General features: G+C 35.6%; 6 protein-coding genes and 2 pseudogenes across 6 annotated transcripts in view; 5 read left to right on the top strand and 3 right to left on the bottom strand.

Moving 5' to 3' along the window:
- LOC117927123 (sulfate transporter 1.3-like) overlaps window positions 1-3,501 on the top strand; it is a 4,826-nt gene extending 1,325 nt beyond the window's left edge. Inside the window, 14 exon segments of the mRNA XM_034846532.1 lie at window positions 1-366; window positions 444-492; window positions 577-784; window positions 929-1,103; window positions 1,234-1,299; window positions 1,392-1,458; window positions 1,461-1,504; window positions 1,604-1,720; window positions 1,812-1,938; window positions 2,018-2,304; window positions 2,394-2,584; window positions 2,685-2,770; window positions 2,868-2,944; window positions 3,203-3,501. The exon segment at window positions 1-366 is cut by the window's left edge and continues 4 nt beyond it. Coding sequence (XP_034702423.1) covers window positions 85-366; window positions 444-492; window positions 577-784; window positions 929-1,103; window positions 1,234-1,299; window positions 1,392-1,458; window positions 1,461-1,504; window positions 1,604-1,720; window positions 1,812-1,938; window positions 2,018-2,304; window positions 2,394-2,584; window positions 2,685-2,770; window positions 2,868-2,944; window positions 3,203-3,343 — 1,917 coding nt within the window. The 5' untranslated portion in view covers window positions 1-84 and the 3' untranslated portion in view covers window positions 3,344-3,501.
- Window positions 3,502-9,143: 5,642 nt separating this feature from the next.
- Window positions 9,144-10,592, top strand: LOC117925947 (annotated as a pseudogene).
- A 4,140-nt stretch (window positions 10,593-14,732) lies between these two features.
- Window positions 14,733-16,386, bottom strand: LOC117925948 (probable inactive receptor kinase At2g26730). The gene is made up of 2 exons (XM_034845049.1): window positions 15,720-16,386; window positions 14,733-15,474 (listed from the first exon to the last, which is right to left on the bottom strand). The coding sequence occupies exons 1-2, from the start codon at window positions 16,384-16,386 to the stop codon at window positions 14,810-14,812; spliced, it is 1,332 nt and encodes a 443-aa protein (XP_034700940.1). The 3' UTR covers window positions 14,733-14,809.
- A 2,432-nt stretch (window positions 16,387-18,818) lies between these two features.
- On the bottom strand, window positions 18,819-25,298 carry LOC117927190 (anaphase-promoting complex subunit 13-like). Its single transcript, XM_034846626.1, has 4 exons — window positions 25,049-25,298; window positions 24,218-24,319; window positions 24,048-24,101; window positions 18,819-19,482 (listed from the first exon to the last, which is right to left on the bottom strand). Exons 2-4 carry the CDS (start codon window positions 24,291-24,293, stop codon window positions 19,421-19,423), a joined length of 192 nt encoding a protein of 63 aa, XP_034702517.1. The 5' UTR covers window positions 24,294-24,319; window positions 25,049-25,298; the 3' UTR covers window positions 18,819-19,420.
- A 163-nt stretch (window positions 25,299-25,461) lies between these two features.
- On the top strand, window positions 25,462-27,832 carry LOC117927189 (pentatricopeptide repeat-containing protein At2g15630, mitochondrial-like). The gene has a single exon (XM_034846625.1). The coding sequence runs from the start codon at window positions 25,562-25,564 to the stop codon at window positions 27,542-27,544; it is 1,983 nt and encodes a 660-aa protein (XP_034702516.1). The 5' UTR covers window positions 25,462-25,561; the 3' UTR covers window positions 27,545-27,832.
- A 10,637-nt stretch (window positions 27,833-38,469) lies between these two features.
- LOC117925949 (cationic peroxidase 2-like) lies at window positions 38,470-39,783 on the bottom strand. Its single transcript, XM_034845050.1, has 2 exons — window positions 39,187-39,783; window positions 38,470-38,598 (listed from the first exon to the last, which is right to left on the bottom strand). Exons 1-2 carry the CDS (start codon window positions 39,781-39,783, stop codon window positions 38,470-38,472), a joined length of 726 nt encoding a protein of 241 aa, XP_034700941.1.
- A 3,566-nt stretch (window positions 39,784-43,349) lies between these two features.
- On the top strand, window positions 43,350-44,779 carry LOC117927039 (peroxidase N1-like). The gene is made up of 3 exons (XM_034846407.1): window positions 43,350-43,842; window positions 43,933-44,095; window positions 44,205-44,779. The coding sequence occupies exons 1-3, from the start codon at window positions 43,456-43,458 to the stop codon at window positions 44,627-44,629; spliced, it is 975 nt and encodes a 324-aa protein (XP_034702298.1). The 5' UTR covers window positions 43,350-43,455; the 3' UTR covers window positions 44,630-44,779.
- An 18,704-nt stretch (window positions 44,780-63,483) lies between these two features.
- LOC117927089 lies at window positions 63,484-64,779 on the top strand (annotated as a pseudogene).
- Window positions 64,780-72,089: the final 7,310 nt, after the last annotated feature.

Raw genomic sequence — 72,089 nt, forward strand, 5'->3', positions numbered from 1 at the left:
ATAGGTAAGTCCTAGTACTGTTCAGTGGCAATAAGTAATCACCTTGTTGATGAGCATGAAGCAAAGGACCTGGACATAAGAAGAATGTCTTCATCACATCGCCATTCGGAGGACTTGCCATACGTTCACAAGGTGGGAGTGCCTCCTAAGCAGGACCTTTTGAAGGAGTTCACAGACACTGTGAAAGAAACTTTCTTTGCAGATGACCCCTTAAGACCTTTTAAAGACCAGTCAAGATCGAGACAATTTGTACTTGGTCTTCAATCCCTTTTCCCAATTCTGGAATGGGGAAGGGATTACAACCTTACCAAACTTAGAGGTGATCTCATTGCTGGATTCACCATTGCAAGCCTCTGTATTCCTCAGGTAATCATCTGTCACTAAACCATATGGAGAATGTGTCCATTTTTAGGCAGTTCTAATGATTGCAACATTTTTAACAGGATATTGGATATGCAAAGCTTGCAAATCTTGCTCCTCAATATGGTTTATGTAAGAAGAGTCCTGTTTCCTACCCATGATTGGCTGCTTAATCATCCAATTTTTGTTTGTTAATTAGTTTTCCTAATACTACAGACAGTAGCTTTGTTCCACCACTTATCTATGCCTTCATGGGTAGCTCAAGAGACATTGCCATAGGACCAGTAGCTGTGGTGTCTCTCCTGATTGGAACTATGTTGCAGAATGTGATTGATCCAACTGAAAATGAAGTTGAGTATAGGCGTCTTGCATTCACTGCTACATTCTTTGCGGGCATCACTCAGGCCACACTTGGTTTCTTTAGGTATCTTGACTTCCTACGACATGCAGGAAATAATTTTCCCAATTTTACAGTTCCTAAAAGCTCCTAACCACGCTGTCATGATTGATTATTTCATTACTTCTCATAGTTATACCAAATAATGACCCCTTTTGGCTTGGTTTTCAGATTGGGTTTCTTGATTGACTTCTTATCTCATGCTGCCATTGTCGGGTTTATGGCTGGAGCTGCCATTACCATTGCCCTTCAACAACTTAAAGGCTTGCTGGGCATAAAGAAGTTCACAAGGAAAACCGATATTATCTCTGTTATGCACTCAGTATGGAGCACAGTACATCATGGGGTAAGGAGTTATGGACTCATTTTTGTTTCTTTTCAATTTTGGATGAAGTATATTTCTTATGACATCAAGAGACATATCAATTCACGTTTTAGGCTAATCAACTAACCTTTACATCCACCATGTTGTGCAGTGGAACTGGGAGACCATAGTCATAGGATTATCATTCTTGGCTTTCCTTTTGTTGGCCAAGTATATTGTAAGAGTTCCTATTCCTTCCCCTATATATACTGCCTTTGAAGTTTGTTGGTAATAAGCTTCTTTATTTATGCTTCTATAATATTGGAGCAGGGCAAGAAGAACAAGAAATTATTTTGGGTGCCTGCAATTGCTCCCTTGATCTCTGTCATACTTTCAACCTTTTTGTGTATATCACTCATGCTGAAAAACATGGTGTTCAAATTGTGAGTATCCCTCTAATGATTTTTCATTTACAATGTTTCTTGAATTTGTAACAAAGCAAATTATGACTAGAAAACTAATAGCCTGAACAATATCTTTAGGTCCCACATATTAGAAAAGGTGTCAATCCACCATCTCTTCATGAAATATATTTCACAGGAGGGTATGTCATTAAAGGCTTTAAGATCGGTGTTGTGGTCGGTTTGATAGCTCTAACGGTAAGGAAATGTTTCACCCCGTCTCTCAACTGACCTGTAGGATTTCATATCTGATTCAATAGCCGTCTGATGCCCGACTTCGGGTTTCTAGGAAGCTATAGCAATTGGAAGAACATTTGCAGCCATGAAGAGGTATCAGCTGGATGGAAACAAAGAAATGGTAGCATTAGGAACTATGAATATTGTGGGCTCAATGACATCTTGTTATGTTGCTACAGGTGGGGAAAGTAAAGAAATATTTGAACTGATTCCGATCCTTCTAAAGTTGCAATCAACACAGTCCCTATCTTTTTGCAGGATCCTTTTCTCGGTCAGCAGTGAATAACATGGCTGGCTGCCGCACAGCAGTTTCCAACATAGTGATGTCCTGCATTGTATTGCTAACTTTGGAAGTTATCACACCATTATTTAAGTACACCCCGAATGCCATAATCTCTTCTATCATCATATCTGCTGTGCTAAGCCTAATCGACATTCAAGCAATAGTTCTGATATGGAAGATCGATAAATTTGACTTTGTTGCTTGCATGGGAGCCCTTTTTGGTGTGGTTTTTGCTTCTGTTGAGATAGGGCTCTTAATTGCAGTAAGGAAACAAGATTTTGTGAGTACTTCTACCTTTGATTTGCACATCTGTATCCACTGATCTGCACCATCACCCTTTTGGCACAACAGATCTCCATATCCTTTATCAAAATCCTCCTGCAAGTGACTAGGCCCAGGACCACAATACTTGGGAAGCTCCCGAGGACAAATATTTACCGAAACATATATCAATATCCAGAAGCAGCAAAGGTGCCAGGCATTTTAATTGTCAGAGTTGACTCTGCAATTTACTTCTCCAACTCCAACTATGTTAAGGAGAGGTATTGATGCTTGTTAGCCTTTGCTCAATCTCAAGATCTGAGTGCCTCTCACTCATATATTAAAAAAGATTATACCATTCATAACCCGAATTTGTTTCAGGATTTTGAGATGGCTAACTGATGAGGAGGAGCAACTGAAAGAAAACCAGCTACCAAGAATCCAATCTTTGATAGTCGAAATGTCACGTATGAGAATTCTAATAATATTTTCAGCCTGATTTTTTTGCCATCTTCAATAAAATCTGTATTGAATGTCAGTTCTCATGATTTCACATTCCTACAGCTGTTACAGAAATTGACACTAGTGGCATCCATGCCTTAGAAGAGTTATATAAGAACCTTCAGAAGAGAGAAGTTCAGGTAACCCCGACCAAAACCAACAATATTTTAGTACCCTGCAATGAGTTTTCTATGTAAAAGCTTTCCTATTAAAATCTTTCCAATTTTCTTCTCTCGCAAACTTAACTGCATTACATACAATGAAATTTATAAAAATCAGATCATTTGTTCACTGTGTCTATTCAAAATTCCTGGCATTATTCTTTAACATTAATACAAGTCCTAGAGATAGTCTTTCAAGCATATATGTCAGTGCTCCTACTGTTTTTTTTTCCACAGCTTAATCTGGCAAATCCTGGGCAAGTTGTGATTGACAAGCTCCACGCATCCAATTTTGCCAACTTGATTGGGGAGGACAAGATCTTTCTCAGTGTTGCAGACGCAGTTCTATCTTATGCTCCAAAGATGGAAGACCTTTAAGCGTTTGTGTGCTTGCGTCAACTCTAAATCCATTTCAAGAATGAAAAAAGGAGAAATCCATTGGACTAACTTGTGAAATGCATGTGCAGAGTGAAAATTTCCCACTTCATGAAATGAGACCACTTGGTTTATGGATATATGCATGTTTCTTTAATTAAGGGAGCTTTTCTTCATGATTGGAAAGAAAAATATCAATGTGTTAAATTTAAAAAAAAAACCTTTGAAAACATTGGTATCAAAAAGTTTTAGATTACATTAAAACTATCAAAGAAATTCAAAATTTTTTTTCAAAAGACTTGATTCCAAGAAAATGTGAGGGAAAATGCAAGAGAAAAAAAAAAAAGAGAGGAAAAGTGAAAGAAAATAAAAAATAGATTTAAAATCAATTAATTATTTTACGTCCTACTTCAAACCCGTTTTATTTCTTTTTCTTCTTCTATATGAAGATTAAATAATTAATAAATTTATAAAATTTTAATTAATTTTAATTATATTTTATTTTCTTTGGCTTTTTTCATGTTGAAACCAAAAATGAGAAAATTATTTTTCTTAACAATTTTTTTTCTTAGTACTTTCAAAAAACCAAACGTAACCTTAAAAATAAAAGGAAAAAATAGAAAGAAATCTCATCACCATAAATTTTCAAGAATTTTAGTAATATTTTTGTAGCAAAAAATCCTAATTATTTTCCAAAGCATTCAAATTTCATTAATGATGTTCAGATTTTTTTTCAAATAAATAAATAAAAATTAGTTGAATTAATATATATATATATATATCTATAATATAGTAATATGAGTATTATATCATTGCTAAAACATAAATGACTTGAAAGCTTAGAGGTTGGTGGACAAGCCTTCTTAACTAAAATATTAAAATATAAGCGGATCATAAAAGGTTCACAGATGTTCAGAATTCAAAGAATCTTAGTATTAACATATTTATATAATTTCATAACTAGTTATGTATTAGCCTTCATTTGATTCAGTATTCTAAAAATATTTTAAAAATCTCAAAATCAAATTGATAAAAAGCCACAACTAAAAAATTAACTAAAAATTTACAAAAAGTTCAATTTATTAGAATTTTTATGATACTATTATAGAAAAACCTCCCATCTTTCTACATGGAGTGACACACAAAGCTTAGTTGGTAATTTTATTTTATTTTCACTTACGGGCATTGCCAAGATTCCTTGTTATCAAAATTGTTGATCTCATCCAGTTTGAAGAATCAACCGTCATCCCCAAATGATAATATTCTTTCAATAGTAAGTGTGTTTAGAAAAATGCAGTTATATTTAACTTCTCTGAGTGAGCACATATACGCACAAGTTATAACAATTTATATATGCTAGGTTATTGTCTTGATCTAGAAAAGACTTTAAATTTATTTTCATTGGAAATTGGATATCTCATATCAGAAAAGGGAGAAGGTTTCTAACAATATATGTATAGGTTTCTCTTTACCTTATAAATGTGTTATAAATCCTTGAGGGCCCCTTAAGTCCACAACAAAAAATATTTATATGGTTGGGAGTAGGTCATTACAAATGGTATCAGAACCGATTTACAACCCCAGTGTGAGAGTTTGTCTAATCCCATGAGGGATATCTATCTATTTGGTCTCACAATCCTATGAGATATAACGAAGATATTGTATCTGCATAATGGGTGATTGTGATGTCCTACATCAGATAGGAGAGAAAGTTTCGAATATTATATATGTATGGTTTCGTCTTTATCTTGTAAATGCATTTTAAAATTGTGAGAGCTCCTTGAGCTCACAACGAATAATATTTATATGATTGGTAGCAAGTCGTTACATAAATAGTCAATAATATTATAATAGTAGCAAATAGAGTTGGAATACAAATTGTAAATTGTAGACCCCCGTTTAGGTCTTTCTTTGCTGCAGCTGATTTCGCCACGTGGAAGAGCCCCAGCGAGCCACGTGTCGTTTCCTTAGTGGCTATAAGGGAATCAGTCTTGCTTTTTGGGAAGCAAATCAGAGGCTGACACGTGGAGGGGTCTTCTAGAAGGTTCCTGCAGGCTGTTAGGAGGAGCGGATGAGAGAGAAATAGGGTTTTTTTCAATGTTTTAAAAACCAGACCGGACCGGCCGGTCCAACCGGTCCGACCGTCGACCGGTCACCATTCCGGTCCGATCCGGTCATTTGGACCGGATGGGGATCGAACCGGGGTTGAACCGCTCGAACCGGCGGTTCAACCGGTGAACCGGACAAACCGGCCGGTTCCAAGGGAACCGGTAGACTCAAATAATTTTAATTTTTTTTAAAAAAATTTATAAAATAAAAACATTACCCCCTCTCATTGTAAGCATGAAAGGAAGGATTCCATGTTGGGCCTGCCTTTGACACAGCCCACATGCCCAATCCCTTTATTGTGGGCTTTTTTTTGAGCCCATAAGACCATGCCAAGCCAATGCTGAAGATGGCTTTTATAGGAGTCATTTGACTCCTTGTTCTTCTCATCTTCCGATGTGGGATTGCTAAATACCAAAGAAAAAAAACATAACAAAACTCCACCAAGAGGATTTGAACCTTGGACCAATCTTTAACTATAAAACACCTAAGGCACCACTCGGCTACATGTGTTTTATTAACTAATATGCCAAACAAAACAATATATATTAAATTTTAATTTTTTTTTATAATATTAAATAAAAATAATATAATATTTTTAAAAATTATGAAATTAGTTTAAATTTTCATTTTTTATATATTCACTTTTAAATATTATACATATTTCATTTAATAAAATTTAAAATATTAATATGATTTAATTTGATAATATCAAAGATATAAAATAATATTATTGATGTTTAATTTATTCATATATATTTTAAAATTTTTATAATTATTTTTAATTTTAATAATATATAAATTATATATTTATGACGTCACCGGTTCGATAACGGTTTGATAGCGGTTCGACCGCCGGTCCGACCAGTGAACCGTGAACCGGTAACTTTTCCGGTTCGATCACCGGTCCGGTTCTGAAAACATTGGTTTTTTTTCTGCAGTTTGTTGGAGGAGGGGCAGATCCGGGATAGTGAAAAGAGATTTTTCTAGTGATATTTTGGAGGAGCTTTTTGGGGCATGGGGGGGTATTCGTCTTTTTTAGGGGAGGCTACCAGAGAGAGTGATGAAGCAAGAGCTTTTGGTTTGGTTTTGAGGAGTAGGAGGTTTTTTCTGTAAGGTAGATACAGAGGGGTTTTTGAGAGAGACTGGAGGCTGCCATTTGGAAAAAGGATATTGAGGGGAGAGAGATTTTTCTAGGGGGGAATTCCTTGCCGTTTGAGAGGTCTTCATTACTGGTTTTTCTTGGGTGAGAAATCTTGGGTAGAAAAGGAGTTTAACTTAAAAGAACAGAGTCAGCATTTCAAAGGTGGCAAGAGAGGAACAAGGGAGGAATTCCTGAGATTCGATCATTTCACACTTTAGGTTCTCCACTCTTATCTTATTTCATTTGATATCCAATCACACCATGCTTCTTTCTGATATTTAGATGCTTGTTTTGACTATCTAATGTGTTAACATTGTTTCTCAACGTTTGATTGTTTGGTCTCTATTATCCCCTATATGAGTTGTATCACTATTATGCTATTTATTTGGGTATTAAAATCATTTGAAAGCCTCCCACCAGTTCTTAACTCTCACCGTTTTTCATGGGAGAAAGACAGATTTAATCTATTACTTCTTTCATATGCTCTGTTTTCCTTCATTGTGTCCTCTGTTTTTGATATTTTTGGAGTGAGTATCATGTTTGGGTTAGTTGCCTGGATTGGAATGTTTTTGAAAGAAATCAGAAGCTGAGCCTTGGGAGTCATGTGTCTTATCATCTATTTGGTGAGTTGAAGTTCATGTAATAGCGAGGTGCCATGCCCATCATCCCACAGAAGCTCTCATGGTGTCCTGTTTGGAAGCCTATCCCAATGTTTGAGCTGGGTTTCTAATGCACTGGTTAAGATCAGGCTGGAGGTTGTTCAGGCAAGATTTCAGGTTCATTATATTGGTGATTGCAGTCATGCGGAAGAAAACCCAGATGATGACGAAGGTTTGTTTGAGAAAACATCAGCAGAAATGAATACATTGTTGTCTAATCCAACCAAATAGGAACCTGCAAAGAGGAATGCTGATGATGATCAAGTGGAGGATAACCTGGAACGTGTTCACAAATGCCTGGAGAGAGAAATGTGGGATACCCCAAGGCTGTGCCACTTGAATCTAACTCGGTGCAGTCAATGCCAAGACTCTCCTTGCATATTCTAGTCTCATTGAGACGTATGGGGCCTACAGACAAAGCGTTTGAAAGGTGCTTAGGAATAATTCCAATCAATTGTTGGTACAGCGCAGTGGAAGATGGACTGTTAGTAGAAAAGATGCAATGGCACTCTGGGTTTTATTCTCTCTGGATTCCTCTCAACACCCATCTCTATGCATGCATGACCTTACCAAGCTTTTGTAAAGTCTTCAACTCATCCCTTTCCCATCCTAACCCATTTTCAGACCCACTAATACCCCCCCACGTGCCTATCGCTTCACTACATATCATGACCCATGCTTTTCAAACACCCATAAGTTGCCATCCTTCATGTTTATCAAATCTGAATGCCATCATACATCCCCATTTACTACTCATTACCTCGCTGACCCGTACTTAGTCTAATTCATTTCCCTTCCCATCATTTTTCTCCATGCATGCACTATCCTTCACAATCTACACCGACAGTATACCCCATGCAATCCTGCCAATTCCTCACCCTAGCCCATTTCATTTCCTTCATACCACTATAAGTCACTTCTCTCTCTAAGTCTTTATCCCCGAACACCCATTAAACTCTTCATTCATTTCCCATTTCCCCATCTAGCGAAGAGTTAAATCAGATTCTGGTAGCTCCACACCTACACCAACATGTCTCAAGTGTTCAAAACACTGAAGTCTCATACTCTTACCCCTCCAGCAGCACGCCTTAGCTAGCTATCCATGAAACTCTGTGCAAGCATGGTTGACCAAGCTCTTCTCAAAGCCTCCATTAGGTCCATTGACAGCTGGATTCCACTTGCGTTCAAGAAACCATGGTGTCAGTTGCAGCATCCGTGAAAGCAGATTGGAATACCATGAGAATGAGGAAGAAAGTGCAGCTGCATCAGCAGATCCAGAACTTAGCGAAGAGGAAGAAAAGGTTACTTTAGGAGGCAGCATATCAAAGGAACCTGTTTCATCAATTCCTTGGAAACTAATTTCGTCGAAGGCACCAGTTTGGGCTCTCATAATCTCCCATTTCTGCCATAACTGGGGAATTTTTATTCTCCTAACGGATGCGACATGAGAAGCATTATAGGGTTCCAGGTAATTGCTTTGGACCCGAATTTCAGGAAGCTTTCAGTTGAGCATATTGTTTTAGCTTATAAGAGGAGACAGTGAGAGAATTGAGGTGCTGGAAAAGGAAAGTTGTTGAAAAGATTTGGTGTGGGAATTATCTCTTATACAGTGCCTGCGTACGTAGCCGGAATGTCACCTGAGAATTTGAGAGAAGAATCTCTCCGGTGGGTCGCTAAGATAGGTATGACAGCGGATTTTGCAGCTTCTCTACAAGTTCGTTGGGGTTCTGATACTGATGTCACTTTTGAAGTGCATAAAGTCAAGAGGTTTGTTGCATCAATGAGCAGAAGGATATCAATCCGATTTGCAGCACTCAAACAGAGAAGATATTGATGCTTGGAAGCTCCTGTGGTACTGATCATCAATCAGACGGTGCCTCTGTTGCTTAGTATTGGAAGCTCTCCCTAATTTTCTCCCTCTTGTTCAATTTTCTCTCTCCACCTCCAGCTATCCAGATTTCTGAGATCTTACTCTCTTTGTCCCAATTCGATCGGCTCCGATCTATTGACGCCATATCCAGATCTGGCACAGAAAAGCTTCTAAGTCAGCTTCAGTTGAAGGGGACACTGCGCTTTGAGCTGTAGTTACAATGAAGAAGGCCATTGGTCAAACTGTTAGGGACCTTAAGAGAGAGGTGAATAAGAAAGTTCTTAAAGTTCCAGGAATAGAACAGAAGGTTCTGGATGCTACTAGCAATGAGCCTTGGGGTCTTCGTGGAACACAATCTTGCAGATATTGCACAGGCTACCAGAAACTATCACGAGTACCAAATGATCATGTCAGTAATCTGGAAGCGGATTAATGATACAAGAAAGAACTGGCGGCATGTCTACAAGGCTTTGACAGTTCTGGAATACTTGGTAGGCCATGGTTCTGAGCGTGTCATAGATGAGATTCGGGAGCATATATACCAAATATCAACTTTGTCAGACTTTCAATATATTGATTCAAGTAGGAAGGATCAGGGAAGCAATGTCAGAAAGAAATCTCAAAGTCTCGTAGCTCTGGTGAATGATAAAGAAAGGATACAGGAAGTTAGACAGAAGGCTGCTGCCAACAGGGACAAGTTTCGCAACACAAACTCAGCAGGCGGTATGTATAGGCCCAGTTCATATTCTAGTTCAGGAGGATATGGTGACCGTTATGATGAGGATCGATATGAAAGCTGCTATGGAAGAGACGAAGATCGAAATGGTTATGGGAGAGAAAGAGAATGAGGCAGCAGAGGTGATGACCGGTATGGTAGAAATGGGGACTCATATGGTCCTGAAGGGGATCGCTATGGCAGATATTCTGATGAACGGTATGGTAGAGATGGTTATAAGGATGATGATTACAGGGGAAGAAGTCGTAGCAAATGAGGACTACCAGTATGGCTCCAGAAGTAGGAGTGTTGATAGAGATAGGGATCGTGCTTTTGATGAGGAGAGCAACCATTCATCTAGAGGTGGTGCCCGAACTGATGAGCATCCTCAGTATGGAAGGCAGCTTGAACGAAAATTTTCTGAACAAAATCTTGATGCTCCTCCTAGTTATGAAGAAGCTGTAGCTGATGCCCACAGTCCTGTTCATGATGAGAGGGATGGAGCAACCCCAGCAGCACCTGCCCCTAAAACATCTTCTCCACCTGTAAGCACTAATCCTAGCCGAGCAACGACTGCTGTTGGTCTTTCTACATCTCCTCCTGTCAACAAGGAAGTTGATACTTTTGATGAATTTGATCCGCGCGGTCCAGTTTCAGCTGTCCCAGCTACATCAATTAGTCCGAAAATGGACTTACCTGGCTCTTTTTACCACTCTCACCCTGCAAGTGGAGTGGTCTCCACCAAGATCGTTAGTTGACTGGCATCCCAATGGCAATCAAGGCCCCACAGCGCCAGAGCCTGATCAAGTGGCTAGTCAAGCATCCGACCTCACTGCATGGTCTGCATGGCCACCTTTTTTTAAAAGCTACATGTCTTTCTACCTTTGTTTCACCTTTGACTTTTTAAAATAATCTCTCAAATCCCAATTTTCAAATAGTTTTCCAATTTTTAAATTCTTCAAATAATTTTAACTCCTTAGATTTTTCATCCTTAGACATTTTTTTTTTAGGTTCTAATACCTCAATCTTTTAATAAAATTTGCCACCATTTTCTTCCTGGCAAGCCTTTTTTACATTTTATGTGATTTTCAAAATGTTTTAAAATAATTGTGAATTTAATTTCGTAATTCTCAATTATAGAATTTACGAAATTAATTCATGCAAAATAAAATCGGGCTTTGGTGGGGGCCCAACATCAAATAAATTTTCATCAAAATAAAAGTGAATTTGAATGAAATGCCATGCGTGCCTTTGATGATTTTATAATTGATTTAATGACATGTGAGCTATGTTTATACTCTTTATTGTGCACTAACCCCCTTTTGTGATAGCGCGTTGCCGTTTGCTGATCAGGTATGCATCCACTTCCACTTTGATTATTCTCTATGCATATTCTGATACTCATATGTGCATGATTGATTCGAGTATTCATTGATTTTTTCATTGATTGCCATGTCACCTTCATTTTATTAGTAGAGACCCGACTTTAGGGACTTAGAGGGGTGCTACGGTTTTTACCGTACCTTCCCGATAAGTAACCTGACCCCCGAACCCGATCCGGTTTTTTTTTGTAGACCACCTTTTCCAAAATAAGGAGTCACACTTAGAGTTTTTCTTTCTTATTTTGTTTACCCTTTAAAAATAAAACAAAAATAAGTGGCGACTCCAAGTCATTTTTCAAACAATAAATGAAATCAATTTTTCAAAATAAAAATCAAGCTCGTCATCTAGTGGGAAACGCATCGAGACGAAATGCGGGGTCCACTCTCACAACTTTAAAATGCATTTACATGATTGGTAGCAAGTCGTTACATAAATAGTCAATAATATTATAATAGTAGCAAATAGAGTTGGAATACAAATTGTAAATATATTAAATAAATTATTTTTTGTTCTTTTAAAATAATTGTTGCTACACTATAATATTGCTATTGGGATACTGTTGCACCCAAATATTATTATGAACAAACCTTTACTAGAATATTAAAACACAAGTCACTAACTCCATTAATCGAATCATGACACTACTAAAGCACTTGGAGTAATGTCTTATTGATAGCATATAGAATGGTGGAGTTGGATATTGGAGTAATAACCACTATGTTACTCCCATTTAGTGAAATATTCAAACAAAAATCATTGGTTCCATTTAGGGATGGCAACGGGGTAGGCTTGGGTCAAGGCACCCCTACTTCATTCTTGTCTTAGTTATATAATTTATTTCTCATCCCCATCCCAAACTCGAAGCGGGGCAAGGTTGATATACCTTATTCCCATTTACCAAAAAAAATGATAGTACCATCCCCGTCCCAATTGTGTTTTCAAGGCAGGGTGGGGCAGGTTTGGGTCGGGTTGGGAAGAAAATCTTGGAAGTTGAAGATTTCCAAGAGTTTAGATCAAAGAAATTACAGAATTAGTTTACAATACAGGTTCAAAGACACAACTTTCTGAAATGCATCCACAGAGAGACTTAACAACCATCACATACTGTTTTTTCCTTTTTCCTTCAAACTATTTGCCAATGTCCTTCTACCAATACCAATTCAAGATCTAGTTAAAAAATAATAAGGGAAATCGCCTGAATCCTCAAAGCCCAAAACTTAATCAGATGGAACACAACAATGAAAAAGGCGTTGTAGAGTGAAAGAGTAGGAGAAAGAGGGTTAAGAATCAAAATTTAGGATTCTCTTATCTGGAAAGGAGGAATCCACACAAACCCTAACAATATGTTTCCTATGATCTAGTTTTAGAACACAAAGTATGGTTTTTGAGCAACAAAAATGAGAAAATCCAAAGCTTTCATATGATTGAAGCTACAAAAGGAACCCTAAATCTGTGAGAAGAAGCAGCTATTTATACGAAGGAGATTTTTGGTATTCAGTAACATTATAAGTGTAAAATGATAATTATACATACAAGGCGTAGAGGGGCAAGGTACTAGAAAATCCATACCTGCCCAAACCTGATCCGGATTTTTAATAAACCCCCTAAACTTGTACCATATCCGATTACCATATTCTCATCCCCATTCTTATAGGGGCGGGGAGGGGCGGGGTGGGCAACCCGATTAACCCGCTAAACTACCATCCCTAGTTCCATTGTATAGGCCATGAGGATGCTAAGATGGTGGAATAACCCCTCATTAGTAAGAAGATGGATGCTAAAACAATGGCTTTTTATTATTAGTCTTCTATTTGTCTTTTTAATGAAATGCTAACATAAAAATCACTAACTTTGTAGATCTAGTCATGACAATATTAAGACATGGATGGATATTGGAAAATGGTTTTTATTGTAAATTTTCCACTAGATTTTTTTGTGTTAATGCTAACATAAAAATGATTAGCTCCATTGATCAAATCATAACAATGATAAGACATTGGAACAATATCTTATTGATGGCATGCTAGATGCCAAATTAATGCATGAGGTTCACACAAGCTCTTATTTCAATTTGGCCTCCTTTGACATACTGAATTGATATTTTAAGCATATTTGTGTATTGGCAATTTCAAGTCAAAATTCCCTTTGTATCTCTTAGTTCATACTCTTCAAATCCTCCCTTGGACACTTGTCTTTTCCAAATTATTTATGTTTGAAGTTGGCTAGAGGAGATGGTAAGTGTTTTTAAGGTGTTGGATGATGACAAACATTGATCAACCATGTTTTAAAATCTTATTATTTTATTGAAAAATGGAGTGGTTTCTTAAGGAGTGTAAAACATAGTTAAATAATTTGGATCGATTCTGATCAATCCAACTTAAGGGTAATAGTCTTTGTTGCACCCAGTTCTTTTTATTCTTCTTTGATCAATCAAACTTATATCACATATGCATTCCTTCAGCTTTTTCCAAATCATTCTCAATTGTTGGATGAGTTTTAAAACTCTAATACTTAAGTCTTATTTCCATAAGAGCAGAGATGATTGTGAGAGTGAGAGACCTTATTTTTTTAGCTTTAAGTTTTCTTACCAAATTGGGGAAAGTGTTTGCCTTAAGATAAAATCACTTGGGTTTGAGTTGAAACTCAATTTATAAGTGAGAAATTTTCATTCCAATTAAGTTGATTCAATGTGTTATTCATCCTTACTCTCATACTCATCATTTTGAGGTAAAACCAAAATTTCTTCTTATGTGGATTCAAAAAGAAGTCAAGATCAAGTTTGGTGTGGACTCCAAGTATGTTTCAAAAGAAGAAAGTGGGTAATTGAAGTTTGAAGGTTCCAAACAAGTGGTTTGAGAGAGGATTGAAGGCTTGGGCTAGGTAAATACTTGCATTCAATTAATTTTCTTCATAGTGAATGTTTTGATCGCTTGAGGCCCATGTTTTTTTATCTTTTCGAAGGTTTTCCACGTTAAAATTTTAATGTTAATATCTCTCCATCTCATTTTTTATTAGTGCTTATGGAATTTTCATTGATTATTTTGTTGATTGATTGAGGTTTTGAGCTGAAATTGGATCATTGAAGCTTCAAAAAAATATGGTATATTTTAGTTTTTGATGTTGATGACAAGGGACATGTGAAACTGTGATTTTGTGTTAGTGCAATGTCCTATATATATATCATAGTTGGGGAGTGTTAATTCATTAATTTGTATTGTGACTTGCATTGAGTAACTTGTTGGGAGAGCCTTGGTGCGTCCATTATTACGTGTGACTTGCTTGTGTGTTAATAAGATCGAAAAAGAAATTCAAAATATTTGAGAAAAATAGGTTAAATAAAAATATTTATCAATTATAGTTTGGAGATATTAATTAAGAAACAATATTTTAACAATCAATAGAATTCAAACACTGATATAAATAAACAAATGAAACACTTAATTACATGATGCTATGATTAAATTTAATTTAGATCAAAACAAACATACAAACAAACAAAAAAAAGGGTCCTAACTTTTTTCATGATCATGAACGATCGTTTTGTTTGGCATTCAAGAAAATCTTTAAATTCATCCTACAAACGATATGGATGTTAAGCATCTGCCAGTACGATTGATGGATTTGTTGACAGAGAATCATCGGTAAATGATGATCGATCAAAGGAGAAGTCGTCGTCTTCTTCTGCACCGGCCGCCTGTATATTTGCTACTTCTTTGGCCACTTCTGTCATGTCTGGACGCATCTCCGGTGACTTGTCGCAGCAACCAATTGCAATTTGCAGTAGACTCAGCATCCCTTCACAGGAACCTCTCCGAGTACATATCTCGTGGTCGAAAATCTCAGCTGTCCATTCTTCTCTCACTGCTCGGTGGACCCAACTACAGATGTCCACTCCATTGCCTTCTGGTGCAGTATGAGACGGGATTCTTCCTGTGAGGAGCTCCAGGAGGAGGGAGCCATAACTCCACACGTCAGACTTCTTGGAGACCCTTCTCAGATTTTGATACTCGGGTGATTTATATGAAACCATCCTTTGAGCTGCGATTGGAGGTGCTATTATTGAAGCAAGGCCATAATCAGAAACAACAATTGTATTGTTCTTGGTATAAAGAACATTTGTCGATTTTAAGTTGCCATGGGGGACCATGGTTTCTGTTTTGGTGTTGAGGTGCAGATGCTCCAAAGCTCGAGCTACAGCTTGAGCCACTGCTAATCTTGAGTTCCAGCGAAATGGGACCCGGTTCTGCCCCCTCCCTCCTGAATTTTCAACCAGCTTGAGACAATTTGTTTGGTTCGAAGAAAAAAACAAATAGGAAATGAGACTGCACTCCTCCTTTTCCAATTAAGGATCGAGGAAAATAAAAGCAAATTTGGAATTCAACAGCATTGCAACTTCTTTTTCTTCCATTTTCCTTTACCTTCTTCGCAATCAAATGGGGTTTCAATAAAAAGGAATAGAGAAGGAAAAAAAAAAAACCAAAAAGAAAATTAATAGGACTCACCATGAAGTCTGTCAAACAGGTTACCATTGTCCGCAAATTTGTACACCAGCAACTTCTCTTCTCTGGAGCAATAGTAAGCAAGAGGGGGCAGCAAATTAGGGTGATTGTGGGCAGCAATCAGCTGCAAATGCTTCCCAAATTCCTCGGTGCTTAAAGGTTTCAAATCCCTAAACCGCTTTACCACAACTATTAAGTCTTCATCCAGCATGGCCTTGTAACTGTTTCCGAAATTTCCTTTGCCCAACCCCTCTGCAGAAGCTTTTAGGAGATCATCGAGTTCAAAATAGGCTTCATTCCTCATGAATATGAGCTTCCCTTTCGCCTTCCCACCCACAACTTCACCTTCTCCTGCCTCTATCTCCTCTTCGTTCTCTTGCTCTTCTTCACTGTCCCTATTCTTCATCTCTTTATTGAATTTCTTAGCTTTCTTATAGTAAAGAATGAAAAGCCACACCACAACAATTAGACCAACAACATCAAGAACCACAAAAATAATAACCATACGGGACTTTAAAGGATTTTTATAGGAGTCTTCTGCTGAATCATTCATCACTACAGAGCTGCTGGTGGGATTGGTTGAATCAACCGAAGGATCATCTGCATCCGTACTGTGTAAGAGAAGAAGAACAAAAATGAGAAGAAGCTGAAGGAGTTGAGAAAGCTCCATTATTCAACTCAAAGCGAAAGCTCTGTGAAAGCTGGATATGAACAAATAGAAGGCAGTAGACGAGTTGTTCAATGGAATGGTAAAATATTCTCTTGGGATGCCACTACAGCTAAACAGTATTTCTCCATAGTTGAAGGAGAAAACAAGAAGATTGTGAACTGTCTCTCTTGGTTTTCTCTGACGAGAATCCTAGGAAATCTGGTTGACATTGTTTTCATTTACACAGCTAGATATGATGAAACATAAATTGACCCATCTCATTCAATTTAATATTTTTGTGAATTTTTGGCTTTTATGAGGAAGATTTGGAGTGTGTCCATTTTATCGGGCTTGTGATTTTGTGGGATTGACTATGGTAGGATAGTGATACATGGATGGCATTGATTTGATCCAAATTCGATCAAGTTGGTGATTGTAGAATCTAAAAGACTTCACTGTATATCTTTTAAATGAATAGAAGAGACCAGAGAAAAACTCTTATCATTTCTTTTTCTTTTTCATTTGGGTGATAGCCTAAAATGATGTTATCAAAACCAAATTTTATCAAACTTCTGGTTTTGAGTGATGCCATAAACCGAAATTATTGCAATACTATCAACCACGTAGAAAAATGGAGTTCGCTACAAAACCAATCTCTTTTGAATGATCGAAAAATTCAATTAGAAATTCTAAATCCAGATCCATTATGAAAATATTCACCAAATTAATACTCATGTCAAGTTAGCATTCACTTTTTTTTTCTTTTTTTTTTGGGTTTTAGCTTTAAAGTTAATACCACAGTCATCAACTATAATTTTAACTTTGGACATATGTCCATATATTATTATTATTCTTTTCATATTAAAATCATAATTGATGGTTGTGATTTTAACTTTAGATGTAAAACTAAAGTTGGTGATAGTAGTTTTAACCTTTTAAGTTAAAACCACAACCATCAATTATGGTTTCAATATGAAAATAATAATAATATATGGACACATATGGTAGAGATGCACCAATTGAATGAATACTTTCAAAAATGATCTAGATTTGGATTTCTTTTTTCTTTTTTTTTTTTTGAAAAAAGGATTAATTATTTTTATGGTAAACTCCAAAAAATTCTAGTGCTATCATCACCATTTTCGCCACCATGTTAATTTTGTTAATTATATGAGTTGATGGGATAAAATAAAAAATAAATAATAAATAAAAGAAAGGTTTTAGATTTGATAATTAAATAGATGGTAGAAATAATGATAAATCTATCTACTTTAGATATACACAGCACACACATATGGGATGGCAATATATCCAGTATCGGAACAGCCGACACACATGGGATGGAGACGTATCGGCCATCCTGGCGATAAATCGGTGTGCCATGAAACGGGCCTCAAAAGTATCCCTCGGCCCAACTTGGGGCAGCCCAATCCATCCAATAGCATGCATCCTTGCTGCAGCCCATACACACCTCACGAGTGCACCCTTGTTACGGCTTCATTTTGCTCCCCATTTCCGATGTGGGATTCACTTACACAAAGATTAGAAAAATTATAAACCCACCAGGATTTGAACCTGGTATTCTGAATGGAACTTAAGTCACTTGCTAGTAAAATTGGTATTGGAATCAGAAGATGCATATTACATATATTTCAGTTTGTAAATAAAAAAAAAAATTAGTATGTGTATATATATATATATATATATGTATTATAAATTAATTAAAATAAAATTATTGTGAATAAGTTAAATTTAATTATAGTAATTAAATAAAAAAATATAAATTTATAAATAAAATTATTAACATTTTTAAATAAAAAAACACTTTTATATATATATATATATCAATTTTTTATTAAAAAATTCAATATACATATTTTTTTTATCATTTTTTTGAGTTTTTCCTAATATTTTTATGAACTTTTTTTTATCAATTTTCATCAACTAATATTTTATGTCAAAATCTAAATATTCATAAATCCGTAATCACCGATATTTTCATCCTTCTAGATTTATAAGTTTGTAGATATCAAAAACACATTTTCATGGTTTAAAGAAGTCATCTAATGGTAGGAACTTCTCCTAAGGTGATATGGAGACATAATTTGTAATGGGTGTTCAAAAAATTAACGGTGTATAATTCTTCAATATTTACATAAATAAAATCATAAGAAATGTTGCAAATAGAATTCAATGCATGTTACGTTATATATGTATATGCATTTATAGTGACATTTCTAAGCTTTCTTTCGACTTTATTTTTGTAAACATTGAAGAATTATGCACTATGTTAATTTTATAGGATCTAAGGATAGTTTTTTTTTTTTCAAATATATGTAAGAAACTTTTGGCAGTCTCGAAATGTTAAAGAACTCTCGTGGTCGCAGTCTCGATGAATTCCACTAACAGTAAGCATCTAACATAGAGAAGGCGTGAATTAAATGATCTAACAGTAAGCATCTAACATTGGTAATTCCTTCATCTCCCATAAAGTGTGCCTCACAGCATAAATTTCTTAAGCCATGGAACATATGAGCTCCTGCTCTATAGCCCAGTGCAAAGCAACTGAAAATCTGTCTATTTTGAAAGGAATTTGCAAGCCAAGCTTATGAAATCCGCAGCTATCAAATTGGAAAGCAACAAAAAATGTGGTGAGAGCCACCTAGAGGGATCTTGTAGCACTTACTAACTTCCCACTTGTTCTCCATCCACCCAGAAAAAACACTACACAATTCTGATGAAACCCTTTCTTCCCTAAAGCATATATGCTTCATCCATCATATATGAACAGCCTTGATCTAGTTTACCTGGTCACAATGCAAATATAAAACCTGCTTATAATGTCAATGACCATAAAGTTATTCTTCAGGTTTTTCCCTTGGAATAGGAACTGGGGTTTGGGAGGGGTTTGGGAGGACAAGGGCGACAGAAGGAGAGGAAAGTGGAAAGGACAAGAGAAGTTGATGTTTAAATGCCAAATGCCCTTTCTTTATTCACTTTCCAGACTTACAGAAACCAAAACTTAGTGATAAAACCCTCCTTATGTCCAAAAGCCTCATTGAGCGCCCAATGCAAGATCATGCCAAGTATCTCCATCAAGTTGTTGGTTCTCCTGGTCTGATGAACAAAGAAAATTGTTAAATGGGACCGTGTAAATAAGTAAATGAACTCAGTTGCACAACCTTCAATATGACTGATGAAAAGACAGCAGTAACATCCTCAAATTTAATGATATCAGTAAGCATAAAACACTATCCTGGGATTGAAGCAGTTGTTTTCTCCTATTCTCTTAGCAACCAAAGCAATGGCAGAAACCTGAAATCGTTAAGAGATACAATCTGACATAGTTTTTGAGTCTACTTACATTGTTTTACTTTGTTGCTGCAATACAATAATTATCCATGGAGATTATAATTAAAAAGAAAAAAATTGGGAAAAGGCTCAATCAAGTTTATGTAATACATATGACAAAGAAATGACAACACAATACAAGTGGCACATGTTTCAAGCAACACACCATTAGAAATTGATTTTGACTAATTTATGTAATACATCTGTCTTTTATAAATTTCAAGTTCAGGGATCGGTATAAGATGCTTAGGTTTATTCATGAAAAGGAAGAAATTAGTCAGTTGGTGATTCCACGTATTTGAGTTGCTCAGAGTAAAAGTTGGTAGTACTTGGTTATTTGAGTTATATTGAGATCTTGAAAAGTTTTCTTTGCTAGAAATTACTTAGGGTACATTTGGATCACGGAAAGCATCAAGAAACCAAAAGTAGAAGGAATCCAAGTCCACACATGGTCTACAATAGTGAACATGAAGGAAAATCAAATATAATGAATATTTAAAAAATTTATATATTTTCAAATCATTCATTTTTTATCTAGAAGAGAGAAGAAAAAGAAGAAAGCTGGAGAACTGTGTATGAAAAATTTATTGAGTCAAAATCCATTTTTCATTTTCTTTCACTTTTTCTTTCCTTCCATTTTTACCCTCTATTTTCTTTCTCTCATGCTCTGCTTTAAACTTCACAACATCCAAATGGAGTCTTATTTTAAGAAGCTCATATCCTTCTAAATTTTATATTTACTAGAAATTCATATTTGAGTACTATGTAGATTTTATAGTCTTCCTTAGTAGAAATCTTCTTATTATAAGAAGTTCCATGCTTTTAAACTTTCTTTCCTTCTACTCTGTAATTTGATTCCATTTGAATGGTTTAGGAATTCTTGGAAAAAGAAATAGTCCCTCTAGCCTATTATACATGTTAGAATACATTTTTAATGTGGTGTCAAGTTTTTAGGAGTTTCTCAAACCTCTAAATAAGAACAATTGCTGTAAAACAAAATTATAATAAATGAAAACAATGTTGGTAAACTCTGCTGACCTTAATAGTGAGATTTTATTTATTTATTCATTTCCTTCTATGTAAGACTCCTTTCAAGGTTTTAGTGAGCTTAAAGGATTATCTATCTTTTTTATTTAATGGAGAAGCTATGTTACTTTCTTTCTATGTGAGAGTACTAAAGGCCTTAGGAAGACTCAAAGGCCTTTCTATCCCTTCTTTTTCTTTCTTCTTGAATTTTACTTCTTTAGCCGCTGCCTCCCATTAACCTTGATTTCTTATTCCCCTATATGAATCCTAAAAGCATGAAGCCTTAACCCAAGGTTACTCTGATTGCCAATGCCTATCTTAAGATTGCGTTTACATCATTTCTAAAATCATGTATCAAGTTGAATGAGAGGTCCTGCAAAGAATAGCATTGAATGCACTAGTAAGGAGTGACTTAACTCACATGTTAATATTTTTTTTAACACAACTATACATGAGAACCCTTGATTATCATCTTTTCCTAAATTAAACCATTGCCCCATCTACTATATCTTTACTAAGCTATTACCTAGGCTGCTGCAGAAATTATTACATCACCGAATGACAAAATTCAAATAGACATAAACAGGGTATTGACCGAAGATATATTAGAGGTCTGATCTTTGTTGAACTGTAGCTTTAAGTGATAAATATTTTTTCCTTAGCAATTTCAATTATTATGCATCAACACAATCTTACTTTCATAAGCTATTTCAAAGTAATAACTATTTATCTGGATCATGTTACAAAGCCAACTGTTTTTGCAGGTATTACTAAGCAGTGCACTAGGATACTTTGACATAAGATGATCTGGGAATAAATTTTGATATTGGGATGGAAATAAATTTGCATTTATTATTGCATAATAATAGTACTTTCCAAATGTTATTAAGGTCAAGTTCAGACTCTTAGCAAGGTTGCAAAGGGTGTGGTTGATTCAGTCACTTATCTATTCACCAATCCAGCTGTATCTTCATAATTCCTGCAAGCCTAATTGAACAGTTCTTGTCATCTTTACTTTAAGGCTGTGTTCATTTGTTAAAGCAAAAGTTTAAAGTTCATCTAATTTTTGTTTTTTATAGGCAAAGAGATAGTTTTTTAAAGGCACCTAACAAAAAAGGGGGAGCAGCCTAAGTACACAGGATGTATATAATGAGTGCCAAAATCAAACAATACAAGCTTAGCTCCCAAAAAAAGAAAGGTGTTGAAGTTACGTTGAGAAACCCAATTACACCAAGAATACAAAGAATTAAAGGAGTTTCTAAGAACCAACTCCAAGCTCTGCACACTCTCAAAACATCTTTTACCCTCTTCCCTTGAAGACCACATAAAGCAAAGAGGAACCAACTTCCCAAATTTCATCCATTTCCCACAAATCTACCAGGTCAGCCTAATAATAAATCTTTAACCAACATAGGAAGCATCCACGAAACACAGAACAAAGTCATACCAAATATCACATATTGCAAGCCATTCTACAGTGAATCAGAATATAATCTGTGCACTCCTTATCCTTCTTACAAAGGAAACACCAATTAGCTAGAGATCATCCCCATTTATTAAGCTGATTTGACATAAGAATTTTCTCCCAAACAGACTCCCAAGCAAAGAAACTGACTTTAGTAGGCATCAATGGCTACCAAACCTCCCTCATAGGAGGAGTCTTGCTTTGTCAAATTAAAAAAGCTATAAAAAGATTAAACAGGGTTTTTATCTCATTCTTTGCTAAACTTCAACCCAACTTATCCAAACAAAATGGAACCGATAAGCTGAATAAAATCTTATAGCATCTCCATCTCTTGTCTAGGAAATTCCTCCAAAAGTGAGGGGACCCATGTCCATGACTATCTACTTTTCCTCATAAAAATCAGCTACCCAAGCTTCTTTACAAGAAGCAATAACAAACAAATGTGAGTCCTTCAAAGGGTGATCCCCACACCATGTATCAAATTAGTGCCATCACCGATGACAATAGTCATGCAAGATTGAAATTACCCCACCCACTTTTGATTGCTTTCCAAAGGCCCACTCCAAACCAACCTCAACAACCCACACAAATGCCTATGAAAAGATCGGTTGGATTTAAGAAAAGGTCACTTGGATTTATCCATTGTTCATTTAATTCTTACCCCGAAATCCTATTTTGTTTGGATTAAAAATTAATTAGAATTCAGAAATAGGATTTGGATTATTTCTATTAAATATATGTTATACATATTATATGGTATATTATTTTTATTGTTCCTTGAAAGGGTCACACACGGGCCCTTGGTTTGATCTTTTTTTTTTTTTTCCCCCAATCTCCCCATGAATCATATGTTTATAACAATAGAGACAGAATTTTTGCAATACCAATGGACCAGGCTTATTGTGTTGATATTTCTTAGTAATAAATCTAGAAATGCCTGTTAATTCCTTAGCAACACCATCTTGTACACAACTAGTACATTCCAAAAGAATCATTATTCAAGCATCTTTACCTGGCCATGAACTTCATTGTATTTTTTTCTTTTACTCATTAAAGTCTTCTATTTTCTAGCCAAACAAAGTACTGAAAACCACACCCTTCCCCCCACCCCACCCTCTTCTTCCTTTTAGATCTAACTAAGTTCCACTTCTCATAATTTTCTTTGAATAACTCTCCACAAATTGTCCTGCACCTCCACATACCTCTAAAGTTTGTCTAATTTTCTTCAACCACAACTGCTTTGTTAGTTATTCTCAATTTTAAGGCTTCAGTTAATATTGATTTAGACAAATTTAGAGTGCTACATCAGGATTATATTATATATAACCACAAAAATTTAAAATAACAATCCAACACAGAGTATGCAACCTTCCTTTATGGAACCTAATTAACTTCCCAGATTTCTAGCTAAAAGATATCATTCACTTCTGCAACTTTCTTTGCCTTCCAATAATTATATTCCTCGCTATTTTGAAACTGCGCCTCTCTGGAAATTCAACCTTAGGCTAAAACTAAAATTTTTCATTCAAGCAAACAATAATGCAGCACTAGCAACAAAATATTCCAGTTGTTTACAAGTTGTCAAATAATTAAGCCACATAGAAACTGAAATACTAAAACAGCACATTTCCTTTAAATAATCATCAGAAATTTCAACTCATACTTAGGTTGAGTAGTAACTTCCCAACATATTTCAATACCATCACTTCAATTATTGATGGATAAAGACACCCATAGCAAATGAAGCATTAAAAGAGTATTAACATATGCATCCAAAAACAAAAACCAACTATTTTCCAAATATTATCAATTTAATAAAGCGTTATATGTAAAGACATACTCGAGTCTTCTGTATCTTCAGTTCGAGCAACCAGTACAGGTGGCAATGGAAGATCTGTGAAGGTAAAGGAATGACAACTTAAAACAAGTGCACTATGAAAAGAATATAGGAAAATTTATTTCCTGTGTCTGTGTGTACCATGTGAAATTTGGAAGAGGAACAAAATTTACCATCAACAGGCAGAGTGTCTCTCATCCATTCCTCATCCACAATATCTATAAGCACACCAAGGCTTAATTCAGCCATGCGTGATCTATACTTGCCTCAATATCCTTTAAAAAAAACAGACATACACATTACTGAAAGGGAGTAAATTAAAGGCCTAATTAACATGTTCATTCGAAAATTAATAGAGAAACAAATGTTTGACTCCAAACCATGCACCATGATAGATATGCAAATACACCTCACTATGGGATCAAGGATTGGAATGTCGAAAAATTTCGGGGATATTTAGGAGAAATATCGCTTATCGGCAGGCTCCGACACAATATTCGTCACCGATTATCGGTCCACGGAAATTTCGGTAATTTTTTGAAAATATAGCAGATATTTCGGTATTTATCGGTATTTTTACCGATTTTTCGGGAAATTTCCCGATATTTCCTACCAGTCCAGCCCGCGCACAGGATACAAAATCTGTCCAATTTTTTTTTTTTTTTTTTTTTTAAAAAAAAACATAAGATGCTATTTGGTAATCTGATCATGATTTGCAGGCAAAGGTTGTGTTTTTCAGTCTGGCTCAAAAATCGTGGATTTAGGGTTCGTCAAATTTAAATCCAATGGCACAAAAGCAAAGAGACCCCTAGAACAGATCCAGAAAACACAGGGAGCAAAAACAAAAGCAATTTTTTTGGTTTTCCTTGGGGATTTTGCATGGATTTTCTCGGAAATCAAACGAGGATGAATTTTCCCGGAAATCGAATGGGGGATGGATTTTCTTGGGAATCAAACGGGGGTTGCAAAAAATAATAATAATAATATCATGGTTAGATTAGTACCTGCGAGGATTGAGAGTGGGAGAGGAAAATAGGGCGGGATTCTCTCGTCTGGAGGGCAACTTCAGAAAAGGGCTTCTTGATGCCCGAGTGAGAGAAGTGGGTGGCCCTTTTGATTTTTAGATTTAGTAGAGATAAAAAAACACAAAGGTTGCTGAAGGAGGCAGCGGTGAACGGCTTTATTCAGCTTCGCAGTGGCGACGGCGTGGCTCTCCCTCAGCTTTCTTTCACTGTGAAAAGCATTTGGAGTACGACAGAGGAAAGATAAAAATAATAAATAAACAGAGAAAATTAAAATAATGTTGAAAGTTGTAATTGTGAGAAACCTCAAAGGATATAGGCGTAATTTACTCAATTAAAATATTTTCTACTTCCATTACTAAAGCATTTACGAGAAACCTGGGGAAGCAGAGACTTTAGAGAATAGATATGTGAATGAAGGTTTTGAATCGTGTTTCGAGAACAAAAATTCAAGCTATACAAACTTAGCCGTTTTCTGAAGAAAACAGCAGCACAATGAGGCGGGCTATGGCAGGGGCAACCATCTCTCGAGCCCGTTCCCTTTCTAATAAATCTTGCTGTTTCCATGCACCAATGGGAGCTTCTCTGAGGCCGAGGTTTTTGGGGTCTGCGGCCAACACACCCAACGCCGGCGATACCAACTCCTCCACTTTCCATTTCAGTTTCAATCGTAATTTCAATTCCCTTGCTAGTTCAGAGAGTACTCCGCCGATCACTGAAGAAGTCATAAACAAATCAGTTTTATCTTCTCAGTGGCATTTCATCGAACAGGTTTCACCCAACCTCACCCCCGCTTTAATCTCCAATGTTCTTTATAATCTCTGCTCTAAACCCCAGTTGGTATCAGATTTCATACATCATCTTCACCCTCATTGCCTCGACACCAAAAGCTATTGCCTTGCCGTTGTCTTACTCGCCCGTCTTCCGTCCCCGAAGCTTGCATTGCAATTACTGAAGCAGGTAATGGAGACCCGCATCGCCACCAACCGTGAGCTTTTTGATGAGCTGACGCTGTCGCGGGATCGTTTGAGTGTGAAAAGTTCTATTGTTTTTGACTTGTTGGTTAGAGTTTGTTGTGAATTGAGGAGGGCTGATGAGGCATTTAAGTGTTTTTATATGATGAAAGAAAAGGGTATTGTTCCGAAGATTGAGACATGCAACGATATGTTGAGTTTGTTTCTTAAGTTGAATAGGATGGAAATGGCTTGGGTTTTGTATGCGGAAATGTTTAGGTTGAGGATTAGTTCGACAGTGTATACATTTAATATAATGGTCAATGTGCTGTGTAAGGAAGGGAAGTTGAAAAAGGCACGGGAGTTTATTGGTTTTATGGAGGGGTTGGGGTTTAAGCCAAATGTTGTTAGCTATAATACTATAATTCATGGGTATTCTTCTAGAGGCAACATTGAAGGGGCACGTAGGATTTTGGATGCAATGAGAGTTAAAGGGATTGAACCAGATTCTTACACTTACGGTTCACTTATTAGTGGGATGTGCAAGGAGGGAAGACTTGAGGAGGCATCTGGGCTTTTTGATAAAATGGTGGAAATTGGGTTGGTTCCAAATGCTGTAACATATAATACTCTGATTGATGGGTATTGCAATAAAGGGGACTTAGAGAGGGCTTTTAGCTATAGAGATGAGATGGTTAAGAAGGGAATCATGCCAAGTGTGTCCACTTACAATTTGTTGGTTCATGCATTGTTTATGGAAGGCAGGATGGGTGAAGCTGATGATATGATAAAAGAAATGAGAAAGAAGGGGATAATTCCTGATGCCATAACCTATAACATCTTGATCAATGGGTATTCTAGGTGTGGGAATGCAAAGAAAGCATTTGATCTCCACAATGAGATGCTGAGTAAAGGAATTGAGCCTACTCATGTGACTTACACATCACTTATTTTTGTATTGAGTAGAAGGAACAGAATGAAGGAGGCAGATGACTTGTTTGAGAAGATATTGGATCAAGGAGTCTCCCCTGATGTTATAATGTTCAATGCAATGATTGATGGCCATTGTGCTAATGGGAATGTGGAACGTGCATTTATGCTTTTGAAGGAGATGGACAGGAAGAGTGTTCCTCCTGATGAAGTGACCTTTAATACATTGATGCAAGGACGTTGTAGGGAAGGAAAAGTTGAAGAAGCTCGAATGCTTCTTGATGAAATGAAGACAAGGGGGATTAAGCCAGATCATATCAGTTACAACACCCTTATTAGTGGGTATGGTAGAAGAGGTGATATAAAGGATGCATTCAGAGTTCGAGATGAGATGTTGAGTATAGGGTTCAATCCTACGCTTCTCACTTACAATGCCCTTATAAAATGCCTATGCAAAAACCAGGAGGGAGATCTTGCCGAAGAGCTTCTCAAAGAAATGGTGAATAAGGGCATTAGTCCAGATGATAGCACCTATTTATCTTTGATCGAGGGTATGGGGAACGTTGATACCTTGGTGGAAGACAATGCTTCGTAATAATGTGTTTCTGAGCAATGTTTAGACCTTCAACAGAGAAAAAGGATGTTCTAGAAATGGATACCTGGAACATGAGATTTTTGTCATTTCTGACTATTGTATATTAGCTTTGTTGTGTAATATTGTGACTGGTGATCCAAAAAAGAATTTATTTGAGGCTCAATAATACAAATATATTCATGTGGCCTCTTGTATTTACTTCGTTGTATGATCAAAGGACATAGTAGTTTCATTTTAATTAGGTACATATTATTCTGAAATGAATTATTGTGCTGTATCTACTCTTTAGTTCAGGTTGATTATGCATGCATACTTTCAATAGAGAGATGCGTTGGAGGAAATTTTCTTCATTAAGGATTTTTATTTAGTTATTTATTTTTATTTTATGTTTGTCATAATCCAAGTAAGGAATTGCTGTAATTATACATGGAAGTTCTGCATTTCTGCAGTGGCTCTGAATATACAACTTTCCTTGCTTTTCTTCTTCATTGTCCTTAAATCTCAATGAAAACAGGCCAGATCAACTGTGCCAAGAACATTCACAACGTGCTTAGTTAAGCTTGCTTTTATTCAACCTCTATCTTTTGTTTTTAATTAGTGTCTTTCCAGTTTCCTTTTTTCAGGTTTGATATGGTTCCCAATGCCTATTTTGGAGGTTATCATTTTTATCTCCATCAGATTTTTATTTTTTTTTACTTTTCTGAACAATGATGACTGCATGGGCTGGTCTATCAACTTTCATGGAGCGTGCTCATAAAATGCAAGAAAGTACAATTTTGCACTGTTGCTTGCGACTTTTCTTTCAGATAGTTGTTGCTTATATACTTCTTAATTACATGGATTGCTTTCCGTTTTGGCTTTATATTTTAATTGATGTTCATATTGCCTCTTGCTTACCAGTACTTTTCTCTTTTTTATTTTCTTTTTAGAGGTTAGCATTTTTATGTCCACTATATTCATTTTCTGTACAACGACTGCATACGTTTAGGTATATTGACTTTCATAGAGCTTATTCATGAAATGCAGGAAATTACATTTTGCACCAGAAAGTCAATACTTCCCTTTCGACATCTGTTGTTACATACTTGTTTACATGGGTAACTGTCCTTTTTGGCTTTCCTTTTTTCAATTGATATTCATAGTACCTCGCTTATGAAGATATTAGTCATTTTTCTTTGTTCTTTTTGATGGGTAAAAGGAATTAAGTTGAAAAGAGCCCAAGATGGGACTGACAATGCACACAGGATACAGGAACCATGTTGATTATCCATTTGACTCAGCAACTTCACCAAATTATGAGGATACAGATTTTATCAACTTCACTAGAGTACAATTAAGTTAAAACTTAAATCCATTTGATTCTACATAATTGCAGCTGGGAAATGCTGATCATACCTGTTGCCAACAAAATTTGATTATGATTCTTCTGCAATTAGTAACTCTAATTATTTTATCATCATACCAAAAAAAAAATGTTTGCATAAATTTTTAATTATTTAATTTTTTAACATCTTATATCTCTTATCTTTATCTGATTTTTCCTTCTTAATTTAATATATATAAACTATTGAGGTCTTACCTCTTTTTGTCTCTTTCTTTTGCTGTGTGTTTCAAACATAATGAACAGGTCTCACTGCCTTGTTTTTCTATTCTGTTTTACAGATTGGATAATATTCAGGGTGTAATTATTTGTTAACTCAGATGCTGGTTTTGTGATGCTTGGGGCTGCTGGAGTGAACCTAAAAGGATCTCTCCTTGAGCTGTTTACCAACTCAAAACAACTACCTTAGAATCTGACTCTGCATTCTCTTTGAATCAAGCAAGTAGAAAACCAAAATAGATGATGAGCCCTAAAGTTATTGAGCACAGGTCACCCAGATGTGCAGTGTATGAGGTACTCTAGTTTAACAGAACTTTCCTTCTGTGTTGTGGTTTTCAGTTTAAAGAATGTTTGAGAACCTCTGGTTTGTTGATTTTTGAGATGCTGAAAATGGTTTTGTGATAAGTGAGGTTTCTGAAGAGATCATAAAGGGCGTTCGTTTGTGACTGAATTAAGGGTTGTTTGTTGATGTCCAGAAGATTTGATCTCAAATATGTTGGGTGCATTTTTTCTTGTAGGTTCTGTTGTTGCATTTTTCTGTTTTCTTCTGTCTCCTTAATATCTTCTCTGCTTCTAGATATATATAATATATAGTACTGAGTGGACTGGCTTACTGGTTATAATTACTCTGTTCTGGTGTGCTGTTTTCGGTCTTAATCACGATCTAGCATGTACAAGGGGGAAATTTGATTGCTGAAAAATTAGGTAGCTTGATGGTGCTAAGCTTTGATCATCTTAAATCTAGTGAAGAGGGTGGCCATTTGATTTGATTGAGGTATTTCCTATAGTTAGATTTCTTTAGTGTTCTCTTTTATTATCCTGGACCTGGTATATCTGACCTTATTATTCTTCTTAAATTGTGGTTTGATTCTATGCTCATCTGGTTCTTCCACAGTTGTCATGGAGGCAATGCCTATGAGGGGAAAGAGTGATTGCTTCATGGGTGACTGTGAAAGAACCAGCTATATTATATGTGATTACCTCAACAATGAACATAACATCATCAGGGTCTTGGATCTACCTCATTCTTTGTGAGTTTGTTACTTGTCCAGAAATTACCATAAATTTAGTGCAACCTTCACTTCTAAAATACTGGTCAGTTGAACTGGAAATAGGATGATTGTCATTATACCTTTAATCTCATTACTTTGTACCCTTACTCCTGCTCTATATTCATAACACACAACTAAGAAAACTATTAGTTAATGTACATGATCACTTTATAAGTCAAATAATGATCATTTGAATGCAATCATATAAAAAATAATCCTTTATTAGAATTTTTAACTTAACTGATAAAACAAATTTGTAAAATAATATATTATGGTAAAGAAACAATATTTATTTTGTGTCGATCATAAAGCTAATCTATCAACAACGATAAGCAGGAATTTACAACCAAAAGGTTGAGATTCTTACAGGTACTAAAACATGTATTCAAAATAAACTCATAGAAGGTGTGTTCCTAGTCCCAACCTGATGGCAACAAAGCGCCCAGACTATGGAACCAAGCTCACCTAAAAGGGTACTATGCCTAAGCTAAGTGACCTGTTTTAAAGTGTTGTAACTACCCTCAATAAAACCAACACTTTGTGCTAACTCTTGCATATGTGTTTACTTAAATGAAAATCACAAGATCAAGAAAGACTGGGCATGTAACCTTCGGGAAAAGCTGACCTCACAGTTGATGTATAAGCCCCAACACCAGAAGATAACTTAAGCCAATCAACTAGCCAAAGCTTGCTTGGTCTATATTTATTAGAATTATGATCGGTCTTGCCAAGCAACCAAGACCTTAAATGATCCCTATTGTAGGATCACCAACCTCTCCTAGAGATCAAGGTCATAATTTGACCACTTCCTCTGGCCAAGGAAGGGGATCCACACGCTTGCAACACTAAACACATCCTTCCCCAATCTCATCAATCATAGATCAAAGTACATTTCCTTAAGCAATACATACACATCAACGTGCAATTATCTAAAACAGTATGACAAAAGAAAAAAGCCCCACATGGGCACCATTCATCAAGGTAGTCTCTAAAAGCTAATGGAATACAAAAATGGCTCATCTTCATCTTAGTGGATTAAAAGCATGGTAGATACCGCCATCATCAAGGAGACTTCAATAAAGGAGTCATGGCAAGTACAAGAGGGTCATACTCTTTGCCCTCACTACTAGAAAGCTTAGCCCTATTTATATTGAAACTCGTGGCACAAAGTCACATCAACCTCACACCAGTAGGTGAGGTAGGAGGATTTGTATCACCATTTGATTCTTTTGACTACCAACTTGAAAGCCTCCCAAACTACTCTGATCATGGTGCCTACCCTGACCTGATCATTAAACATGGTAAGCTGACACTACTACAAAAAATTGATTTAAGGACGTTTTATTTCTTGATGTTTTTAAGAAGCGTCAATGATTTAAGAAAAAACGAGTTTACCTTGACGCTTATTAGTCATAGTTTAATATTGGCGCTTGAACGAAAGTATAAATGGCGCTTATATATAATTTTGATAACCTTGGGGCTTAAGAAAGTGTCATAGAATACATTTGACATAAATACGCAATCATGTCACTTCTTAGAAACGTCATTTCCTCTACTCCTATATAAAGCTCTCTTTCCTTTCCTTCTAACCCTTGCACCTCGATACCCCAGAAAAATGAGCACCTTACATCTTGAGCAACAAAAAACCTTGGGTGGGCAACCGTATTCATCGACCTTAAACCTGTGTTTTTTCCAGCCATCGCACTGACCTTCTTGAAAATGAAATCCTCAAATCTTTGTGATATAAGGTGATGAATTTCCAAACATCCAACTCCTATATTTCATTAGAATATTCTCCAAAAGGCAAGAATCCATCAACACTATTAGTCAATCCAGAGGTTTCAAATTCCTATACACAGTTTCTCTCTGAAAATTTCTAAAATAGTTTCTTTCTCTACAACCATGGCTTTGTATTCTCTTGTAGTTGCTTTGTTTGGTTAGGTGAGAAATGGAGGAGAGGGAAATGGAATTTAGCTTTTATCTTTTGTTTAGTGGATGAGCAGTTTTTTATTGTTTAATTGTTGCTCTGTTTGGTTTCTAAGAAAACTAAGAGGGACGAATGGAGTATTACCTCCATGAATTAATTTTTTAGCAAAGAAGGTTTACTAGTGCATGTATATGAGTTAAAACCACAATAAAAATGCACATGTACAGGTGAAAGCTGTTTGATTTAGGAAGGAATCGACTGGTGCATGTGGGCTCAACCTCCATTCACCTTAGGTAAGATTAATGTTCTATTTTTTCCCAAGGTTTTTCATTTACAAAACATAAACTTTTGACTCAATTAGATGATACATCAATGTTTATGGAGGATGAGGTAGAACTGAAAATAGTTGTTGTTGTACACATCATACTGATTCAGTGAATTTTGGATGAGACTTATCTTCCTTCATCTAATCTTTGCAATACTTAGGCTATTGCTTTTTGAGCTTGCTACCAGTTGTTTCATTCAAATTGATGCAGAGCAATATGACTTTTCAATTGTTGGTTCAATTTTAAAATATATATATATATATATATTAAAAGGTGCAACCCAATTTGTCATACAAACCATGCATATAACAAGGTTGGAAATCCATGAAGGCTCAGCTCTTGGGGAAATATCTAGTAGACTAATTATAATGCCAGGCAGGGGTTTCTGGTCTCTGTTTTCAATTGGAATGGTAGTATATGTGTCTCAGTTTATACTACATGTCCTATACAATTCCTCTTCCGGGGCTTGCCATCTCCAAGTTTATTGGTTACCTTTCTACCTCCAGAAGAAGATCTGAAGTGATTAACAAAAAAGGCAAAAAAAAAAAAAAAAAATTATGTTCAATTCACTTGACTTCTCTGTTTTATTGCTTCTATTCATGTAAATATCACTTGATTCTTTGATTTAAGGATAGATATAATCAATAGTGAAATGTTTTTTCTGTGGGCCAATCTCCAAGACTTGACCCACCTTAGCGAACACTTCTAGTTGTCATATAGGGCAAAAATGGATTCCCTTATATGTCCTTTGCACAGTTTTAAAAAACTGGGTGGATTGCCCATTGACCATTGTTTTTTTTTTTTCTCTCTCTCTCTCTCTCTCCTTATAAGATATTTTTTAGATGGATTTTGTTTGCAAGAGGCCTTGAGTCTTGGAGCAGAAACATTCTGAACTTTAGATTATTCTACCTTGTAGTCATGTTTACTTTTTTCATTCAAGTTGTGTGCTGAAGAAAGATGTTTATATGGAGTAATTCGGTTTTTAAAGAATGCTGGTGTAAATATTCAGTATCGAAAAGTATGTCCTCTGCAGCTCCAGTGGGCATCTTTAGACTAGAATTCTTTTTATTGATTATATTGAATTTAGTGAGAGCTTAAGGTTTGAGTATCCATAATGATAGTGCATTAGTCTTGTTAAATTAAATTTGTTTAATAGTTTGGAGAACATTCCCATTTGGTTTTTTTTTTTTACTATATATGAAGGGAACAAAATTGGAGTACTTTTCAAAGACTTGAAGCAGTGGGTTAAAGCTTTAAATATGTCATTTCTCTGTTTTATATGTTATATATGTTTGTGAGCATTTGTGTTTGGATTTTGTGCTGATAGGGAGGCTTTCCATTCTTAGTGATGGTTATGACTTGCAGGAAAAAAAAATTATTTCTTAGCTATATATTCAAATAATTATTTTAAACAAGTAATTACGATCTCTCTAAACAAGAAAATAGCAACTGACCTGTACTTAGATTTTGTGCTTATAGGTTTGTTTACTGCAGTGACTTGGTTTTCAATAATATGGGTAGCCATGTACTTAGATTTCTAAGTAAAACCTTCAAGTAAGCTTTCTTAGTCTTATCATAACAGAGAATTGAGACACTGAACATTGCTCACTATTTTCCTCATCACTGCAGCATTGTAGGCAACCCTTTGATCTATGCAGCATTGCATAATAAACTACCATGAATTATCTCATATTTTATTGATTTTAGAAGTTGAGTGTTCATAGTTTGTTGTCATTTGGAGCATGCCTGTTTTGCTTTTTTGGGTATCTTCAATAATGGGTTTTTGGTTTAACCCAATTCATAATAGTTTTACTAAATCTAAATTTTTATAGAATAATTTAATGGTTAGATTTAGTAAATTAAGTTAACAAATCTATTTAAAGTTAAAAGTAATTGAAAAAGTAATAAATTAGAAAGAAATCATTTTAAAAAAAAAATGGATGAATTGTTGTTGTCATTGTCCAAAATTCTTAAACCTTTTTTTATTTAAGAATAAAAAAAGTGGCTGCAACACATACTTTTTTGGTTTATTTTTTTGCTCATATTTGATGATGTTGCAGGGAAGTTCTCCAAGAAAAAAGGACTAGCAGTTTTTGGCAATGATGTGAAAGACACAAAAATTCATGCAAAAATATGGTACTTGCTACCCAACAAGCCACAAGTGAGTTCTTTGTTCAGTATTAGTGGTTGGCTATGGATGTGTGACCATCTATTCAGAATCTTTAATAGATTTATCTTTGTTAGACACCTTATTTATATGGGTAGATTTGCAAGCAAAGCTAAATACTTGGTGAATAATTTAGGCAATTTTATGAATCCAATATTAAGCTTCATCACCAAAGCTCATGGTTAATAAAATGCTTGTAGAAATGAAGGTGTTGAGTTTCTACTATAGTTATTTTGTTTCATTTTCCTTATTTGATTTAGAGTAGGAAGATTTTATTCATAAAAAATACATGACATAAAGACTAGAAGGAGTAGAGGCCATTTCTACACTTAGTATAAATTATATTAAATGCAAAATAATAATAAATTATAATAAATATAAATTGATAAATATAACTTTATATGTAGCAAAAAACATAAACAGCTTATTAAATATTAGCATAACTTTATATGAAGCAGAAAACATAAACAACTTATTAAATATTAAGTAATTATAAATCATAATGTAAGTTAATAAATATAAGAATTGAAGATCAAGTTCTACTATCTTTAAACTTAATATAACTTAAAAGTGGAATAACAACTTAGGTTGAGTTGAATTGAGGTTGTCATTGAACCTTTAATGGACTAATTGTTTTAATTTAGTTAATATTTGGTAAATATATATCTAATTTTCTCTTTGAATATTTTTTTATTTTTAAAAATAAAAAATAATAATTATATACAAAAAATAGAAACTTTTATTCCAAAATATCCATTCATTTCATATTTTTAATCATTTTTATATATATAAAAAAAAAAAAGTAGAAACTTTTCTAATCATGTGTAATTTGGTGCGTCTATTATAGTTGTGTTTAACATATTTTCTTAATATGCCTATAAAAAGGTAGAATACTAAAAACATCTTGCTTTAACCATTAATCTAATATATAAAAATAACTACTATTATAAAGAAAAATTATACAAGAAATAAAATGAATATCAACTAAATTTTATTTTTCCCATGCGACATGTCTTAGGTGGAAGATTTAAGGAAATGATAGGCATGAGGTCTCATGTTTTAATTTAGGCATAAAAAAAGTTACCTATAAAAAAAAATTTAGGCAGATATTCAAATTTAAAAATTTACTGAATATTATTAAGTGAATATATTTAGTTTTTAAGTAGATATTTAAACTTTTGAACATAAATTCCCAATTAATATTAGATGGTATCACGTGATCATCACAATGGAATTGTAGTTGTAATATTTGTGGTTTTACATAGTCATTTTAGAATTTTATTTTTTATAATAGCTTATTTGATTTTAACAGGGTGGCTATCCAACAAAAAGAACAAGAAGAAGAAGAAGAAGAATTACTTCAGCTATCACTAAAGTAATTATTTCCTTGAGAGAATTAGCACAAAATAAAAAATAAAAAAATAAATCATCTTGAAATGTGATATTAGTTGAATGAGTTATAAAACAAAATGCTAATAGGATTGTATAAATTGAAATGATATTTGAGTACTCATATTTTTTAAGAAAAATTGTGTTTTGGACCTAGTTGGACTAAAAAAATTAAGCTTTGGTTCATATAAGTTCATTATTTAAACCCAAGATTGAGAGGAAATGTGAAAATTAAGAAGAATGATATGAAATTTTTATTTTTTCAAAAATGACTTTTATTGACTATGAAAAAAATAGAAAAACATTAATTTAAATTTTATTTCTTTTGCAAACCTCAATAAAATTTAATATAATTTAGTGATTTGGAAAAAAATACACCATTTTCAAAAAAAATAAAAATAAATTATTATTATTATTATTATTTAAAAATCAAACATCTTAGAAAATACATATTTTTAAAATTGTGTATATAAAAAATGACTGATAATATGTCAAATTTATTTTTTTTTAAATGATATATTTTTATAATATATTTTTTAAAAATTTAGTTTTCTAAAAATAATAAATTTTTAGAATAATTATTAAAAAAAATTAAAATAAAAAAGTTTCTCATACATTATGGTAGAAAATAGTTTTGAATGATATATTGGTCTCTTCATATTTTATATCATTCTCATCAATTAAGCAATTTTTATGAGTCAAATCTTAAATTTTTGGACCCAACTGGTCCAAAAGAAAATTGTCCCCATTTTTATGGTGACATTTTAGATAACATTGACTTTTATGGTGACTCTCACTGCAATATTATAAATAGGGTATCATAGCTTCAAAAGAAATAAATAAATATCTAATAAATATGATGATTTATGAGAGAAGGACCAATCCTTTTGTTAACTTTCCTCATGTTCTCCCCTCTTACATATTTGCCTTTTCTATGTCTTTCGGTCTTGATACCTTAATGCCTTCACACAAATTTTGTAGTTTTTTCTCTTAGCTTGGGAAGGTATTTTTATTTATATTTTCATTAACTTAATCTACTTTGTTGATTTGATAATGTAGAACCATCTGCTGAAGTTACTTCAAGTTGCATGCATATAAGAATGCATATATTGATTTAAATCCAATCATAGTTTCTTCTTTTGTTCAAATTTATTGTGATTGGCTTGCTACAAGAAGAAACAATGTAGTATATTATGCCTATAAGAGGAAAATCAAAATGACCCGGTCAAACTCATTACAACTTTTAATTGTCTTAAACAAATTATGGAAACTAATTACAACTTTATAATAAGCTTTTAATGCATACAACTTATTCACTTTACTTAAGTGGTGTTTGTTTTTTAGTTGAATAGAAAAAAAATCAAAATATTTGATTTTTTTTATTCAGATAAAAATAACTTATTGACATCAACCAATATAATTAAATTAAACTTATTGATGACAAGTTCACTTTAGTTATATTGGTTAATATCAACAAGTTACTTTTAGTTAAATAGAAAAAATCAAATATTTTGGCTTTTTCTATTTAGCCAAAAATCAAACACCATCTTAGTGTCTATGAGTTTATTAAACATTTAATTTAACTATTAACTTATACTAAAGATGTAATATGTTCCCGTAAAAATATACTTTATTTCTTCTATTTTGTTGAATAAAAAATCAAAAAAAAATTTAAATTAAATTTGAAGTACATTTTTTCCTTATTTTGGAAAAATCATAATATGTTAGTTGGAAGTATAGTTCAAGTATTTTGGTGATGGAATAGGAATTTATTTATTTAGTTTCAACTCATTGGTCTCCTTAATGAAATATTTTTTTATGTCTAGTTTTACTTTAATCAATTATTTATGGGGTCTTTTATGAAGTAATTAATGCTCTACAGAGTTGACAATGGAGAGCTTTTTATCTACATTAGAATAATTTGTTGTATTTTTTTTAAAAACACTTCATAACATAATTTTTTTTTCTTATAATGAATGGAAAGAAACATGATCCATGTATGAAGAGGGGAGATTCATGTAAGCAAACTTGAATAACCTAAATTAATTTTGTGAAGGCTGTAATTTCATTTATACTTACTAGTTATTGTGTGTATGCATAATTTAGAGATTGTTTATTCTTCTTGTCTTTATTTACATATTGCAAAGGAAACTTGTTTACTAAAAGAAGATAAATCATTGTATTAAAGAAGGCGAGACCGAAAACCATGAAGATTACATCAATGAACTCATTAGGACGTTGATTTATGTTTTCAAAGATTATGGTTTTGTAGTCTTGGTACCAATGTTTGTTCTTATGTTAGAATTAGAAATTCTTGTTGAAATATTTTGATATATTTAACAAGTTTATGTGTAATTAATATACATAAATAGTTACATTAATTGTTTAAACTAGGTTAATGTATATCAATATTTAGAGATATTTTATGCGAATTTCAGAGTGTTTTATATTCCATTCTCATCAGTTAATTAATTGCAGTACACACTCTACGAATTTCACCCTCAGTCCTAGTCTTCACCCCAATGTTACTCATCTTCACCATGGACCACCCAAACTCCATGTTGAAGTTCAGCTCCCCTCTCAGCCCCAAGAACTGTTGTACATAATGTCACAGGATGTTTCAAATGAGCCTCCTCATGGGTTTATATAAAGCCCAGGAAGCTTCTGGAGCCATCTACACTAAGCCATTGGAGGGAAGAGTGTGGAAGGTGCTAGAGATGCTTAGAGATATCCACACATCTCTATACTATGGTGGAAGGCATGAGAGGAGTCCAAGGCTTTCTAGAGAATTCTAGAGATCTCTTGTACATAGGGTTATACATAGAATTGTGTAGGGTATTCTAGAATCTTCTTGATTTGTAAGGAACCCTCCAAGGTTCCAGAGAGTTCCATTGGTGCCTATAAATAGGTGAGGGCCTCATTTGGCCAAGGTACCACCCAAATCACTTCCTAACCAAGTAAGTGAGTTCCTAAAGCACTTGTAAAGGCTTCCTTGAGAAATAAAACTTCCATTCCTTAAGAGTTGCCTACTACGCCTTTTTAAGCTTTCAAGTCGTGAGCATCTTAACCTAACAAGCTAAGTGTTGGGAGTAAGGCTGACTTAGTAAGATCAAAGGTCTTGACTTGTCTAAGTGCCGCACGAGCTTAGGAAACGACTAAGTCCGTGATAATAAGCTCTTGCGAAAGCATTTGTCCGCAACTTCTGATCCGACTCTAGTATTTCGCGTCCATTCCTCAAGTTTGTAAAGAAAGATCCGTCGAATCTGTCGGAGCTACTTGTGTCTAGTGCAATACACTTACTCCCATCACGGTTTTCTAGACACATCTTTTGTAGTTGAGAAACGAATGCGGTGTCCATGGAAGGGTTAACACCATTTGTTGATGTATTGCTGAAGTTGTATAATCTGTATCTGAAGAACTGGCAAGAGACCACCCCAGGGCAGACGTCTTCAATCTGGGATTTAGCATCATCAATAGCATCATATCCTTTTAAAAGCCTATTTGGTATGGTTGTTTTCTTGGTGGACATTCCATTGATAAGGATAGAAGCATCATAGCCCCTGACAAAACAGTCATGAAAGTGCATGCGAAGCAGGCCTGAGGCAATGGCTGGATCAGATTGAAAATAAGCTGCAACAGTTAGTTGAACAATGAATTCAGCTTGAGGGCATGAAGCTGAATAGAAACCAACCCTTGTGCCTTGGCCATGCACCAATGCAAAGGCTTTGGCAAGCAAGAGAAACACAAACATGGATGATCTCTTGAAGAAGGCTGCCATGGTCTAGGGTAGTGAGTGGAGTGATTTACATAGTGGGAGCGAAAGTTCCGAGTATTTATAGTGTGAGGGAGGTCAAAATTGGAGAATGAAGTAAGCAGAGACGACTAAAAACTAAGATATGGAGAAGGGATATGTAGAGAAATTGAAAGTTGTGGATGATGAGTTGGGATGCAATCTATGTGGCCATGGTTACAACACAACCCTCTAATGACTTGGTGTGCACTGGGCATTGAAGTAGTTCATCATGGTACTATGTTTCATCTAAATCAGCACAAGTACACACAAGACCTCTTAATTGGCACTGCCCTGTTAGACTCCAAGCCTGCTACTACTCTGGGATTGCTAGGACAAATGTTGTCTCATCTTGATGGTGAACCTTTCTCGGATGCCACCTTATATCGAAGCACAGTTAATACACTTCAATACCTTACATTTACCAAACCAGACATTTCATTTGTCGTTAATAAAGCTTGTCAGTTCATGGCTACACCCACCACTACTCATTGGCTTGCTGTAAAACTAATTTTGCGATATCTCAAGGGTACTTTATCCTATGACATTCAGATGCAGCAATCCACCTTGTTGGATATTCATTGATATACTAATATCGATTAGGCATCTTGTCCAGATGACAGAAGCAGCACCAGTGGCTATGACATATTCCATGGTCCGAATTTAGTGTCATGGTCCTCCAACGAACAAAGGGTTGTGTCTCGCAGTAGTGTAGAATCCGAGTATCGTGCTCTTGCATCTACTGCTTCAAAGATTATTTGGATTCAATCTATTTTACAAGAAATTTGTCTCTCTTCCTCGTCTCCACCTCTACTTTGGTATGATAATAAAAGTGCAACTCACTTAGCTGCTAATCCAATGTTCCATGCTAGGACCAAACACATTGAGCTGGATTTTCACTTTATATGGGATCGAGTTCTTGGTAAACAACTCATCATTTAGTATATTCCTTCATTCGAACAGTTTGCTGATATTTTCACTAAACATATTTCAAGCTCCTAGTTCCTTAGTTTCAAAACGAAGCTTTTTGTTGTTCCTTCACTTATGAGCTTGTAGGGGGATGAGAGAGAGGACTTAGTTGATCAACAAGAAGAAGACCCAAGCCATAAGAAGCTAACTACTTGGTATCAACTACTACGATCCAAAATCAGCGGTAACAAACCAAAGTATGTTAAGAACGTCTTCAGGTAGGAAGTTAGTCAATTAGGTTGTTGTCAAAATAAATATAAAAACGCTAGTGTACAAGTACTTGAGATCCTTTTTCTAATACGACTTTCTACAAACCAGTTTCTAAAACTCACAAACCCTAACTTATTTTATGACAATAATTTTTATTACTATTAACAATTGTAGTTTGTCCATCACCTTCTCACAAGTTTGTTTGCGCTAGATGGGGGAGTTTGACATTGCAACTAGTACAGAGAAAAGCTTTCATTGGAAATTAATTTTTAATTTATTATAATTATTCTATGTGTGAAAGTGGCTATTGTGGTCTCCCTTATCCTTCAAATGAGTTGATGCGCATTGCTGGGGGTTGAAGCTTCCTCATAAAGTCACATTGGTCTCTTCTCCACTATTTACAAGTCCCATTAATAGAAAAGTTGTCAGCACAAATTTGTAATAAGATTTTAGAAACTAAATCTCAAATAAATTACTTTATGTAAATTAATTTAATTTTTTTATTTAAAATGTAATATAACATTTTTAATAAAATTGTTTTAATTTTTAAAATAAATAAATATAAATATATTAAAGAAATTTAAACTTATTTTTTTAAAAAAATCATAAATATTATCTTTAATTATATTTATATCACTTATATTAATAAAATAAATTTAATATGTGTATTTTTCTTTATTTTATCATTTTTTAAAGTTTTTTTAAACATTTTCATGAATTTTGAACCATTTTTGTTTGATCAATATTTTTGTCAAAATATCCATCAATATTTATCCGATACTTTCAATATATTCATAAAATCCAAGTACTGATATATCCGTATTACGGATATTTCAAACCTTGATTCCAACTGAGAAAATAATATTAATAATACAAATTATAGGCTAGAGAGAAGGTCCCACGACCAAAAAAATTAAAAATTAAAAATTTTAAATATAGGTGGACAAAGTTTAATATGATTCAAATTTGATACTTTTTCATGGTTTTGAATTAACTATAATCGTATTTGGATTAAATTCATATTAATTTATTTAACTCATTTAAGAAATTCGTTACTTTTTAAGTCAAATACCAACATGGGGAATTGACCTATTTAATAATGATGTTAATTAACTTGATTATAATTTCCATCGATTTAACTCATATTTGATTTATTTAATTCAAAATTTTATTTTAAATAGGTTAGTAAATTGAATCATAAACATGCTTTAGAAAATTAATTATATAAAATTAAAGAAGATCGAACTCGGTTTAACCATTGAATAAAATCTAATAATTGAATAGATTAAATAAATTAAATAAAGCGTTATTTAATAATTAGCCTCGCTTTTCTACAATGGCGCACCATCGCCTCGCTTTTCTATAAGGGCAAATAGTTGGTGACTATTTGTCTCGTACAAGGAAAAGTGGGAGGGGCCTTTATTTTGAGATATACATTGAGATTGGGACGTCCACATTCCATAGTGGAAGACCTGTTGACCAAGCAGACAATTGTGAGGAAATTTCTTGGATGCCACCACTTGCGAACCAATTTAAAAAATTATCCTTTAATTTCTCTAAGCCTTCATTTGTCATAATTCCCAAAATCATATTTGAAAAAAAGGAAGTAGTATATTATTGGTCGTTAACCATTTTGTTATTTGATTCTTAAGGGCCCATTAAATCCTACTTATTATTATATTTTAATCTTAATTAATTATAGAATTCGAGGAAAAATAAAATTTAAGAGTCGGGGATCAATTGAAGTATCCAATTCACGAAATTAAAAAAAAAAACAAAAATATTAAAGAAAATGATTTTTATATATATATATTTAAGTATACCATAAAAAATATTTAAAAAATCAAATATATTTAAAATTATTTAGAAATTTATATATTTTAAAATTATTTAATCTTTATATCAAATTAAAATAAGTTTAATAAATTTGAAATAATATATAAAAATAATATAATGATTTAAATTTTTTTTTTATTTTTTTTCAATTTTCTTCTTTATTTGCTTTTCCTTAAATTTTTCAGGAACCAAATATAATCTTAAGAAAATAAAAAAAATCAAAACATAAATTGCACGTCAAATTATCATTATTTTTCTAATTAAAAAAGGGAAATTGCATGCTTGTATTTACTAATTTCTCACAATAAGTTTTGTTGAGAATAAAATTATATGTTTTTTTTTCTTATGTATTTGAAAATAATATACTTTCTTATGCTGATACCATATATTTCTCACAAGAAATGCCCTCCACCTCTAATATTCCCTCATCATGGTCCTAGTAGCCGCCTTTGTTTACTTCTTTCCGCGTTTTGACTTCAGTCTTTTGCCTATATATACTTGCATGCCTTCAGGCTTCACCTCCCACAGCACCACAATAACCTAATTCCATAACACTCTACTCGCATATCTATTGCTTCTATATACCGAACCCTAAGCCTGCTTCTCTTCTTTATTACCTTGATTACATATCATTTTGTCATCATAATGGAAACTCCCACATTGTTGTCTCTCCTGCTAATAGCCATGGCTGCTCCATTGGTGCAAGGCCAAGGCACTAGGGTTGGCTTCTATTCCCGTACATGTCCTCAAGCTGAATCCATTGTTCAGAAAACTGTCAATTCCCATTTCCAGTCCAATCCAGCCATTGCCCCTGGCTTGCTTCGCATGCACTTCCATGATTGCTTTGTCAGGGGCTGTGATGCTTCTATCCTTATCAATGGAACTTCCACCGAGAAAACAACCATACCAAACAGTCCGTTAAAAGGATATGATGTTATTGATGATGCCAAGACCCAGATCGAAGCTGCTTGCCCTGGAGTGGTCTCTTGCGCTGATATTCTTGCCCTCGCTGCCCGGGACTCGGTGGTTCTGGTAACTTTCACGTTGCATTCAATATACGCTTTTGCAATATTTTGATATCCTTCCGATACTTAATTGTGTTATAATTCACTATATATGCAGACTAAAGGACTCACGTGGAAAGTGCCTACGGGACGTAGAGATGGGCGAGTTTCATTGGCATCTGATGTTAACAATTTGCCTGGCCCTCGCGACTCTGTTGAAGTCCAAAAGAAAAAGTTTGCTGACAAGGGTCTCAACGATCAAGATCTGGTTACTCTTGTTGGTAAGAATAGATATTGGAACCATAATGAATGAAAGTAAGAATCAGTAACCTTGCTTAATTGGAAACTTAACTAAAGTGGTTGTTTGTTTGTGTGACTATATATAAATAGGAGGACACACCATTGGAACTGCAGCATGCCAAACCTTCAGATATAGACTATACAATTTCAGTACCACGACTACAAATGGTGCTGACCCTTCCATGGATGCCACATTCGTAACTCAGCTACAAGCCCTCTGTCCGGCTAATGGAGATGCGAGCAGACGGGTTGCACTGGACACTGGTAGCTCAAACACATTTGACGCATCTTTCTTTACAAACTTGAAGAATGGACGTGGAGTGCTGGAATCTGATCAGAGGTTATGGACGGATGCTTCCACCAAAACTTTTGTTCAGCGCTTCCTGGGGGTTAGAGGGTTGAGTGGGTTGAATTTCAACGTCGAGTTTGGAAAGTCCATGGTGAAGATGAGCAACGTTGGGGTGAAGACTGGGACAGAGGGTGAAATTCGCAAAGTGTGCTCGTCAATCAATTGATCATGTACCCTTTGATTATCAATTTACCTAAGTGAAGTAAAGAACCGTTACTATTCCGTAACTTCTCACTTGCACCGTGAATCTGTGATAATGATTAAGCTTATACCCAAAAGCAAAGTGTGAATGGAAATATTGATGCATGGTTGAATATATGGTTGTCTTTTGAATATAGATGCCCCCTTTTTATTTATTGATTGATAAGTGGATAAGGTTGGCACTGCCATATTGGTCCCCTTTGCATTGTCAGGTTGACCCCCCAATTTCAATCGGTGGAAATTGTCCTAGTTTGATATATCGGACGTGATCCACCTTATATAATTATCTTAATTATTTAAATTAATTCATGATTTTATAAAATTATTAAGTGATCAAATTCCATAAAAAGTGAAAGTTGTTTCTAGGCTTGTTTTTCGAAATAGAGAGTATTTATAAAGGAAAAACAAAATAGAAATTGTTCCTCTCTAAAGTTGCCCATTGAGAATGTAGGGAGAAAATAGTTGACGATAGAGAAAAAAACAAAGAGCATGTTTAGGGGTGTTGTAGGGGGCATATCCCACGTGTTGACCCACAAGTGCTTCCACACGTTTGTCCACGTGGCGTCGTTCAGTTGAGCCACGTGTCACTTCTTTTCATCACTACCCGGACGACCTTCGAGGCATCTGGGAACATCCTATCCAGATCATTTGCACCAATGAGCGGCCTATACTCTCCTGATAGCCTCAAGTCTTCTCTGATATATGAGACTATGGCTAACTGACACCAAATTGATTGATAGGACTCTTCCCATCCTCACATCTACTTTAGTAGGTAGGCATGCTCAATTTCACGTCATCAATAAGGTTGAAGGGACGACAAACTGTGTCATGACGTGTTGTCTGACACAACCCCCAACCACTTTGCAAACGTGATGATTGCCCTGTCACCGTTGTGCAATCATCACCACAAGGGCAAGATCAGCATTGCGGAACCTGGCTTCTCATCTAAACATTATAAAAACCCTATTGAAAATAAAGAAAAGAGGATGGTGAGTTCTTTGAATCGATCTCTCTCTCGCTCAAGGTCTCTAGGCTGACTTGAGCTTCTGAGGGTGTGTCCGGACAACCCATCTGAACATTTTTGTGTAGGAAAGCAAGACGTCCAGATTCCATCATCTGAACAGGAGCTTTCATTGACACATCTAAGGGAGGAATCCATCATCAGTTGACCAGGTATCAACATTGGCGCCGTCTATGGGAACGAAATACAAATGTCAACACCTTCTAGAAGCCGACCATCGGCCATGGGTAGCGAAAACTACTTCAACTGGCGCAAGAGTATGGAAAGACACTAGCGTGAGAGCGAGAGACATAAGCAAGCCTTGCTCCAGGAAACAAGGAGACTCAAGGAAGATAACGAAATGTTTCGTATTCAGGTATCCTCATCAGCTCCCCCTCGTAGTCCATAACCTAGAAGTCAGCGCGCTAACTCCAGGCAAAAAAGTGGAGGCGACGTATCCTAGAAATACAAATTTCCTCCATACTGAATAAGAAAGGCAGCCTGAACAAAGATCCTCGCTAGCCTGCCACATGCAGTAGGATGAGAGCTCTGACTCCACTCGCGTCTCATTTTTTATGAGACGCGATAGGAAGTCTCAACTGTCGGATGCAATGCGCGCAAGGCTAGGGCCTCAGATGCCTGGCATGGGGCGGAAGTCGCATATAGCGACGACCTAAGAGGCATGTCCTGACCCCTTAGTTGCACTAGTCGTAATCGACTGGCCCACTCACCCGCTAGTATAACAACCAGTGGGGGATCTGGTCAGTAGGGGTCCCCTCGGCTTTATTAGTTGGCGACTGGATGACATGTCATCCACACCTTTCAGCCCTGATATCATCAACTATGAGCCCCTAAGAGGGTTCATGGTTCCAAAATTCTCTACATATGATGGAACTAGCGATCCGTTTGACCATATCATGCACTACAGGAAACTCATGACCCTTGACATAGGAAATAACGCGCTACTATGCAAGGTCTTTCCAACCAGCCTCTAAGGTCAGACTCTTTCATGGTTCCACCACCTTTCGACGAACTCCGTGAATAACTTCCAGGATATGTCGGAGGCCTTTGTGGGACAATACCTGTGCTTAGCAAAGCATAATTAGAACATCAATATCCTGTAGAACATAAAGATGCAAGAAAATGAGTCACTGAGAGAATTCGTGAAGCGATTCGGGCAAGCCGTGCTCTAAGTGGAATCTTACAGCATGGATGCTGTCTTGCAAATTTTTAAAAGGAGTATCTACCCGGGTACACCTTCTTTATATCTCTCGCCAAGAAGCCTTCGACGACTATGGACAATTTGTTCAGATGAGCAAATAAATACTCTATGCTCAAGGATGACGTCCGCACAGCTACCCAGTAGGTCCTGGTAACCAACCAACCTATTAAGAATGACTAAGCTAGGAACTTTAAAATCGCGGGTAGCGAAGACAAACGGGAAAAGGGCAAGGCGGACCACAGCAGTTAGGCCAAGCCGGCCTCACCACCCTCAACATTTCATACGACAAGCTTCTCCCCATAATCCGAGATCTATCTGACTTTAGATGACCATAGCCAATAAAGACGGATTAGTTAAAAGGGATCGGAGTAGAAAGTGTGCCTATCACAAGGAACATGGCCATACCACAAAGCAATGCAGAAGTCTCCATTACCTAGTGGAAAAGTTGGTCAAAGTTGGACACCTGAAGTAGTACATCCAGTTAGAGGGAAGACGTGGGGAGACAACACAAGGCCCGACCACTCGAGCCCCTACAACTTTAGCGGTTCCTAAAGCCTTAATCAACTATATTCATGGAGGGCCCATTGATGAGAAATACAACTTTAAACGAAAGAGGCAAAGGTTGTTTCAAGCCACTTTCATACGAGAGCAGGTTAACTCTGTCTAGCTTGGCTTGCCCTAAGGGGGCACACGCCCAATAGATGGGTAATCACCTTTCCCCTAGTAAATCCCAATCAAGTATTACAACCCCATGAAGATGCCCTAATCTTGACTTTAGGGATCAACGATTATGATGTAAGACAGATCTTAGTCGATCCAGGCAGTTCAGCCGACCTATTACAAGTGTTCGTATTCAAACAAATGGGGTTCCTACCATATGCTCTAGAAAATCCTGGGCGGATACTATCAGGGTTCAATGGAGCATCAAACACCTCTTTGGGAGACATAGTGTTGCCCATCCAAGCCGGGCCAGTTGTCCTAAATGTGCAATTTTCGGTGGTAGAAGACTTGGCTCCTTTCAACGCCATCTTGGGGTGCACATGCCTGCATGGCATGAAGGTCATCCCCTCAACGTATCACCAAATGGTAAGTTACTTAACTGGAGACAGACAAATTAACTTCTAAGGAAGCCAGCTAGCTACGCGTCAATGTTACCAAGTAGCACGAAAGGTCGGATCCACCAGTGATGGTGAGCCACCCATAGAACCGATGGGTGCCCTGGAGCAATAGCAATTACAGAACCCGACGGAGAGAGATCAGCCAGCGGTTGGCCCTCTACAGATCATGCATCTCACAGAAGAGAATGATCACTTTACCTATGCCAGCTTCCTCCTGACATCAGAGAAAACAAAAGCTCATGAATGTGTGCTTCAGCAGAACAAGGATGTCTTTGCCTAGACTCCTTCAGATATGCCCAGAATCCATCCAACAATAGCCTCACATCGGCTCAATGTAATCCATTCCTCACAACCTATCCACCAGAAGGTCTGACGCTTCCACCTGGATAGGCAAAAAGTTATCCAAACCGAAGTAGAAAAGTTACTGGCGGTCGGGTTCATAAGGGAAGTAGAGTATCATGAGTGGTTGGCAAATGTGGTAGTTGTCCCAAAAAAGGGAGACAAATGGCGAGTCTGTGTTGATTACACCAACTGAATGACGTTTGCCCAAATGATAGCTTCCCATTGGCCTGGATAGACCAGATAGTCGACTCCACTACCAGGCACGGTATGCTCTCTTTCATAGACACTTTCTTCGGTTACCATCAAATTCCCATGTTCCAGTTGGATGAGGAGAAGACTTCCTTTGTGACACCACATAGGATATATTGCTACAAGGTCATGTCGTTTGGACTTAAAAACGCTGGATCCACCTACCAAAGGCTAATGACAAAGATTTTCAGGTCATTAATCGGTCAGACTATGGAAGTGTATATCGACGACATTGTGGTAAAAAGAAAAACCAGGAGCGAGCACACTCGGCATTTAGAAGAAACCTTTCGTTTGATGAAAACATACAACATGAAGTTGAATCCAGCCAAGTGCGCCTTTGGAGTTAGCGTAGGCAAGTTCCTAGGATTCATGGTTACACAGAAAGGAATAGAAGTCAATCCGAACCAAATCAAGGCCGTCATGGAGACATCCTCCCCAAGTTCCAAAAAAGAGCTGCAGTGCCTCATAGGCTACCTAGTTGCGTTAGGACACTTTATAACTCGATTTACAAACAAATTAAAGCCCTTCTTCCTCACATTGAAAGGAGCTAGCTTGACAAGGTGGACAAGTGACTGTGAGATAGCATTCGAGAATATTAAACGCTACCTCACCCAACCACTCATTCTGAGCAGTCCTCAACTTGGAGAACAATTATACATTTACCTAGCAGTGTTTGACTGTGTTGTTAGTGCTGTTTTGTTTTGCTGCGTAAAAGGTAAGGAGTAAAGGCCCGTCTACTATGTAAGCAAAACAATGGTTGACACAGAAACCCGATACTCAAAGATGGAGCAAACAACTTTGGCCTTGAAGAGTGTCGCATGAAAACTCTACCCCTATTTTCAAGCTTATTAAGTGACTGTACTCACGAATCAACCACTTCGAAACATTCTGCACAAAACTTGATATATCGGGGAGATTGGTGAGGTAGGCCATTGAACTTAGTGAGTATGGAATTAAGTATCAACTTAGGCTGGCAATGAAGGGGTAGGTCTTGGCTGACTTTATAGCCGAAACACCCCAAAACCTTCATCAGGGTACCAATTCTCCCAAAAAGAAGTGGTGGATACTGTACGTCGATGGAGCATCCCCAGCCTCAGGATTCGGAATAGGCCTTCTTTTGCAATCCCCAACCGGAGAATAGCTGGAACAGGCTATCCGGCTCGGATTTCCAACCTCTAATAATGAAGCTAAATACGAGGCTATCCTCGTCGAGCTGAGCCTTGCCCTAACCATGTCGGCATCCAAGCTTGAAATATGCAGTGACTCTTAGCTCGTTATTAGGCAAATTCAAGGAGAATATGAAGCTAAAGATGAGCGCATGGCTCAGTATCTTTCAAAAGTTCGAATTAGCCTAGACAAGTTGAACAAGTGGGCCATCAAGAGAATCCGTCACTCAGAAAACACACAGGCTCATGCTTTAGCTGGAATAGCTACCACTCTCCTCGTAAAGGAAGCAGTATTATTGCCCGTCTACCTCTAGGTCATTTCATCCATAGCAGTCGCACCTGTGTGCAATACCAATGAGGCAAATGTCGGTTGGATGAACAAAATCAAGATGTATCTCCGGACCAGAGATCTTCCTAAAGAAAGTAAACGAGCTCATAAGATATGGGTGCAAGCTGGTCACTTCACCCTAATCAGGGATAGCCTCTACAGGCGATCCTTTGGAGGTCCGTACCTTAGATGCTTAAATGACACGGAAGCACAATATGTGTTGGCAAAACTACATGAAGGTGTATATGGCAATCACATAGGGGGACGAACCTTAGCACATTGTGCTCATTCGCAAGGGTACTATTGGCCCACCATGAAACAAGACACTGCGAACTAAGTCAAGAGATGTGATCGATGCCAAAGGTACACCCCCATTCCTCATATGCTCTCAGAGGTCCTCAATCCGATCACAAGCCCTTGACCATTTGCGTAGTGAGGAATGGACATAGTTGGTCCTCTACCCGTTGTTTTTGCTAAAAAAAGTTCTTTCTTGTGGCCACTGACTATTTCAGCAAGTGGGTAGAGGTCGAAGCTTATGCCAATATCAAAGACAAAGATGTCTTCAAGTTTGTTTGGAAGTACATCATCAATCGATTTGGGATCCCATAAGTGAACGTAGTTGATAATGGACCACAATTCGACAATATTTCTTTTAGGACCTTTTGTTCGGAACTAAAGATAAAAATCTGTACTTCACTTCACGCTACCCTCAAAGCAATGGGCAAGCAGAAGCAACGAACAAGACCCTGCTCTAAGCACTAAAGAAAAACTGGAAAAATCCAAAGAAAGGTGGGTAGATGAACTACTCGGGGTCTTGTGGGCCTTTCGAACAACGCCAGGACGACCAAAAAGAACTACTCCATTTGCCCTCACCTATGGGATGAATGCAATTATCCCAACAGAAGTAGGCATGCCCACAGCCCGGACTACCATCCAAGGCCAGAGGGATGAGAATCTAGAACTTGAAAGACACCTGGACTAGGCAAATGAAACAAAAAGGAATGAAGCTATTCAGATGGCGTCCTATCAACAAATAGCTATTGCCCACTACAATCGAAAAGTATGGCCACACACCTTTAAGATTGGGAATATAGTCCTCAGAAATGTTTTTGAGAACATGGCCGAAAAGGGAGCTAGGAAACTTAAGGCAAATTGGGAGAAACTCTATATTGTGTCTAAGGTCAGAGATTCAAGGGCTTACCATTTGCAAGCGCTAGATGGAACGCCCCTGCTCCGCCCATGGAATGTGGCTAACTTGAAGCAGTACTATCAATAAAATGGGCAAATAGAAAGAACTTTCATTCAGAAAGCACAAGTAGAATAAAAAGTATATATATATTGATAAATGTAATAGTTCATTACAAATCCGGACCTAGCCGCATGGAAGAAAGGAAAAATACAAATCACTGCCCAGTAGAGGGACCAAGAGCATCTGGATCCTTGTCTCCTTAGGCGGGGCCACTAACTGTTGCATTTTCTTCATCATTAGAGGGATAGGTGGGGATATCTTGTGTGATGCCATTCTTTCTCATGCAGCATTGGTAGCTGTAGAAGAATATTTTGTCCACTTGCTTATGATAATTCTCAGTCAGTGCCTTATTCTCAACAGTGAACCTAGCTCGAAGCTCCTTAAGCTTTTTTTTTCTGAGCCTCAGATGCTGCCTGGAGATCCTCGAGCTCCTTTTTCAGATGATCCATTTTCTACTCAGTGCCCTTGCACTTGGCCTCTGTGGTCTCTCTCTCCTCTCCCATTCGACGAGCCTCAACCTTTGCTACCTGCATATCCTCTTGTAACTCCTTTAGCAGCTTCTTCACATCTACAATGGCTATCCGGACAACGGTCAGCTAGCTTTCTACCCGCACAAGCTGAGTGCAAAGTTCTTCACTGGTATCTCTCTGTCGGGTAAGAAATACCCTCATACTCTCCGCAACCTCTAGTCGTTTGAGGAGCGAGCTTCACTGCCGCATTAGGCTATGAGTATCAGCCACCCCCTAAAATAATAGTAAAACAGGTATCAGATCCGGATGATTAAGCAAACTTGGGCAAAAGATGAGCAAAACCTACTACTTCCGTCGTCTCCTCAATAGTATACTTCAATAGTGGATAAGTACACCAAAGTGCAGACTCTAGAGTGACATGGGAGGGGCGAACCACGCCAAAAATGCGAGGGTCGTCGTGCAGGTCAACGAAGTGATGACGGGAGAACGGGAAGAATTTCTTCCAAGCCAGATGTTGGAGGCTCGGGCACAGTAAAGTAAGGAACTGCTTTTAGTAGCGCTGCTATTTCCTCCTAACTTGAAGAATTAGCTGGAACTTCTTTCTCCTTGGCATTGCCACCCGGAGTGGCTACAGGGGCCCTGTCTCCCACCGATCAAGTGTCGTCTGTAGAAGGTCTCATCACCAATTCTTGGCAAGGCCTGATAGTATTAGAATGGGGCACCTGCACCATAGGGACGTCCAAAACTAGCTCCTCACGAGGGGCCTCTGGACGACTATTCTTGGTAGGCGGACGTGTATTCGAAAGCGCCTCAGAGAGGCGCTTACGCTGCCTCTCCTTGAAACCAGCCCTCAGGTTTGAAGCCATTTGCGCTTTTTCTTCTTCTGGCTTAAGGTTTATGCAAGGAATCACTAGCTCAGACTCCTAGTCCGAGCAGCCCCCCACGGATGGCAAACCGGTTGAGTCCTGTTCGAAGCCAGCCTCTTCAGAGGGTGGAGAATGAGACGAAGAGGATGGAGACAAGTCTAAGGCCTTCTCAGCAGGTCAGGTGACGGACTTCTTTTTGGAAGGAGGGTGAGCAGTGGAGTTGGAGGCTGGACGACTCCCACCCGGAGCTTGTCTCAGCGTGCCCTTCTTGTGTTTATTTTCTCTCTGAGCAAGCCGATCTTGCCTTGCCTTCGCATCTGCTGCCCGGGCTTCCTCATAGAAGGGGAAGTCTTTTAACACAAAATGTTCTTCGAGCACCAACACTCTGGGCTCAAAACGTGGAAGAGTGGGGACAATGTATGACTATGTTTCCCAGACCAAGGCTGTTAAATTCTGATCGGTTAGGAGGGTCTCATGATCCCGCTCACCAGCAGAGATCACAAATAGTTTGTTTAGCTGATCAAAAGATGTTTTGTCCACCCACTCTACTAGTTGACCTGTCATCTTCTTCCCTGTAAAGCACCAAGTAAGGCACGTCAATGACAACCCTATAATAATAAACATGAAAATAAGCAAATAACAATTCTCTCTATCGGAATCCCCAACAAACGACGTGGTTCGAAAACATGATCCAGATTCTCGTATGAACCAGCCTAAGGGCCTGAAACGACGACATGTCCTTTTGTCGAGCCCTAGGTAGAATCTAGAAGTTCGGTCACTAACTGTAGTGACGGAATATGAGCTGACAAGTTAAAAAATTCCTTCTAACTCATCTTGATCGTGTAGAACATAACCTCTATCAAAGAGAGATCCAAGTGGTATAGCATGTTCAAGATGCTACACCCTATCAGTATCTTCACCGCATTCGGATGAAGGAAGGTTGAGGGAATCTTTGTGAAGTGGAGAAATTGTTTGAAGATGGGAGGAAGAGGAGAGCAGAGCCCGACATTAAACTACTCCTTGGTGAAAAAAAATAGCATTAAAAGACTCCTCCTCGGTTGACACATGACTGCCACCCATCAAACGAATAGCAATCCCGAGTGGAACGTGGAAATGATCCCTAAACTCCCATGCAATAAGGATTTCGATGGACTTCTACTCATTTGTCCGTCCGATGCCTTCTCTTGGCCGGATGCCTTTCTTACCTTTACCAGCCTCACTGGTAGAAGTGACACCCCTTCGTGTTGGCATGCTAAAGTGGCGGGCTAAGTAAGACCTGCACGACACAATGACCAGATGTTAGAAAGTAGTCACCTGACCCTCCTCTTTGTAAACAATACTTTAGCTGTGCAAAGACCAACCCACATTGACTCAAAGCCCATTCGAACAAAGTCCTAACTCAACCCGCAAGTCAAACCCCATCCAAGGGTCTTCTCCTTTAACCATACCCCACAAGGACCTTAACTTAACTAGAAAACAAACTACAAGAGCCTCAGTCCAATTTTGACCTCACCAAGCCTATCACTGGCAACAACCGCCCTACACAAAAACAACCAAAAGTGCCCTACATTTTGTACACCGCAACTAAGCAACAAGTCCAAACTCCAAAAAAAATCCCCAATAGCAATCAAGTAGTAAAAATACAGAACTGGTATGAGGAATGAAAGCTTACCAAAGTTTAGAAAGAACAATGCTGGCAGAAGCTAATCCCTCATGAGCCCAAGACTAGGAAAAGTGGCGGAGTCACCGAAAAAATGGACGGCCACCGGAGTTGTAGTACATAAGAACCATCAGAGAAAGTGAATGGTAGGACAGCACGATGGCGGTGACTGATGGTTACAAAATGTAGAGAGCAAGGACGATAATGGCAGAAAGAGGAAAAACCTTAGAAAGGTGAAACATCCAAAGGGTATTCACAAAGGTCTGGGATACCCTATTTATAAGGGACCAAAACCCTAAGGATCCCAAAAGACAGTCATAAGGCAGCACACCTCGAAACAACACGTCGCTTAATAAAACGTCTCGACGAAATATCTCTCTGTAAAATTAATTGACATGTGTCTCACCTTCGTTAGGGGATTCTAAAGGACAGTTTCATCCCATCCACCCCTGCTTGAACACAAGTGCACGTGCTGAAGGGGGCATTATGGGGGGCATATCCCACGTGTTGACCCACGAGTGCTTCCATGCATCTATCAATGTGGCATCATCTAGTTGAGCCACGTGTCACTTCTTTTCATCACTACTCAGACAACCTTCGAGGCATCTGGGAACATTTTGTTCGGACCATTTGTGCCACTGAGCGGCCCACACTCTCCTGATAGCCTCAAGTCTTCTCTGATATACGAGACCATGGCTAACTGACATCAGATTGATTAATGAGACTCTTCCCATCATCACGTCTACTTCAGTAGGTAGGCATGCTCAGTTTCACATTATCAATAAGGTTGAATGGATGACAAACTGTGTCATGACGCGTCATCTGACACAGCCCCCAACCATTTTGCAAACGTGATGATTGTCTTGTCACCACTGTGCAATCATCACCACAAGGGGTAGATCAGCATTGCGGAACCTGACTCCTCATTTGAATATTATAAAAACCCTACTGTAATAGAGCAAAGATGACTGTGAGTTTCCTGACTCTCTCTCTCTCAAGGTCTCTAGGATGACTTGAACTTCTGAGGGTGTGTCCGGACAACCCATTCGGACATTTTTGTGCAGGAAAGCAAGACGTCCAGATTCCATCATCTGAACAGGAGCTTTCATTGACACATCTAAGGGAGGAATCCATCCTCAGTTGACTAGGTATCAATAGGTGTGACTTAAAAATATACTTTTATTTTTCAAAAATAAAAATTTCTTTCATGAAATTTGATACTATTTAGTTGTTGCTTCATGGAAATTTTTTTTTAAAAATAAAGTGTAATAAAGAGTGGTTTTCAAAGAACAATATGAAGTTTTTCATCTATATTTTAAAACAAATAATTCCTAATATTTCTAAAATTTCTAAAATTATTCTAATTTCAATTGAAGTCATATTAATGTTTTTAACAATGTTCCTTAATCTAAGCTTTAAAGTTAATCACATGCACTAAACATTGTATTGGACTCGTCGCACACAATCAATTTGATAGCTTTATAAAAGTATCTACAACTTGTTCTTTTGATCTACAAAACTTGAGCTCAATTCTACTATTTTTCATAGCTTCCCTAATATTATGGAACTTGATCTTTATATATTTTCTTTTACCATAAAACATCAAATTCTTTATCAATGCCACAGCAAACTCATTATTATACAAAATATTTTGTAGAATATTTTTTCTTCTTGTTTTAACTCGCTAATTGTCCAGTAAAGCTTAACTACTTAACATGTTATGGAAGTCGTTGCCATGTATTCAATACTTCCAAACAATCAATACTTGGCTTTTCATTATTGTCTTTTTCCACCAATTTTAGCTTAAATTGGTTATTTTTATGATCAGGTATATATTGTTTTATAAACTCATTTTAATGCCAATAGGTTTCTTTCCTACTAGTAGATTGGGTAGTTCACATGTGTTATTTTTTTTCTATTGAATGAATTTCTTCATTCATCATTTGAATTTACCTCTTATCACTTATTAGTTCTTTATATGAATTGGGCCACAATATGCAAATAACTAGAAGTTAACTAAAATTTCTATCAGTAATTTCTTTATCCTTCATGACTTCAAAATCTTTAAATGTGGAGGCATAATATGAGAATATTTTGAGCATCCTTATGATTTAGATTGCTACTCTATTTCTATTTGTAAAGAAAATTTTCTAATAGGAGAAAGTGTAGTTGAGATAGACATTTATTGCAAAATCCTTCTAATATTCATTGTCTTCCACAAAGTGTTCTTTGATTAAAATGCCTTTTTCTTTATTGTCTTTTGTGGTTCATCTCTAACTGGCATTCTCTAAAAATGAAAAATCTCTACTCATAATCAGCTTATTAATTGAGATTAAAGCCTAGTTTAGAATAACATTATAATTTCTACCTTTTTATTAAAGGTAGAAGTGATTGCTAGTATGGTACAATTGAATTGTATATTTGAGAATTGTATTTTAGAAATACTTTTATTAATAGACAAAAGATAATTATGGAATTATAAAAAAAATTAATTAAATAAAAATTTGTGCATTTAAGAAATTCATTAATCTTCCTACTCTTTAAAACAAGGGTAGTTTAAGTTAGAAAATATTGATCCCATAATTGACCAATCATTACTTTGAACGTTTAGAAAGTGTCAATCCCTCAAATTTTATCTAAATTATCTTAAAATTTGCATTTGACTTCGATTACAACTCTGAACTTATAATGACTCACTCATTCTCATGCATATATTGTCTACTTTAGGCTGGCCTAATAAACCCTTATGACTTTAAAACACAATTACATAACTAAAAAGAACTTACTACATATATAATTAAGAACTTCTTTTCCTAACTAATAAACTCTTATAACTTTAAACGTGTCTAATAGTTAAAAGGATCTCACTACATAAATAGTGTCGAAATATTCTTTTTCCGAACTGACGTGGGATATCACAACCCCCTTATAGGCATGACATCTTTTGTCATGTCCTATGACATTATGGAGTCAGACAAGCAAACACTCCTTACAAGATGAGATAAAATTTCATAGTGGAGTTGGGACTTAGTTCTAATACCATTTATAATGACTTGCTTCTACTACATATATAGTATTAAGAACTTTTTTCCTTAACTGATATGAAATATCACAAAAATGGGTTCTTCTCAAATGTTTAGATGCATTTTAAAGCTATGATTGTCAATCATGCTAAAAACAATAATGTCTATACAAGAGTGATCAAGGTAATATAACAGTGTCAAACTTAAACACAAACCTGGTATGAGAGTCTAAGTGAGTGTTTTGAGTGACCTCCTAATACAATAGGACACAATGAGAACATTATATTTATAATGAGGGTGATTGTGATTTATCACATTGGTTAGGTGAAAAAGGTTAATAGACTCCCCTTAACCCTTTAGTTGCATTCAAAAATTCGTTATGACATGTTAGACCTAGAGTAGACAATATTTATATAGGAGGTGTGTCATTATAGAGATTATTTGTAACTTTGGAGAAGCTCTTTCACACAAAGAATAAATATTGGTCCTTATATTTATCTCTTCATAGATCCTTAAAATTTTGTTCATATATTTATTTCTTTGTAAACCATTAAAATTTTAAAACCAAAGCAAGAATCCAACAAAAGAAAATATGAATTTAGATGTATACTAGTAGTTCCAGCTTCTAACTTTATATAACATTCTGGAGGTTTTTCATCCTCTAATTGATTCAAAATAAGAGTCTGAGAAGATCTCTCTAATCAATTCTTCTACACACACATTGTAAGAGTGAAGAGGCCAAAGTGGTTAATCCCTCTTTGATGATCAAGTTAGTTATAGATAATCCAAAACTACAATAGAAAAAGAGAGTGGATAAATTCTACCTACTTTTAAAGGATGTTTGCTTTAGGTTTTATGGTACTAATTCTTGATGTGATCACACCTCTTATGTTGTTGTTATTAGCGATAAGGTCATTATTCTGTTCAATGGTAGTTTGAATAGGAGCCAATCATTATATATGTTGTTACACCACTTTTGATTTTATAGTACTAACTTTTGACGAGATTTAAGGCATAGGATGTTTGTTTTGGTGAAATGAATGGAATACGTGTTATGCTTATTGATGTATTATGTCTAAGTAGCAATTTTGTTCCATTTCTTACTTATTAGGATATTACATACTTCCTTGAGTCTTATCCATGTTAATTAGACTTCAAAATAATTCAAAGACAATTTTAGACTATTTTAGTGTCGATGTTATTCAAAGTATCTTTCCATTTGAGGTCACTAAAGTTTATGTAATGACTACAATATGGTTTTTAGGCATGGATCAAGGAGAAGTACATGAAAAAATAGTAACTTAGGATCTTTTTTTTTTTAAGGAACATTTGAATGTCTAACAAGCAATGTTCAAACAAACATCCCTTAAGGAATATTCACACATTCAATCTAATGACTTGCTTGTTTTGCCCTTACTTAGGTTCCTCATGCTTCATAAGTCCTGAGTCTCCCATTTATGCATATTTAATCTCTTATTTCACTATGGTTAAAAATAACTCTTGTGAATTAACATTATTTTCCTCTCTTAAACCTAAGATTAATTTCTAAATAGAAGTTAAATTCATGGTTGGGGTCTTAGAATCAATTGAGTGAAGTTGGTGATTTAAGCTTTTCATATTGCATAATTTCTAACCTTTATGTGCCTTTAGAGCACATATTTGTGCTCCACTTAGTGCTCAAGTCAGGCAACATTTTAGCCTTAGGTAAATACTCTTAACGATTTAGGCCATTAATTAGGAGCTGTTTGGATTAAACTATTCCAAAGAGAGGCTTGACCTAGGCAGCATTTTACCTTTAAATGGAATGTCTTCAAGGGTTTGGGGCACTAGGTGCTATTTGGCTGAGGTTGCCTTAGGAAGAGGCTAAACCTAGGTAATATCTTACCTTAGGTAAATGCCCTTAAGGGCCTTAGGCTACCAAAGGCCATTTGGATTAGGTTGTCTTAAGGAGAGGTTCGATTTAGGTAGCGTTTTACCTTTAGTCAAATGCTCTTAAGGATTTGGAACACAACGGGTTGTTAGGATTAGATTGCCCTAGGGAAAGGCTTGATCTAGGTAGCTTTTACCCTTAGTCAAATGTTCTTAAGGATTCAGGTCATTAGGAGTCATTTTTCTTAATATTCTAGATTCAAAATCTTCCTTAATTTATTGGAGTCTCACTCATGACTGTTCTCTATAATTGATTTTTTTCATGAACCCTACTTCTCCTAAAGGGTTGAGGGCTAGAATGATGGCTAACATTGTTTAATTGTTCCCTTAGTCATGCATTTTCTTATGCTCGGGTTTCATTTCTTCTTGTCAACTCTTCCATTTTTTAGGGCATTTGTTCCCTTTTGCAATTGAGTCTTTCCAATTGTTCCTTGAATCTTCTAATTGAAAAGGGTCTTCCTATGGTTGTTGGCAATTAGGTCAAGTTTAGAGCATGGTTGCTAAATGACTTTTGAAATTTCCCACAAATGGTGTCAATGTGTTTCATCTTCTAATTTTCTTGTAATATGCCTCTTGGAAGATTCCTTCAATCAAGTGTTCTACACACACATAGTTAGTGAGGAGGCTAGAGCGTTTGACCCCTCTCCGATGATGGTCAAGTTAACCATGAATGATTAGAAAGAATAACAAATTAGTGGAAAATTATAATTATAGGTGATAAGGTTGTTCTTCGCTTTAAGAGTAGTTTGAATAGAAGTTGATCAAATTATAATTAATATATAGATCACTCGTTACAATATTAGTTCATGGGACATTCGTTTCGATGAGAATGCATAAGATGTTCATTAATTACAGTATTAATAAGTTATAGGACGAATGTGACATCCTTATAATCCACAATATATGAATTTTGTGGTGGGAATTGTTTAGCCACTGTAATTATAAGGGAGTCAATCTCTTACTACAAGAATCCCAATGAGAATGATTTCCTTTTTATGGTTATGTAACAGAGTTCCTCTAAGCAAAGAATATAACCTCTTATTCATTTATTGCTAGATTGTTGACTCATGTCCCTAATTATATATGGGACGTAAACTACTCTGAGTGCCTTCATTTGAGATATTGCTTAAAATGATGGAAGTGGAATGGGTGGAGGCAATGATATTCTGTCCCTAAATTTTTCCAGGAGGAAAATGGAAAATAAAATAAAGTTGAGTGTGACAGTGGGTGAGAGACATTTTTCCACGAGGAAGATAAAGAAAGCTTAGTGTGATAGTGTGAGAGAGAAGTGGCTGCTAGAAACGCCAATCCCATGATTTCCACATAATTATAAAATAATAAATTAAAAGAAAAAAAGAAAAGAAATTGTTTGTTGGTTTTGACTGCTCTCCTGGGGAGCATGCATATATTTGAAAACCATTGGTAGTGGGACCATCACTCTCTTTAATGGAAGACTTTGTTGGTCAATTAAAATGGAAATAGACGAAAGGGGACAAATTTCTTCGGGTGCCTCAACCCTCTTAAGTGGGTTTAATCAATGTCTTTTATATGATTAATCTTTTGCCAAAATGTTATCACAATTCACAAAATTAATAAATACAAGTCAATCTTTTATCATAAGAGGTGCAAAAAGTAGGAAAATTTTGATTTTGGTAACAAATTTTCTTCTCAAGGCTGTTGAAATTGTACATACAAGATTTTTTAGCATTATATTAGAGGCAGACCCAAAAAGAAATAATAATAATAATAATAATAAAAATAATAATAGTCTTCAAATATAAAGAAAAACAAAAAAAAAAAAAGATTCAAAATATGGCATCATTGAAATTTTAGGTTATTGATTTTTTAAATCCTTTTAGAGAATTTGGACATTAATTATTTATGTATTTATCTAAAATATTATAAAAATTTACGTCCTTTTGGTTCTTATCCACTATTTATTGCAGGCATGACATTTGAAAATTTTGTCATCTATGACCTTTCAACATGCTTGAGCCACCCACAAAATGAATGATAACTAGGCCAATGCCACGAGTTGAGAATCTTGAGAGAAAAATAAAGAAATTAAGCTCAGTTTGATATCGCATAATTTCAAGATGGGCACTGAAAAATAGTCATCAATTAGTTAGTAGCAATCAATGTTTTCAGAATCATATTGATAATTGAATCGAAAAAGTTATCAATTCATGATTCATTAGTTGAACTAGTTGTTGGACCGTAATTGAACCGATGACGTCATAAATAATAATTTATATATTATATAAAATTTTAAATAATTGTAAAAAATTAAAATTATATATAATTAAAATTTTTAATAATATTTTATTTTTATATTTGACATATCAAATTAAATTATGAAGAGAAATATAAATATATTAATATTTTAAATTTTATTAAATATAACATTTATAATATTTAAATATAAAGATATATTTAAAATGAAAAAATTATAATATTTAATTTTGTTTGCATGCCTTTTGTATTTTATTATTTTGAAATTATTATATTAATTCATTTATATTATTTTTATAATTACATTATATAATTATTATAAAATAAATGTGAAAGTGTTTTATTCTTTTATACAATAAAATTTGAAAAAAAAATTATCAATTTTGTTATATATTTTTATTTGCAAATATAATACAATGAAGAATCTTTATAACTTAATGGTTAAGCTTCAATTTTTACACCAGAAGGTCCTAGCTCAAGTTCTCTAGTTTGTAAAATTCTTTTCTTCTCACTAACTAATCCTACATCGAAAATAGATAAAATATTACGTAGGGATTGTGGGGTATAAAAGGTATGCAAGAATCATTAACTTGTAAGACTAAAAGTTCATTGAGCTTGATGATAAATGGGTCGGATGGGGTCCTCATGGAGTGATCCACTTCCTTTAGAAAACATTGTTATTTTGGTGCAAAATGCATCAAAAAGTTTTTTGGCTTAAAAAAATGAAAAAAGAAAATAAAACAAAATGTTTTTTTGGCTTAGAAAAATGAAAAGGTTGAACCATCCGGTTCGCCAGTCCAATCGTCGGTTCAATCGGTTCGAATATGATTCAACTCTTAACCAACAAATTAATTTGATTGAATTAGAACCATGACTAGCCGATCCGATCTGACTTTTAAAACCACGGCAACAACTTTTGTTACGTCCATATAAGTGGGCGCACTCCGAAGTGGGTGGTGAAATGCATGCATTTGAAAAATATCGAGAGCGGGTACCTTGTCCTTCTCTAATGGAAGACCCTGTTGACAAATTGGAGTGGTAATAAATGATTGAGGGGAAATTTCTTTGGATGCCTGATGCCTTCCATATGGAAATTTCTAAGAGGGTTCCACATAAGGATCAAAATGGCTCGAAGCCCATATTCTGGTGACACATGCATTTGAAATCCAACAATTCACAAAAATCAATTAACATAATTCATCCTCGTAGTGGAAAGGTATGAAAAGCATTGCTTTTGCTTCTTGAGGCTGAAGGGCGGCTGAAAATCGTAGGGGAATCATTTTGTACATATGATCATGTGTGATTGTCTAATAGGTTTTAGACTATGACCTTCTAGGATTTGGATCGAGCTACATGAGCCAATTAGTCATGGCGATTGTTTACCTTTTTATCATTAACTTCTCCATCCGTCATGCCCACACAACACAATTCGCAGAATCAATAAACAAACACGATGAAGTCTTCGATTTGAAAGGGCAACTCTAGGAAAACCAAAAACCTCATCAAAGGTTCCAAATTCTAAGTGAGTGTCAAATGTGCAAGCGTTACAAATTCTCTAAAATAAAATTTTAATTTAAATAAAGTTTCCAAATTCATTTATAAAAAAGTTTTAAAAATATTTTATTAAAAAAAAAACTTTCTCATAGCAAAAATTCTTTAATTTAAACTAAGAAACTTAGAAAGCGAAACTTTAATGAAAAGCGACTTTCTAAAAGCATGCATGCATGCATGCACTCGAGCGATACCCTGAAGGACTACATACAAGTAACAAAAAGGTCAAACCCACCTCCACTGCATCCGGCCAACTCATGCTCCAATTTCATGCTTTGAAATTTTCTACACCTTTATCACGGTTTTGGTAGCCGCTTTTTTTTACTTCTTTCCGGGTGTTGACTCCACTTTTATGCCTATAAATGCTTGCATCTCTTCATGAAGCTCACACAACTTGATTCACAATTAGCTAATTACACAGCACTCTCTTCACGTATCTAGCTATTGCTCATCAATGGGCGGCTCCTTCATTCATACACCCACATTGTTCTTTCTCTGGTTCTCCATGGCTGCTGCATTGGTGCAAGGCCAAGGCACTCGGGTTGGCTTCTATTCTAGTACATGTCCTCCAGCTGAATCCATTGTTCAGAAAACTGTCCAGTCTCATTTCCAATCCAATCCAGCCATTGCCCCTGGCCTGCTTCGCATGCACTTTCATGACTGTTTGTCAGGGGCTGTGATGCTTCTATCCTTATAAATGGAACTTCCACTGAGAAAACAACCGTACAAACAGTCTGTTAAATGGATATGATGTTATTGATGATGCCAAGACCCAGCTCGAAGCTGCTTGCCCTGGAGTGGTCTCTTGCGCTGATATTCTTGCCCTCGCTGCCCGCGACTCTGTAGTTCTGGTAACTTTCACGTCGCATTCAATATATCCTTTTACAATATTTCTATATCACTCCGATACTCAGCTGTGTTATAATTCACTATGCAGACTAAAGGACTAACGTGGAAAGTGCCTACGGGACGTAGAGATGGGCGAGTTTCACTGGCATCTGATGTTAACAATTTGCCCAGCCCTCGCGACTCTATTGAAGCCCAAAAGCAAAAGTTTGGTGACAAGGGTCTCACTGATCAAGATCTCGTTACTCTTGTTGGTAAGAATAGATACTAGAACCATAATGAATTAAAGTTAGAATCAGTACTCTTGCTTAATTGTTAACTTAACTTAAGTGTTTGTTTGTATGACTAAATATATCAATAGGAGGACACACCATTGGAACTTCAGCATGCCAATTCTTCAGATACAGGCTATACAACTTCAGTACCACGACTGCAAATGGTGCTGACCCTTCTATGGATGCTAAATTCGTAACTCAGCTACAAGCCCTCTGTCCATCTGATGGCGATGGGAGTAAGCGCATTGCACTAGACACTGGTAGCCCAAACAGATTTGACGCAACCTTCTTTACAAACTTGAAGAATGGACGTGGAGTGCTGGAGTCTGATCAGAAGTTATGGACAGATGCTTCCACCAGAACTTTTGTTCAGCGCTTCCTGGGAGTTAGAGGGCTGCGTGGGTTGAACTTCAACGTTGAGTTTGGGAGGTCTATGGTGAAGATGAGCAACATTGGGGTGAAGACTGGGACTGAGGGTGAAATTCGCAGAGTGTGTACTGCAATTAATTAACTGATGAGAATTAATTTTCCACCGCAAATTGGTGTAGTAATTTGAAAGTAAGGGAATAAAAGTAGCACTAAGGTAAAAGCTACATGGATAGTTGACATTATCATGATCGGGTTATTTGAAAATATGAATGGTCCATTTTGATATGCCGACATTGTCATACTGGCACTTTGCATGCTCAGGTTGACCACAAAAGTCAGAGGGTGGAATGGAAAATTATCCAAATTTTATCCTAATTTGATAAGTTCTCTCTCTGTCTCTCTGTCTCTCTGTCTCTCTGCCTCTGTCTCTCTCTCTCTCTCTCTCTCTCCGTCTCTCTCTCTCTCGGTAGATATGGAAAAAAAGATTTAATGACTTCAAGGTTGACTAGGAGGAGGGAAGAAATTATGAAATTCTGACCAAATTCATGTGGCAATGCTAAATTTTTTTTGAATTATCTTATATAATTACAGTCAAAATTGGGGGCCCTGACACATGCAAGGGGGCAATGGGCTTCAACTAGCCAAAATCGAGCAGTGCAATGTTTGAATTTTTACCAGATCAATGTTTATCAAAATTTTAGGAAAGGAGTTTGATCTTAACCATATTCAAAATAAAAATATGATAGAGATATATAAGTGTGATATCCTGAGCTAGGAGGTACCTCGGACTAAGAGAAGGGTATCACGATCGTTTTATACATACATTAACCAAGCTAGAATGTAACAAGATAAAAGAACAAATAAGAGATTAAGTAACAAGCTAGCCCAAGGAACTCCTCTCGTCACTAAGAAGAGAAATACGTGAAAATGGGACAACAGAAGGTAATGAGCTCAAAAACCCAACAAGGGGATATAATGCATAGTCTTTTACATAATTAAAATATGAATTGGTCATATTTCTTACAAACATATAATGTAATTTAAGTGATAAAATGTTCATATGCATACTATGAGTTTACAAAAAAAGGATAAATTTCAACGATTTCAAATCATATATATTATTTCATCGATTTCTCATTGGGAACTAAGAATTTTTTTAGAGCCCAATGAAAAAAATAATATATTATACCCATAATATACTAAAAAAAACTTTTAGATTATATATATATATATAAGTTCTTTAACGTGAACAATAAAATAAAACTAAATTATATATAAAAAAAAATGAAAAAGATAAAAATGAAAAAAGAAAAGAAGAAAAAAAAAAAGCTTGAATATGATATAAGATTTTAAAAATATTACTCTTAAAATTTTAGTTAAATCATTATATATTATTACTACATGATGGTAACGTTATTATTATTATTTATTTTTTATTTTGGCAATAATATTTGCTAATCTAGACAACATTATTTTCAAGAAATTTTAAGATGGCCATATGCCCCTGTGTTGCTAAATTAGTCTATATATATGAAATAAATCATAGGTTTTTCCAAAAAGCATCAAATGTAATAAGGTTTATAGAGATAGAATAAAGGGAAAAGTGAGTTGTCACACACTCATAAAAATAATCACAAAATAGGAACTTTTTAAAAATAATTCAAGTTTCATGTGGTCATCAGTCAAAAATAGTACCTAAGATGCGGTGCCTATATCATTAAAAGGTAATATTTGAATGGTTAAAAATAGTTCATTTGACCAAAAAGTGCATAATATGTTAATTATTTTCAAATAGCTATTTGAAATTTGTATGTTATAAATTTGAGTTTTTATTTTATGGTTTTTTTCATATGAGTGTATGAAAACATAATTTTTCCTTAACTAAATCTAATTGTACACCATAAGAGGGTAATTACTTTACTATCTTAGTTATAGACAGATCATTAATGTCTTCACCAAGAGAAGGAAGTTGCCAACTTATATGTTTATTTATTAGCACCATATAATCGAATTTTAAAATTTATATTTTTAACATCATATAACCAATACACATGTAATATTCAAAACATATCAAAATGATAATTCCAATTTTTGTAGTTTCATACATAAATGAATAAAACATAATGTTTTATGCTTGATCCATGATTTATATTAATGAAAACAAATAGTTTTCAATGCATATATATTGATAAGCTATCAAAAGTTCAAGCGAAGAGTGGAACAGAGTAATAGATGAGGGGATTAGAGAATGTGGCACTAATATTATTAAAGAGAGAATTCTAGGAAAATGGAAATTTATTTCTTATTTTCGCTAGTGAAAATGAAGGATTTTTATAATGCTCTAGGATAGTAATTCTCATAGTACTTATTTAAAAATGGTGTGGAAGCCTATAAATATGACGTGTATTGGTAGCCGTAATGCCCTCTCCTATGTGCTTTCCCTTCATGGCAATCCATTTCATTTGAGGCAATAGGTAGCTTGCTTACTTAGTAGCAATCCCTAGACGAGATTATAGAGAAAGAGAACTCCCACTTGTAAGAAATCTCTTCATAGGTAAAGGGGAAAAAAGAAAAACAACGAGAAGGAAATCTCTCTTTGTTCGCTAGCCCTCTAACTATCTATTTATAAACCTTCCAAAACCAGAGAACTATAGCCTTCCTAGAAAAAGAAAGAGATTGCTTAGGTATATACCTTTACCAAAACCTTGCTTAAACTGGCTTATTAGTTGGAACACCTAGGGACATCAAAGGAAACTCATGTGGATCCTATTTTCTCAACTACACCAATAGCTAAGGAAACCTCAACAAGTGCTAGGGAGATTGTCTAGGTTGTCCACCATTGAAAAGAACCTATGTTGTAAATTGGAATAAGAAGTAAAGACCTGCATGGAAACATTTTTGTATACAAAATGGGAAGAAAAAGAGTTAGTTCTATCATATACTAATAAAAAGAAATCCCTCCTCACTAGCTTTTAACTCAAGAAACAAGGACAACTCACCTACCTTGGATGGATTAAAAGAACTGATTTGAAAATGCATCTTTCTATTGATCTCATGAATCCCTCTGGTATAGGAGTTGGCTTGAATGGATGTAGGAAAGATGTCATGCCATGGAGTGAGGAATATCCCGAGTCTCATGTAAGACAACTATATGCACCTCAAGGTGATGCCAAGGAATTAGGGGATCTTCTCGAGCACAGGATAAGCAATTGAAAGGTAGAGTAAGCTTATTCGTTATGGGGAATCAGTGGTCCAGGCTGAATAGAGCTTAACTCTAACATTTGGCTTTCTCTTACATATCAGCTTTGTTGTGCTTAATAGGCTAATTTGGCTTCTTATATGACAACCACATTCCTTGTCTTACGCACACTACACTCCCACTCAAAGCTATGCTTGTTGAGCAAAAATCATAAGATTATCTCTTCCTCATATTCTAGTTGAAACGGGCTTAATTAATATGTGTCAAATCTACTCTAGCAAACCTCTAACTTTTGCCACTAAGACCCACAAAGTAGTCTTAAATTAGTATTTAGTGTTTATAGGACCCACTCAAAACTATAAAACAAAAAATAAAAATCTAGAACCAACCATAAGCACTTACTCCTAAGGATTTCTTAACCACATAAGGCGTTTGAGCCCTCCTCAATTTCCACATTTTGTTGGCAACTACAATTATGAGTATATCCTCAGATGTGTGGGATGTTTTTCTCATTGCCATTAGCCTATCACAATGTCTTACCAATATACTTACCTTAGTTGATGATTGAATATTCTAGACATTTTAGTTTTTTAGTTGATAAGTCATATGGATGGACATACATAGATTCAGACGGTATTATTTGAAATAAAATTATCAACCTATAACTAGTTAATCTAGCTCATACAATCTCCATTTAGCAATTTTAAGCCAAAAACATTGATTATGGAAACCCTTGTTACTTTTAAATGGAGTTTACAAATTACACAATCCTCACGCCTTAATATATTTACATTTGACACTCATTGAAAAAATCTTATTTATCTTCTTGTAGTAGCAGCTAACATCTTACCTATGATCCACACACACTCAAACAACGTAACAAAATATTATAAATAAAAGCACAAAATAGTCCTTCAACTTAAAGAATAATAAATAAATAAACCAATAATACACATAATATCAAGAGATCAATCAAGCAAACTAAAAAAACAAACCTAAACTAGCTACTTCCCCGTTCTATCACAAAATGGCAAAGATGATGTTGACTGCCATATGAAGATGTTTGTAATTTTGTAATATATGGGATATGATTATTGTTTGTAAGAACTTGGTTAAAGGTTTTTTTTTTTTCTTTTTTTTTCTTGTAAATTTGATTTTGGTTGAATGAATTTAAGCCTTCAGTTATAAATAAGTTTTTAAGGTTTAAATATCATTAATGGTTGTTGAAGAGGATTTTCATAAGTTCAAGAGCAAAGAAAAAAAAGAAGTAAAAATATGAAAATTTGAAAGAAAACAGTGTTTTGCATGATAAGTCTGTCAACTATTCCTAAGTGCATCAGAAGATGGGCTAACTATATCATATGTGTCAAACTTGGGTGCAAATCTCTTAGGTGTTCCAACTTAAATGGCACATGCCACATGCCACATGCCACATACCAAATTCTAAAACAATAGTTTAATTATAATATAAAAGGTCAATCCATAGTTTTGGAATTTGAAATATGAATTAAAGGTTAATAATATAATATTTGTAATATAGGATATTCATAATTTATTTTAGAAATTTTAATTATGATGTACAAATGACAATCATTTTTTTTCCAAACTTATAATTTTTGTTTTTTAAAAGTTTAAATAACATGGTACAATGGATTAAGAGTTATCTTATATGCCCAATACATCATCTTAGCTATTTAGAATTTCACAAAGTATAAAAAATAGATCATTTTTAAAAGTTCCAAAATTTAAGATAAAAAAATGGCAGATTTTATTGATTTCATGTTAATGATAGTCAAAATAATTTTTCTAGATTTTTATCTTTGGTAAATTTATTTGTGCAAACTTTTTTTCAAAGAAATTCAAAAAAAGGTGTTAATTTATATAAAGAAGGTGAGCTATGGCTTAGTAAAGAAGGGCTTCATTATCACAAAAGAATTTCTAAAAACATTTATATAAAATATTTTACACAACTCAAAACAATAATTCATATAAATTACAAATTTTCACTTCACATGAATAATTATATCACATTCAACAATAGATATCACATCATATATCTTTCTTGAACAAGCTCTTTCCACAACCTAACAAATATATAGACTGTAAGGTATTCTAGGTCTCTCACCCAAGGGCATGCATCCATGCTTTCCTATTAATCTAAGCATGGATCATCTCGATGAATGTTTCAGGTCTTTGACCCTAGCGTACCTTACCCTCTTTCCTTTAAGGACTCTCACCCAAAGACCATTTTCCCTATTGTTTTTTACGTTTTATTCAAGTCACTCTTAGCAGTGCCTCTTTCACAAGTGTATAATTGCTTTCGGCATTTTTCTATGTTTTCTCAAGTTACATATGATGTTAGTGAAGGGAAAAACTTTGATCTCTCCATTTCCCAAGTCCGGATCAGGTTAGGAACATGCATAACTATCCTAGGCTTTTTCTAAATCCTATGAACAACGGAAAAATAACATTTTATACTTTAAAAGGATTCAAAAAGTGCTAACAAAAACCATACCTTAGATTCAAATGTTTCCGAATCAAATCCACATAGTGAAAATGAAGATTGAAATCGCAAAAGTCTCGTAAACCCGAAGTCTTTCACCCGATGACTTGAACCTTAATCTTGGCACACTTCTGGTAGGGAGGAAAAGAGGGTGGAGGCTATGGATCTCTATATTTCCGGATGGTGGAAGACAAAAGCTATGAAAACCCTAATCCCTAAGGGGTATTTATAGGGTTCCTAAGTGGGCTTAAGTGATTTGAGCCCACATGGGCTTGGGTCACTTAATCTATCCCAAAATACATTCTAATTAATTAATTAACTCATTAGGGCCTACTGATTAATCAATTAGCCCAATTTAGAGACCTTGTTCACTTACCCCTATGCAACCTTGCATAATTAGCAAAACGTTTTTATGCACAAAAGTGAATCCAAAGCCAATTCAACCCTCATAACCCATGCCAACAAGGTACATGAGCTCAAAGCGAGGACCACTAGGACCCATAAGAATACTAGTTCCCTCATAATTCAATTTTAAAGTTGATTCAATATCCCACTATAGAAAATCAACTAAACTCCAGTATCCTATGTAATAACAATGAGACACCAAGTGCTCGGGTCCGTGACCTACTATCCATTGTGTTTAGTCTCCCCATGAATTGGTGTCCATGGTTTAACAAGGTGAAAGCTATCTGCCTTTTAAGACTACATTTACCATATTTGAGTTATAGATCCTCATATTGTGTGTTCAATTGACATAGCTTAGCTCTCAAAGAGCCTACATCAAGTTCCACTTAAGGAACTACTATGACCATAGTTTCCATGAACACACCTCCTTAGGATCACCCAAGAGGACAAAGTGTCTCAATCCTAAGAGATATTATGGTATCTCTATTGAGAATACCTATTGCTACCAACTTCTACCAACAATGACCTAATCCATAGGGAATATAGGATTAGTTTACTATCTCACCCATAGGTCAAAGTCTTTGCTAAATTTAGCACAAACTCAATATTCTCTTAAGGTTGAGAGACAACACAATGAAGCAGCTTGATGAGCTCATGATTACTTGATAGCCTTAAGTCATGACTTACTGTAGGTCTTGTCTAATATGTAACCATATAAACTAGTTCACTCACCATGGGAACCCATCTCAAAAGCCAAGACTAGCCATCCCTCCAATTAGGAGATGGTGCACTACAACCTCTAATGGGTTACCTAGACCCATGAATCGGTTGTGAACAAATCATTTATTTGCAAGGAACCCATGACTTAGATTTTCTATGTAACTCCTAATGCACCTAAGTCACGTATAATGCAAAATATACAGACAAAAATGCTCATAAAGTATAATACATGGAATAAGAATAGATAAAAGTGAACTAAAACATCATTAAATAAGTAATGAATTCCAAATTTATTACATTATGTCATGTTTTTAGGGGCTTTATCCTAACAATTAGTTGCAATAAAAAAATAGCATATCTCACCACAATAGGGCATATCGGAGCTTGAATCAAACACTAAACAAAGAAAACATGTTTGTTCACACTTCAATAAGGAATTTCATGTTTTATTCAAGTTTCCTAACATTTTTAAGAAATCTGGCTTGTTAAAACTTCAAAATTTTTTTCTCAAAGTAATTTTTTCTCTCACAAGTTTTCATTTTCAAAACCTCTAAGGTTAAGACTAGAAACTGATTATTTAAAAGAAGTTGTTGCTAGATATTTCAATTTAAAACCAATTTAATATCCTCTAAAATCTATATCTCACACTTATTCAACCCATTTCAAACTCATTTAATGGTGGCAAATAGTTGTTGTTATAGCC

The sequence above is a fragment of the Vitis riparia genome, chromosome 12 (assembly GCF_004353265.1).
Source record: "Vitis riparia cultivar Riparia Gloire de Montpellier isolate 1030 chromosome 12, EGFV_Vit.rip_1.0, whole genome shotgun sequence".
Lineage (NCBI taxonomy): Eukaryota > Viridiplantae > Streptophyta > Magnoliopsida > Vitales > Vitaceae > Vitis > Vitis riparia.

Coding starts and splice junctions, on each gene's coding strand:
- LOC117925948 (XM_034845049.1), bottom strand. CDS start 16,386: ATGGAGCTTTCTCAACTCCTTCAGCTTCTTCTCATTTTTGTTCTTCTT. Junction 15,475..15,719: donor CCTGTTTGACAGACTTCATG/GTGAGTCCTATT, acceptor TTGAAAATTCAG/GAGGGAGGGGGCAGAACCGG.
- LOC117927190 (XM_034846626.1), bottom strand. CDS start 24,293: ATGGCTGAATTAAGCCTTGGTGTGCTTATAGATATTGTGGATGAGGAA. Junction 24,102..24,217: donor AGACACTCTGCCTGTTGATG/GTAAATTTTGTT, acceptor TTACCTTCACAG/ATCTTCCATTGCCACCTGTA. Junction 19,483..24,047: donor TGAAGATACAGAAGACTCGA/GTATGTCTTTAC, acceptor TTTGTTCATCAG/ACCAGGAGAACCAACAACTT.
- LOC117927189 (XM_034846625.1), top strand. CDS start 25,562: ATGAGGCGGGCTATGGCAGGGGCAACCATCTCTCGAGCCCGTTCCCTT.
- LOC117925949 (XM_034845050.1), bottom strand. CDS start 39,783: ATGGCAGCCTTCTTCAAGAGATCATCCATGTTTGTGTTTCTCTTGCTT. Junction 38,599..39,186: donor AGTTGCGGACAAATGCTTTC/GCAAGAGCTTAT, acceptor TATGTACAACAG/TTCTTGGGGCTGAGAGGGGA.
- LOC117927039 (XM_034846407.1), top strand. CDS start 43,456: ATGGAAACTCCCACATTGTTGTCTCTCCTGCTAATAGCCATGGCTGCT. Junction 43,843..43,932: donor CCCGGGACTCGGTGGTTCTG/GTAACTTTCACG, acceptor CTATATATGCAG/ACTAAAGGACTCACGTGGAA. Junction 44,096..44,204: donor AGATCTGGTTACTCTTGTTG/GTAAGAATAGAT, acceptor ATATATAAATAG/GAGGACACACCATTGGAACT.